Here is a 72,089-nt window from a genome sequence, read left to right on the forward strand (position 1 = left end):
TCATGTTCCTGTAGCATTCCGGTAGGGGCCCATTGTGGCTGTTGCGACCACTGTTATCAGAATAAATATTCCAAGATTTCAGAAATCCCCCTCCCCCCACCTATATTCACAACCTGCTAGATATTATAATGACCGTGTCATAATCGGCCATCCCCATGAGGATCCCGTCCGCACGATCCGCTAGGGGCGCTACTAACCGGACCGCGAGATCTGCATCAGGATTGGACGATGGAAATTTGAATTTTGAACGCGTAGAAGCGGACGTGGGACTACCGTCTGGGGTTTTTCCTGGGTTTTCCTCAGACGCTTTCAGACATATGTCGGCACAGTTCCCTTAGAAGTCGGCCCAGGACGCACATTCCCCCTGGGCGTCAGTCGTGACGTTGCCCACAAACGTGAGGCCGACAACGGCAAGCCCTATCACCACCACCACCACCACCACCACCACCACCGTGGGACTACCGTAGCAGACGACAGCGACAGCTCCTATGAAAACGCGTAGAATGATGATGATAATCAACCTCTGAATGAAACATCTTCTGTGGAACATCCACCGCTTGTACAGAAATACTAAGGCAAGCTGAAGTACGAAGTATTGCACAAATTGAGGAAGCAATAAGAGGACCGATGAGTAACACCACCGCTAGCTTACAAATGCCGCGCTGGGAACAGGTGCCTGCGACATTGTACATGGTCACTGTAATAAACCTCTACCCGAGAAACGTCGTCATGACGTTGGTAGACACACCGAAACCAAAACAGATCGGAAGGGGAGAGCTGGGTTCCACGAATGGGCATTTGTTCGCTGCCTCCTATCGAAAGAAAAGTGGGACCGAAGGTCGCGTCCTTTTCAGAGACCATCGTAATCCCCTCAAGACCGATGGCTTTCGGGCACGACCTTTTTGTTCGCCACTAGCTTTGAACGTAGTTCAACTCTGCCAAACTCGTGGCGCAAAAGCTATATTTAAAAGTGTACACGTCGGAAAATTAAGGGTATTCACCTTCAGAGAGTTTTTGCCGTTGCGCGAGAACACTTTTATGAATTTTTCGCTATAGGAAATTTTCTTGCCAACTTGTTGCCGTTCAGTTGTTTACACTGTGACCGTGTGACGTTGTTCTACGCTGTGGCAGTTGCGAGATGGACTTCTCCATGTGATTGAAAGCTTGCATTGCGAGTAATACCACGAGTGCCGCGAATGCTACAACGAACATGCATGGTTCGTGTGTGGGGGGAAGAAACTGAATGGTTTAGGTTTAGGTTTAGGGTTGCCTATTCCCTTTTGAGTCAGGGTCAGGTCAGTCAGGTTGAATTGGGTCTGAATCTATAGGTGTCTCGTTCGCAATACTCTTTCGCAAACATCGTGGCTGTGACAACTTTCACACAACTGAACTGAAACTGTCGTTGTCTGCCCATGCCCCAACTCTTTCTCTTTACAGAACAACATGACATTTAACGGCGCGGGAGACGCACGGGACTACGTTTCGAGCCACCCGGAAATCGCCGAGATCGCTCGACAAATTCCGTTCCTTGATCCCGCAACGGTGACATCAAGAATTTTCTCTGTGCGGAACGTCTTCAAACGAAAACGCGTTGACATCGCAAAACCAGCTGTTCCAGGAATGATGAGGCAGGATGCTGGTTGCTTGAGCACGTGACACTCTGCAATCGAATCTTATTCTCAGTTGATGTTCAGCTCCACGAAAGTAAGCAGGAGAGCTGAATGTCTCGCGAATACCGTCAAATGATTGCACCTTATTATCTGAGGTTGCGTTGCTGGACTCTCTGTTTCTGATCTGCTGGCTCGTGAAACAACACCCCTGCATACAAGGAATAGATCTGTACGAGACAAGCCTATTTGTCCACTTCCCGACGGCCCTTAAACTTACCCTCGTACACGGCTCTAACATTAAAAGCGTCAAAGCAGGCACCCGAGATCTAAGCGCACGGCACAACGTGTTTCTTGAGGGCATCAGACCCGAGAGCATGCTAGAGCATTTTGCTACCTCATGCTGGATATCGAGTCCGCGTCACGACTCTCGGAAGGACTCAAGAGGTCACCGCAGTTGAAATCTGTTGTCCTACACTACTGTGGCGTCAGCAAAGAGGGGATGAAGCTCCTGTTGAAAGCACTTCAGCAGTGCAACCACTTGACGTCTCTGCAAATCCGTGATTACAGCTTCAAGAATGCTGCCGCTGTGCATCTGGCGGAAATTGTAAAACGCAACAGATACCTGAAGGACCTCTTTCTCTATCACATGCCTGACGATGTATTGGAAATTATCGCGATTGCGCTCAGAGAGAATAACAGTTCGATGGAGAATTTGAAAATAAATGAATCTAATGATAGTGCTCGTAGTATGCCCCACATTTCTGAGGCCTTGAAGACGAACGGGACAAGAAGAACGCTCGAGCTTAATAACTGTGGTGTGGAGGAAAGTGATGTGGTTCAGTTTGCTCAGGCTCTCAAAGTGAATGTCACTCTCCGGAAGCTTCAACTTCGATGGAGCAGTTTCACAGACGCAGGTGCAAGGCATCTAGCACAAGATGGAGTCAAACCATACGCTTCGTGAACTCGATCTCTCCTGTAACGACCTGACGGAAGTGACCCTGGTACAGTTTGTGCAGACCCTTACAGTGAACACTTCACTGGAAATGGTGCATCTTGGAACGATCGCTTTCTCTGGCGAGGTTGACGAAGAGATTGCTCAGGTTATCAGAGCTAGCCACCAGTGTTACCACAGAATATCTACAAAGTGGAACACCCTCGCGCTGAACGAGTTGGCACGTCTCATTACGCTCAACTACGGCGACGTCAAAAAGATCTACATCTGGTGCGTTGAGGAGACACCCATATTGCGGGTGATCTCAGCACTAGAATCGAACTGTCACATCACGGAAGTGCATATCGAAAGAGCTGATCACGCGAGGCCCGGAGATGGTTAAAGCTCTTGCGCAACTTATCGAAAAGACCAGGTCCCTCTTAAGTTTCTCCGCTGCACATGCCCTTTTGACGCTAACGCTACTTTCATCAAGGGCCTTACAAGCAACGACACGATCAACCGCGTCGTGCTCCTGGCCGCATGTTTTACTACGGAAGTCGCCCGAGCGTTCGCAGCCATGCTCGAAGCGAACACGACACTGCACGCCTTTGTCACGCTGATCTCTTGTTACGAAGCAGGGGCGATCAAAGTGATTGCGAGGCACTTCCCCAAGAACTACACGCTCACCACATTCTGGGGGGATTCGGTGGGTTGTAACTCACGAGCACTGTGCCAGATTTCCGACGTGCTCCGGAGAAACGAGCTGCTCCTCAATCGTGCCACGAGGTTTGCCCTGGGCACCTGCAGGGACTGTGATTGCAGAGAAGCATTTCGGATACTCTGGAGGTGCGATTCCGTGGTGCAGCAAGTTAAGCGTGTCGCAGAGTGTACGGAAGAAGAGGCGAGGCAGTGTGTAGATGAGGCGAAACTGCTGTTTCTGTAGAGAGGGTCTCTGCTTCCTTACGCAGCGCTTGCTGGTGCTTATACAAAACGACTCCGTGCTTCGTGGGACAGACGTAAAGTTCTTTTTTTTTTTTGCTTTCATCAGTGCAGCATGGGAGCAGTCACATGCCAAACAAGAATCATAGCTCTCAGTTCTTGGAGCTTCCGTGCTTTCAGTTTTAATCGAGAAACATCGAATACAGAGGAACATTCCAAGACCCATGACAGGTAAATTGCTGCATATGCCAGGCTTGCCAACATGACCTTTTGTCCCGGATCGGGTGCGCTGGTCGGAATCTCATTCTTCTGCCATTGTAGGTGCCCCAACGCGCCTGTGAACCTTTTAGGGATGTGACGTCACGTAGAATCTCGGTCACGGGGTGGGGGGGGGGGCGTACACCTTTTTTGTAGCATTATGCTATCCAGTGCGCTCCCGGTTTTTATCAAATGTGTTCTCCAAGATCTGTTCGCACGGTGTTTTTCAGTGACCACGAGCGCTCGTACAATGATATCGTGGCGTGCAGCACACGTGTGTTAGGTACACAGCAGTGTACCCAATGGTCAGTGCATCCCGCGCTCAATCAGCGTGGTACCCTTGTGCCAACAAGTGTGGCGGTGATGTGTGTGTGTGGAAATTGGAGACTGTGACGTTATCCCTGTGAACCCATGAACAAAAGCGAATAGGTGACCATGAATACAAGACGAGTCTGCCAGAACTGCGACTATCCAGCTTAGGAAACATTTTTTTTATTGCTCTTAGTTATCTTTAGAAAAGGAGGACTACTGGTATGGCCTTCTGGTGACTCTTATTGATTTTTTTTTTTTTTTTTTTGCTGTAGTTGCTTTGGTCTTCCAAGTCGGCAGCGCTGTTGCCTGACGTCATTTGTTCGTAAACAGGGAGACGTCTGTTATCAGCTCTCTAAACTGAAGGTGCCCAATTTATGACTTCGTACGAGTTACGTAATACTCGGATTATCCTAAACACTTTTTTGTGCAGGTGCAACAATAACCATTTGCCAACTGCATTCAGTGTCCAGATATGAATGTGTTCGGCTATGGCTGCTGACCTCGCCATCTCGTGAACTATGGGTCGACAGAGAAGGTATCGAAACTATTTTTATATAAAAAGGGGTTAAAAATGGGGCTGTTCGGTTTTCTAGAAACACGATTAATAGAGTTAAAACCTCCCAGTGATAGGAAGGAACAACAAGGCCTTGTTAGAACTCGGGATAAGGCAGACCAGTTGGAAGAGCGGCAACCTTAAGAAGATCAGGTTTAAGCGGGATTGAAAGATAATGAAGTTCTTGATTTGCCAGTCAGTGCAATGTGTTTTTGTCCGTCTTTTTAGCTCCCCGGCACTGGGGGGTTTTTAACGCTTGTAATCGCGATTATTTTTATAGACTTTGTTCTCCTTTCTGATAATAAAGTGCCACAGTCCAGAATGTTGCTAGGCTGTCTGGGATTTTCTGAGCTCTTTTACACACGCTTGTAAAATGCACGTAGAGGAACAACGTCTGCATCACCTGAGCGTAATCACACGCAAAGCCGCATGGTGAACGGTCTGCACACAATCGGCATAGAAGTGCGGTACCGCCCATTTTCAAACTGTCCGCCGGATTCATAGGAGACCTGCAAGGTTATAGTTACAGTCACTATATATAAGCTTAAGCTTAATATAGCTTAAGCGTATATAGTGACTGTAGTTATAGTGTTACAGATTGTTGCATCCACCATTAGAGAGTGCACGTAATCCAAACCGTACACCACAGCATTCTCAGCTGCAATTAGGAAGTGCTACGTGGCCTTTACCGTTTACGCTGCGAGCAACACACAAAGTATGCATTCGTGCTTCATGAAAGGAAGAGACAATGTGTTGTTTGCACCGATATTTTAGCAGGTTGTTGTGTGAATGTCCGTAGAACCTACATCTCGTCCCCCACACTACTGGAGCTGGTGAAAGTCCAACGTTGTTTGCAGATATTAAAGGACAACCCATAACTGCACGCTTTTTGAGTGTCTTATTCACCATTTCGGCAGTTTCTTCCCCGAAGAAATTTGTTCCGAGTGTATGTTAATTTCTCCATTATGTATCGTATAACGTGAAAGAAAAACAATGTGCAAGCTTCCCGCAATAACGATTCACAGGTAGAGTGAAAATGGTTGAGAGCACTAAACAGTTAAATTACGAAAAATGAGACTTTTGTTCAATTAAACTGTTTAATGCTCTCAACCGTTTTCGCTTTTCTCTGTTACGTAGTTGACGTAGTCTATACCTAAGGGTTGTCTGAGTTCCCAGCAGTTTCCTGCTACGGCCCCTCTTCCTGTTTGACACTGCTGCCTCAAGGAGCGTAGATGAAGGTATCGCATCTAATTAATTAATGTTCTAGGCTAGTTCCTAAAATGTTCCTCTGGACACCTTGTGTGATCACTTTCGATAATGAGTTAAACCGACTCAAATCTGCACGGTTTGCCATCCACTGGCTAAGATCAGTGACTGTTGAAAAAGATTTCGCGTGACCCCCCCCACCAAGTGGCAGATGCAGGGGTGTATCCATACCCCCCCCCCCCCCCATCTGTGTGTCTGTGTCTGTCTTTTTAGCTCCCCGCCACTGAGGTTTTAACGCTTTTAATCATGATTCAAGAAAACTGAACAGCCCAATTTTTAGTGCATAATGTAAAAACCTCGAGACTAGGGAACACGAAGGGACAGAGACAACACGAACCTTCGTGTTCCCTAGTCTCAGGGTTTTTACATTATGCATCATCTTCACCAGCTCGCTTGCTTCCTAGCCATTTTTTCATTGCCAATTTTTAACCCTTCTCGATCCCCAAAAATTATGCAATATTTCGTCAAAGAGCATAAAAATAAATGGGAGTAGCTGCATGTTATGATCTAACCCAGGGCCGGCGAAACGGTGGAGCAGCCGGGGCCCGTAATTTCTTTCGCCGGCCCTGATCGTGATCACTTTGACGGAGGTTTGAAAAGCGCGCGTCCACGAGGAGGACGAGCAAAAGGAGGGGGAGAGAATAAAAAAAGGAGGAAGAGTTGAAGAGTCACGTGGGGTAGGCTGATAGCCGGCAAAGAGACTCTCCCATTTGGGAACAGGCATATCGTTTTGTAATGCCGCAAATTCTTCCCTGAAGCGGTGACAGACTCTCTTCCTGAAGCTCTTGGTGCTCTCGAGCCATATCTTGCGCTAGTTTTACGGTTACATCGTTACATGGTTACATCATCATCATGGAAAGTTTGGGAAATATGGCCGCGCGCACACAGGGCAGATTCGGCGACTGAAAGCTTCAGCGCGGTTCTAGTAGTGGCAGAGCGGCTTCGAGTGTTTACTTTTCACTTCGAGCTATTTGAAATGAGGTACTCCGTCAATTAAGGGGCTATTGGGATCTTCATTATTTTGAAAACACCCTTTGTTCCGTGCTCCCTTAGTGCACCAGCATTGTACAGGTACAGGACAACAAAACAATTTTGTGAAGAATGCAGAACAGGACCTGAAGGAGCAAGACACAGGCCGCATGCTCGAGTGAGAGAAACAGGGATTCATCTACGGAAAATAGTAAGTTATATCTCGACGTATAACCACATTAGCCCGCATAATTCAACTTGGATGAGTAATGAAATGTCGGAGGAAGTGTCCAGAGTGGTGTTTCAACATCACGGTACTCCCGTGCGGGTCTTGACAACTATATGCTCGCTTTTGCCAAATGGGCGCCTAACTTGATGCATAATGATGAAGCATAATGCATCGTCTGGGCATTCTTTTGTTGGCGTCACCATTCCGCAAGTCGGCTTCCTACATGCAGTGTTGTGGTTGTTAGATTAGTTTAGGTTCCGTTAGTGTTCAGCTTATTCTAGTCAGGGTAGTGTAAGGTAGCTTCGTTTGCAACGTGAGACAATTGATGTCCTGAGACTGGAACACATAGAAAGGACAAATACATACGAAGACTCGAGTGCTTAAGAAATTAATGATGAAAGGTGGATAAGTCACTGGAAAGGTTAGCCAGCTGTAGGACTCGAACCCACGGTAATCCTGAAGATGCGGGTTCGAGTCCTACAGCTGGATAACCTTTTCAATGACTTCCATCTTTCGTCATTACTTTGCAAATTGGTACTGCTCTAGGTTAGGTTCCGTTAGTTTAGGTAACTGAGTCTGTATTTGGATAAGTCCAAGTTACCTTCGTGCAGCTTGTCCTATGCCTTCCTATGCACCTTCTGGACGGTGCCGGCTTCAGGCGCTCTACCGCGTTCCTCATGTCACGGACAGTCCGATGGATTTCACAGCATAAACCATTGGGTCCACCCGGCAGATGCTATAAGTCCCTGTCATTTATCACAAACTTGAGAAAATTTTTCGAGTGCTTCACATTGGAGGGGTAAAAGGCAGACCTTTACGTGACACATTTTTTATTTCCATTCGTAATAATTTGCTTAATAAAACTTGATTTAGGTGACAATCACATCAGCAGGCGGCAAAAACCTAGTAAGAACAAATTCCATTGACCGTGTTATTTCTAGGTGGCGTAGTTTTTTAACTTTTTTTTTAGTCTTTTAAATTATAAATCAATGAGACATTTTCTGGGACACCCTGTATGTGCTCTTCCTACTTGGATGGTACTTTGTCATATACTGCAAATATATAAATTAAGTGAGTCTTCACACACACACACATTGAGAATTCTATTTACATAGTCATTGTTATAAAATTGCTTGCCAGCTATGCAGGTGTTGTATACTGCACAAAACTGTCCATGGCTTCCTGGCGTGTAAGTGTTGGAAAGGGGGAAAATATTAAGCTCGTTCATCACACTTTATGCCTTCCAAATGTTACATCTTGAATCTGGAAAGTAGTTAAATACGTGTATCATGTTTCTTCGGAAGGAAAAAGAAGTCGTCGCAATATTTCGTCGGGAACTTCTCACCGGCACCTCTTCTGTCTGAACGTAGCTGACCCTCTGACAAACGGTGAGTCGCTGCTTTCACGAATACACTGTTCAGAGATTTCATGTTCTGTGAGCGTACGAAAACCGTCGCTGTATTTGTTTCACTTCAGGACCCAATTTTCTCTTTTAAATTTACGTGGGATGAGGACAGCACTCGGCATTAAAGAAGAGGCAAGAGATTCTTGTGACTTCGAGTCATCACATGCCAGGCCCTTTGGAATCACAACTCCATGAAAATGAAGTTCTCTCTGGAGTTCCGGGATCAGCCCGTGAGAGTGAAATCGGAACCACCTGATGTTGCATGCCTGCCACAACAGGGCCAGGTACATCAGCAGCACTGCAGCGAACATCCTTCAGGAGGTGATGCTTACGGTAAAATCCTCATAAATTATGCACTCAAGTGGGTAATGTTTGATAGATAGTGTCTGACCTTTTTCGGGTTAAGTGCCCAAAGCAAATTTGGGTGGGAAAAAATGTCCATTATCATTGTTCCCACTGGTCCTTGAAACACTCGAATACCCTAGAATTTCAAAATGCAATTTTCAACGTTTTGGAAGTCCCTGGGATTTTCCACAGTCCTTGAGAACCCTCCATTTTGCATCTTTTTCATATTCTCATGGGGCTGGTAGTGCGAATTCCACTTATGCTGAGCTATCCGTGGTTTTGAACTATACCGTAATTTCACGATTTTTTTTTCCCACGAGTGCTCTGCGGCTTATCCACCAGTGCGGCTTATCTGATGACTTTTTTTTTTCTGGTACCTTCCCCATGAGCCGGTCTTAACGAAAGGGCCAACAGTGTCTCTGGAACAGCACTGCCCTGCCGATGCACAAACAGTGCGTAACAGGGATGGGTCCTCATTCGAGTAGATTGATCTTCCTGGTGCATTCCCCCAAGCAGCTTTAATGAAAGTGGTGACAGTGATTCACTTCTTCTGGAAAACAACTGACCCATCAAGCCATGAAAAATGCCAAACAATTGCACAATCCGATCTTCTTAGAACTCTAGAGCTGACCTCCTTTGTTGTACACCATGACGACCCCAGAGTGTGGACCACAGTTAGGGTTGCCACCTTTCTGGGTGAAAAATACCGGATGAGGGAAAGGAGGTGGAATAGAAGGAAGGAGGAAAGGCTCATGGGAAAGGGAAAGTGGGTGAGGAACGTTCTAGCTGGCACGACACAACCACCAACAGCCTTGCACAACCACTGCTCTTGTCCCCACTGGACACAAGACTTGATAATATGAATAACAATGATAATAATAATAACAATGAATAATAATAAAATGATGAATAACTAAGAAAACGACTGGTGACTGCGGAGTTAAGTCTGTGCTCCTGATTTATTCAAGCTGTAGTGAAATGTTGAAGGGAAAGCCCCGTAAAAGCCATTATGAAAGGTCTTGAGCCACAAATACCGGCAAAACGTTGCCAGTACCACCTTCCTACGGGCAGCGCGCACAAATAACCGGCCTGGTGGCAACCCTAACCACAGGGTTTATGGCCTTCTCTAAGGCCTCCTTTGTTGCACAATTCAGTCGTCTCGAAACGCCTGTGGCTTATCTGCGAGTGCAGCTTATCTGCCAGAAAATTTTCAAAACGTCCCTAAAGATGCGTCCTGCGGCTTATCTGCGGTGCAGCTTATACGCGTGAAATTACGGTAGTTTCAAAACCATGGGGGTTAGCACTCTTTGCAGTAGGAATCTAGCCTAACAATTCAAACCAAATTAATTTGCACAACGTTACCACTTAGAAGAAAAACAGACTGAAAATAGATCCGTCTGTCAGCAACGAGTGGGATCCCAGAAAGGATGCAAAGGATGACATCCAATTAGACAGCAGGAGACGAGCACGCATCCCTATCGTGACTGTGCGCAATTGGAATGGGTCCGATCGTAGTGTTCTGAATGTGCACGGCATGACGCTGCATTTTTCAATACCGATTCACTCAACTGTAGTCCACTACAGTTCTCATAAATTTTCTACTGACAACAATTATCGTCCTGTCCTTCGGACAACGACGCCAGGCCACTTCGCAACGCACATTTTTTTTCACCAATCTGACACATGATTGGAATTTGGGGCAGGGAGAAATCTGGTTCAACAGGAACCAGCCATAAAGTGATTCTCGCAAGGGGATAATTGGGGCTAATCGGGTTTAACTCTAAAAACTAGGACCCTGTTTATAGAATGCTCTTGGGGAACATGACACGGTAATAATCTATAGATGTACCGTAATTTCACTCGTATAAGCCGCAGGGCCGATTTTTAGGAACATTTTGAAAATTTTACCAGCAGATCAGCCGCGGGCAATAAGACTCAACTGATTTACGTGACAAAGGAGACCGTAGGGAAGGCGATAAACCCTGCGGCCCATATTCTGTGGTCGACACGGTGTACAACAAAAGAGTTCTGGTGTTCTAGCAAGATCAGATTGTTCCCTTGTTGCGTGTTCTTCATGGATCGACGGGTCAGTGGCCTTGCAGAAGACACGAATCACTGTTACCAATTTCGTTGAAGCTGTTTGGGGGAAGGCACCAGGAAGGTCAGTCAACTCAAATGTGGACTCTCCCCTGTTTCACATTGTTCGTGCCCTGGCAGGGTGTAGCTGTTTCGGAGACACTGTCGGCCCTTTCATTAAAACTGGCTCGGCCACCAACACATTCTCGTAGAGTCCGGCGCAGGGAATTACTATCTGTCAAACTTTTGCTGCAGGACAACAGTCATGCAGATGATCGTTCCATGCACTTGTCCAAAATCATTTGAAAGTGACTGTTCAATGCATATATTACGCGCATATACGAGCAAAAATGTGTGCGGTCACACAAACTCAATGTGGATCATCAAGAACCATTTGTGCCCTAATCAATCAGCGAGGTATTCTGCTTTTCTCGTCTAAGGTTTTCACCGTTGGTTGCTAGGCACTGAGCTCCGTGAGATAAGGTGCTAGTCTTTTTTCTTTGTCGGTCGATTATGCACCTTAATGTTGAAATGCCATTCATAATGAATCTGTATTCTAATGTACTGTGTTCTAACGTAATAATGTGTACAAATAAAACGGGAAAGGAGGAGGAGGAGGAATGTCGTTGGGAGGAACCCGAGAGGTCTGCCTGCCTGATTAGGCGGCATGTTTCTCGGGAAGGGAAAGGTGGTGGAGAGGAGGAGAGGAGAGGGTGAAGTGGAAGACCGAGCAGAATCCGCTTGGGGGGAGGATAGCTGCGTCCATGGGCGGACTTCAGGGGAACTGTGCCGGCATACGCCTATTACACATCTGAGGGAAACCCAGGAAAAACCCCAGACGGCACAGCCGGCCCGCGGATTCGAACCGCGGACCTCCCAGTCTCCAAGCGCACACGTTACCGCTGCGCCACCGGAGCTGGTCAAAACGGGAAAGCTGCGCAGATATGTCAGCATTGTGCCACGATTCTTTCCGTGTCTAAGAAAAATTCCGTAAGTGGGACCTTCACCGAGCATACCCCCCCCCTGAAAGCTCGGCACCCCCCCAGCAGCGAACAAGATGATGAACAATTGTTGTGTGGTGAAATGTGCGTTCACCTATGAAGTGCTCCGCCTGGAACGAAATTTTCGTTGTTTCCTTGGCAGCCTCGTGAAAAGGAGAGAACGCGGAAGCGCAGTTAAACGTACAGTAAAAACGTTGCAGTGAAACGTTTTCGCTTGCAGTGATGTTAACCACTGTCGGGATGCAAACTTCATTGATTGTTTCTTTTAGTAAAGATAGATCGCCGTGGATGCCCAACAAATAACACCGTTATATGTAATCACCATTTTGCTGATGAGGCTAAGTCAAATGATCCGAGAAGTACTTCGTATGTTCCGTCTATAAGATGTCCTTCTATAGGGACGTTCGCCTGGAGTTTGGCAGCGCGACACTAGCGCCGCCTTTCTCCCCTGGTGGCACAGGCAGGAAAAGTTTTAGAGTAGACTCGTTAGGCGAAAAATGCGATTACATGCGCTGTGCGCGATCTTCCACCTGTTTCCGTGCAATACCTGAGAATGTACAGCCCGGGGAAGGGGAAAAATAAAAGCCTGGACCACGTTACTGTTATAAAACGCACGGACTGCACGAAGAAAACCAGGGCGTACCTGTATCATATCTGTTTTTCTTCTCTTTTTTTTTTACATTCAAACTCAAGCTGATAGCTGCCTGATTTGCGAGCTTATAAACTTGAGCTGTTTGGCCTTTGTATCTTCTTCGTGCCCCACACTCAGGCATTTTTCATAATGAATTTCATCCACCAGCTCGGCTGCGTCTACGCCATTCTGTCATAGACGTAGACCTGTGTCTGGGGTTGAGTAGTACTATGTGGAAAATCATGAGTATTGTGGATTACGCATTTATTTTTTAAAATTCTTAGTTCAGTATTCTACAGATACAGGTGGAACAAATTACTGGATAGCGAGTGCTTGCCAGGCGTAGAAGAAGTATGATATGTCGTGAGTGCATGTGAATCCCAAAATATGGACGCATGATCCACCGGGAGTCATTGCAATTGGTCCTTGTATTATGAAAGTTGTGTTGTTGTGGAGACGTATCTCTCATTAAGTTAGTTCTCATTCACAGTCAAGTGTCACAAAGTCAGTAATCTCAGCCACAAAGGCATCTAAATCCCTGTTCTGATGATTGTTCTAATCTGATTTCCATATTCCTCTCTTCCGAAACAGTCAAGGATATGTGACAAGTGGTAGCTTGGGTTGAAGAAAGCAAAGAGGGAAAAGAAAGAATGTAACGCTCATAAAAAGAGCCGACTTTTGGCTGCTGACAATCATTCGTAGCGCTCGCTCCATTCATTTCATAAATCGGTACTCCACCGGTTCTCACACCCTCTTTGTAAACTTGACTAAAACGTTTGAAACCGGAGATATCCAACTCTATCCATTCAAGCTTTATTCTTCAGTCAGGTTTCGCTCAGAGCTAGTAGATCTACGGCAACTGGGAGGCAAAATTTACTCCTATTTTGAGCCTGTCCGATAACATTCTGCCATGCGCCGAAAACTCACCGCTGTTTCCCTTCTTCCGACTTGACGGGGGAACAATTCTCGGTCCGTTTTGCCTTATTCAAAAGCGCAACACACCTTGGCCATTCTGACACAGCACGTACCATGTGCGTGATGAGAGAGCATGCTACTTTGGAAAACTTAGCACAATCGCCACAAGTGGCGCTGAATGCCGTAATCAGGAGCGCCCTCTGGCCCATCCGAACAGCCCTATTGCGCTCCACTATGTCTATTTTTGCTTGGGAGTATTGACACTCCAGCTGTACATGTAGACGTCATACATCATTGTCTATCACGATGACACCATCGGGCATGCAGAACAGCCATGACTGGCGCTCTAATATTACACACGTGCAACGTCTCTGGGCGTTACAGTCGTAGCTGTTCTCAAACTAGACGATAGCACACTGCTCCACGTACAGCCCATAGCTTACTGTTTTTGTGTTCTGAAGATTGATGTGCTTATGGTAGACGTGATGCAGCAGGCCGCATATAGGCAGCACCGCAGAGTGTGCTACGAGCCCAGGGAAAAGTACCCACTCCTCCCACTAGGGGATTCACTTGTGACGCCCTCTATAGGCGTATGCCCCTTCACCCTTCCGAAACCCAAATCCTTTCCCCCAACAACCCTTTCTTACGCTTCTATTCGTGCACTATTGGCTATGGTGTAGCCCCGACTTTTCGTTACTGGCAACAGTGCACACCTCTAGGTGCAATATATAGTTAAACTAGGTTCAGAAAAAGTACGGAGGTGGTCGTCATGTGACCTGAAGCCTTGCAATGTGGCTTACTTCTCTCCTTTTTTTTTACTTCAGGAGTGACAGCTGGGATGTGTGACGTTAAAGAGGAACCTCGAGAGGAATCTTCAAAGGAACATCCAATCGTTGAAGTCAAAACGGAGCCTTATAACGTTACAATCTTGACTGGACAGGACCAAATGGGACGCAAGTGTGATTCAACATCAGAAGGTAAATACAAAATGGTCGAGGACATTTAGTCAACTACGAACTTAATAGCGTGACAAAAAGAGGAATACAACAGAAATGCACTTTAGTTTTCTGACAGACAGGTATCAGCTTTCATGCACACGTTCTGTTCAATGGAAGATTCTGAAAATTATGGAAAATAGACGTGGAGATTCTTTATCAAATTTCACTTCACCATTGAATCTCAATATAAGGAAATAGATAATGGCCAAGTTGCATTTTTTGTGCTCATGCGGCTCCGCTGTAATACAGTAGAATCTCGATGATACGAATCTCACGGGGTCGCGGAAAAAATTTGTGTCATCCGAAATTCGTATCAAACGAATTAAACCAAAATAAAAATTGAGGCAAGAAAATTGACAGTGACTGCTCATTTCCCATTACTGTGAATGAAAGAGGTCGGTTGTAACGCTTTTATGTCACTGACTTGCGGAATGGTGACGCGTAATGTTGCCACAAGTTGTCCTGATATTTTCCCTCCACGTGTCGTGGGGTTCTAGTAGCTGTTTTCCGCCAGAGCGATGTCACACCCCAAGCAGCACAATGTACTGAAAGTCGAGTGCAATAGGGGTGGACGGGTAGGTGGAAGGCTTTGAACAGAATTCTGAAACAGAAGAACATTGATAAGACACATACCGGCCACCCCTATTGCACTCAACTTTCAGTACATTGTGCTGCTTGGCACCCTCCCTTTTCAAAAGACGCAGCAGCATGACTCGCGCGCTGTCGTGTCACGGGGCTACGACCTCTGTCGCATCCTCTGCTCATTCGTATCATTCGTAAAGGGAACATAACGCGTTCGTATCATCCGAACTCTAATACATGGGAAGAAAAGGCATTCTGGCCGGGACCGGAAAAGAATTCGTATAATCCGTGACCGTATCATCGAGATTCTACTGTAGATGTCTTCCATGTGTTTTGCCTCTCTTTCCTAGTTACGCAGTTGTTAGGAAATCTTGTTAGTAATTAAGTATTATGTGTAAAAATCTGAGCTTTGAAAACTGCCATCGATTCTGAAGCCATTCCTGAGGTGTTCAGCTATGTTAGCTCTTCTGGATTTCTGATGCGTTTGAAAAATCGGCATTTAAAAAAGGGATTTCATTTGGCGTGCTGAAAATAAATCTGGATTCAAAGGGATTTGATTTACTCAAATTTAAAGCCGGACCTGATTCGGATTTGATTTAAATCCGTTTTGTCTCCTCAAATCCCCCACACTGTACTTAGGTGGTTGTCATGTGACTCGAAGCCTCGCAACATGTCTTACTTCTCCCCCTTTTTGTTTTACATTCAGGAGTGACATCTGGGACGTGTCCTATTAAGGAAGAACCTCGAGAGGAATCTTCAAATGAAGATCCAATCATAGAAGTGAAAACAGAGGCTTACAATGTTCCAGTCTTGGCAGAAGAGGAACAGATGGGCTGTGACCCAACATCAGGAGGTAAATACAAAATGGTCGAGGGGAGTTGGTCAACACCAGATTGAATGGCACGATATGGACAAAAAGTGGCATGCATCGGAAATGCTTTTCAGTTTTCTGTTCGTTACATGTCGGCTTTCAAGCATGTATGGAAGATTCTCAAACCAGGCAATATAGACCTGGTGATCCTTTATACAATTCCACACTACTGCAAGTATTGCAGATTTTGACCGCATAAACAACTGCACATAACGATGTTTGTGAGCGAGAAGATAAGGAACAGTAGATGAAACCAGAGGAATCAAGTGCAAAATAATTCATGGTGCACAGTGTGTCTCCCTTCATGTGCTCCAACAACGTTCTAGCCCTAACAAGTATGCTCTACATCTTCTAGTGCTGCAGCATTGAAAAGTACAGCACTAGACAAAATTTTACTAAACATGCTTCGGTGCATTCCTTTTCCAGCCCTAGCAGCGAATAGGACCATGCGGACTTGCAAACAGGTGACTGGGTTACCCAGGCACATGTCTGTAACTCTGTACAGTCCAATGACCTTATGCATAATAGCGTGACCCATCGATATCGACAGGAGCAACCCGCCATTTTACATTCTGCTCCTACGGACGCTATACGAAGCCCCATTCCAAGTCAAAGCTAGCTTGTTTAGCGCCTCTGTCCTCATCGTGTGCATGGTTTCGTCTGTTTCATTTCGTGTTGTCCCATCGCACTTTTGTCGTTGATGACAGCATGTCAGACACTCTGCTCATCTTCTCTTGTGATGAGGACTGGACGAAGAACTTGTCTCCGATACCCTTAATAACCGAGGTCACAATATGGGAGTACAGTAAACCCTCGTTAACTCGAACTCGCTTATCTCGAAATATCGGTTATCTCAAATTTTTTTGCATCCCGCTCCTTGTCCCAATGCTTCTTATGTATTTGGGCCCTTTTTAAGTGGAAGCTTTTTTTTGCCGGAGTACGGATATCTCGAAATTCCATCAACTGTATGTCAGCGTACCAACGTCGATAACGTGCATTCTTCAGTCCCCCGGCTAGGTCAAGGTCAAAGCCTTTCAGTCCTGCCCAAGCAGCACAATGTACTGAAAGTCGAGTGCAATAGGGGTGGACTGGTAGGTGGAAGGCCTTGAAGAGACTCGTGAAGCTAAAGAACGTTGATGAGACACATACCGTCCAACCCTATTGCACTCGACTTTCAGTACGTTGTGCTGCTTGGGTAGTGACTCACGCGCTGCTAGCTGTGGCAGGCAGACCTCACTCCCCTTTCCACCCAAAGTCACTCCTCCTCCTCCTCCTCTGCATTCGTCCGAACGTCTCAGTCTCGTTTCGTTCTTCGCGGCGTGATGGCTGAACAACGTACGTGGACGTCCCTGACTTTGGAGCGGAAGGTGGCACCTTTCAAAGGCCCGGCAGCAAGTTCATGAAGCCATTATCGTGAACTGTTTCGTCCATGCGGGTTTCTGGTCTTCCACCACCGTACCGGAGCCAGCAGACTAGTTCAGTGGCCGTGATGAACTGTGCAACGACGTGATGCGCCCCACATGTTGTGGGGAGAGTGACTTAGAAGACTTGAACTTTGAGCACTATGCGCTTTACGACGGCGATGTTCCAGTAGCGGTGAACTGGGTGATACTGAAATGGTCGAGGGTGCCCATGGTAGTGACGTGCCGGGAGGAGCGTCTCATGTGTTGCATTGAAGTGCTTGAAGATGCTTTCTTGTTCCGCTGTTTCTTGCTATTACGGAGTTATTCTGTCTAAGATGATGTTAAAAAATAAATGGCTGCGGAATTGTTCACGAGCCTTATTACTGTAGGAACGCTTTTTTTTTTTACGTTTCATAACATATTGCGTTGTGGTAATATCGTGGCAACGTAATTTTTGTTGTTCGCTTAACTCGAAACTTCGCTTATCTCGAAATTTTCCCCGGTTTTTACGACTTCGAGTTATCGGGGGTTTACTGTACATCGTTATCCGCGGGTTTCCCACTAGATGATCAGTATCAAATGGGGAAATAAATCCACAAAATATCGGGTGAAAATCGCCTTTATTGAAAGAAAAACGTGATCTTTGACCACTTTGCGCCGCTTGTTTGCTTCACAATGTCACGCTCTAGAGGTTCAAGTTGCGCTAAATAATGCGCGGAGAGGCCGCGGTCACTTACAGAGTCTTTCAATGCGGTCCACGGACCGAAGAGCGGTAGCGCACGACACAGAGGGAAAAATCTCTTCGTCCTCTGGCGCACTGCAGCAATATCTCCGGTTGTACGAATCTCCGAAAGTATGGTCTCGTCACTCACTTCCTCATTAGCCACAACGTCGTTGTCAACACTAACGTAGTCCTCCAGGGTTGTTGCAGTTGTTGTTGGTTGTTGAATCTTTGCAACCATCCTCCGCTTGGCTTTAACTCCTGGTCGAGAACGTCTGCAAAATGCTTTGCCTTTGCAGCGAATATCGGTCCGCTGATAGGAATCCTCTATGTCTTCATACGAGCGCTCCCGAATTTTCTTGCGTTTTCCAGACGCACTGTTGTTTGCATGCTCCTTTCACAATTTCGGTTCCGCTTTAAAAATTGGGGAAACTGTTGACTGGGACAAACCGTACCTGAGGACGATGGATGACACCTTGGCTCCACGCTGGTGGTCGTCGATGATTGCGATCTTTGTCTCCAAGGATATCGCCTTGCGTTTGTTGCTGTTGGATGCCATATCCGACAGCAGTGAACGCGGACTGACGAATAAGGAAACCGAAGCGCTTCCAAATGTGGACAGCTTCTTGACAGGGGAAAACGAGGTTAGCTCCAAGGAAAGCACGGGAACAAAGGGACATAGCAAAAAGATGTAGGGCGGAATGTGCGTTCCACAGGGCAAGGGGGGGGGAGGGGAGGGGCACACGAGTCACCGAGGCATCATTGTCAGGGCCAATGGCTTCGACCTTTAGCAAGTTCGAGGGCACGTGGCGTTCATTTACGATGGCTCGCGGCTCTTCACGCTTTTGGGGTGTGAAAAACGCGACAATGGAGTACCAACGGCATTGCGTCTGGCATCATTATTCGAGTAGACGAGAGCGCTGCCTTCGTCGTTATGGACGGGCGCATTTCCCATAGAACTACCGTAAATTTTAATGGTCGGAACGAAACTGATAGTTATGCGTATCGTTATTCGGGGGTTTTACTGTAGATGTCTTCCATAATTTTTGCCTCTTTTTTTTTAGTTACACAAGTGTTAGGAATTCCTGTTAATAATTAGGTATTCTGTCAAAAAATCCGAGCTTCGAAAACTGACGTCTATTTTTAAGCCATTCCAGAGCTGTTCAGCTGTGTTAGTTCCTATTCCGAATTTTGTGATGCGTTTGAAAAATTCGCATTTAAAAAGCGATTTCATTTGGCTTGCTGAAAATAAATCTGGATTTAGAATGATTTGATTTACTCGAATAAATTTAAATCCGGACTCGATTTGGATTTGATTTAAATCCATTTTGTCTCTGAAATCCCTCACACTCTACGGAGGTGGTCATCACATGACTCAAAGCCGTGCAATGTAGCTTACTTCAATAATGTTTTACTTCAGGCATGACAGCTGGGACGTGTGACATTAAAGAAGAAGCTCGAGAGGAATCTTCAAAGGAACATGCAATCGTGGAAGTCAAAACGGAGCCTTATAACGTTCCAGTCTTGACTGGACAGGACCAGGTGGGACACCACTGTCAATCAACATCAGAAGGTAAATACAAAATGGTCGAGGACATTTAGAGGCAACACCAAACTCAATGGAATGATATGGACAAAAATGGGGATGCAAGAGAAATGCACTTTAGTTTTCTGACAGGCAGACACATATCAGCTTTCCAGAGCACATGCTCTGTTCTATGGAAGGTTCTCAAAGTGGGCAAAAGAGACGTGAAGATTCTTTGTCAAATATCGCATCATGCTTACTCTCGAATGTCGGGAAATCTTCATCAAGTACAAACGTCATTGCCGTACTTGCCATTCAGGAGCATGGAAAAGGAAAAAAAATTAAGTTTTGTGTGAACTGTACATTCCGATGAGGCGAGCACTAGATGTTCGTAAGTTACGGATGGAAATGTCGTTCTTCTTTTCGCACGCGGCAGTCATCATCGCAAATTCCTCACCAGTTGAAAAAAAGCTTGATCACAAAACACTACAGCAAAACAGTAAAGAACGAATGTAATTGAGGAGCAATTGCAAAGTTCTTACAGCAGTGGTTATGCATCCAGCAATTACATCATTTCATATGACAACACCAATAACCGATCACACCGTTAGCATTACAGTAAAGTGACTTCTCCTTCCCTCCCCAGGGGAGCATGATTCCTCCTCTCTCACACGCACGTGGGATGCTGTAAATAGGCGTCAGCTACCTACGGGCTTCGTTAAATAGACTGTATTGAATGAAAGCACTTTGTTAAACTGAGTGCAAATATGCATTGTCGTTTATGTGGAATTGTACGTGCAACAGGAACAATACATTAAATGGAGGATTTTGTTAAATCTACGTTTGCATAAACAGCCACATATGCATAGAGTATAGTATAATGAATTCTCAGGGAAGTATGGGATGCCGCGAGTGCATCAGAATCCTTCCAGGTGTCTAAAAAAGGTCACGTATATATGCAGGATTCACTGGGAGTCGTTGGTTCTTTGGATGATGGGAGAAAAATTGTACTTGAAACATGTCTCTCATGAGGTTTAGATATGGACAGTTCTCATTGACCTTCAGGACCAGGTTGCTAACCCCGACGGCTGCCATATTTATATGTTTCAAAGGAATTTCTCAGGAGTACCGTAATTTCCCGTGTAGTATAAGCCGCACCTCAGATAAGATGGAGGGCCTGTTTGTAGGAATGTTTTTAAAGATATCCAACTGCACTTACCCATACTGATTGACGTTAAAATCTGGGCAGGTTGGTAATCCATTTAAAAGCGATAAAACCCCATTGCTAGGTAATGTGGTCATCATCATACTTGTTCGTCCTTTGTCCTTTTTTTACCCCAGCACTGAGGTTTTATTGCTTCTAAATGGATTCATCCAGCCTTCAGTCAGTGTTCGTTCATAGCTAACAGATCTACTGCTTCTGCGAGACGTTATAACTCGGGTCACAAGCTTATCCAAGAATCCAATCCAAATGCCTATCCAATCCACGAGCCTATAAAAACAGAGTTGGTTTCCATTCCGCAAACGTATGGTAAGGGAATAATAAATTGGTTTTAACTAGAGATGGGACGAATCCAGAATTGTACAAATCCGAATCCGGATCCGAATCCAACGAAGGTTCTGCGATTCGAAGAATCTTACGAATCTCGAATTTTTCGAATCCTTTCTTTAAAAAGAGTGTAAAAAAGCAAGCAAAAAAACTTCTACTGATAAGTGTTTTGAAGCAGAATGTGATATACATTTGCTTAATTGAAAACAAATTAAATAATAGTGCAGTTTCAGAAGAATAACGTACCCCCATGTAGTTCTTCTTAAACGTAATTTATTTAAAGCGTTGTTCAACGACTACAAGATATACATAAAAGCTCAGGTCTGAATTAGTTCCATAAAACTAAGTACGTATCAAAAACAGGACCATGCTACTTTTAAACTTGTAATATCATACCAACAATAGCACACAAGATGCTCCGATATGTTCTGCAGGAATGTCTCTGTACTCACAATATTAGTACAGCAGCTACAGAAAGGCATAAAACAAGTTTTTGTATACATAATACCACTTGAATGCAACACAAGCTTCTACTGCAATGCCAGAACACAACAGCGGACAGATTTACCATACTTCACCTGAGAAAAAGAATGTACTGTTGCACACATGATGCTGTCTGAATGTAATCCTGAAACTTCTCGACAAACATAATTTATGACCGAAATACATCAACCGGCAGAATTTGATTTACTTTACTCAAAGCTGAGAAAAGGTATGTGCTGTTACACACATGAAACTGCTTGAACTGCACTTGAGGGCTCTGGAAGAACACCTTGTTTGTGACCAAAATACAACAGCTGAGCTAACATTTTAATTTATACCTTACTCAAAATACACAAGATGTGCTGCCATGCATATGATACGATGATATGTACTGCTTAAATGTACCCTGAAAGCGCTGGAGTAAGAACACAAACACCTCAGGCATGGTTGCTCTAAGCTAGGGAGCAACAGCAGGGGTATACGAACACAAGAAGTCGAGCACAAGTGATGCAATGCACTTGATTCATCAGAACATGAAATGTTTCAGTACCAGGTCTCAGTGTTCCGTCAACAGAAACAGATGAACTTTGAAGGGGCGTTTGGTTGGCACTGGTGGCAGCCTTCAGCTTGAAACCCAGACAGTGATAGTTGAAATGTGGAGTGCAAGCGTTTCGGTGGTGCCGGAATGCCTGCGAAATCATTTAACAAATAAGGCAATTCCAAATCTATACTGAGAATACACCCGCTGGGGCCTAATCTCTAAAGGATGAAGCAGTAACTGACAGATAGCGTATTTTTCTTTTCTACGTGATGGCATTCGCACTGCATGACGGACTTGTCTAACATTACGCGTCTTACCTTTATCTGCTGCCTAGTCCTGCCCCTGCAATCTCCTGCTGCAGATAAGGTTGGCACAGTACCCCGGACGAGACATCTTCGGCTTCGTGTGAAACAAGTTGCGCATTGCTTCCGTAACATTCGTATGAGCGAAATGAACAGATCAAATGGCTGCTTTCGAAGGTGGCACCCAGTCGGAGTTGTAACCGAGTGTTGCAGTCAATAGCTTTTTCTTTCGCCTTTCGGAAAGTTGTGGTTTGAAACATTGGAACAGCATGCTCAAGTGTTCTTGCAGACGGGAACAAAACGCTCACGCATTCTCGGCACGCAGCACAGAACATGAAACACACCTAAAGCTAAAAATTCACTTTTTCGAGAAACCACGAGGAGTTTGTGATAACTATTTTGCACACATAATCAGTGTTCCCTTATGAACACATCGTGTGAGTACCATTCCATTCTGTAACACTCGAAAATCGGCGTAGCTGAGCTTTAACGTTGCCCATCAACGCCAATCCCATTCTATAGTGTTCTTGGACACCTAAATATGAATCACATTCAGCGATAAAAGTGGAGATTTAGTAACCATGCACGGCACAATTCTCTGCACCTCCGTTCTCATCAAACAAGTAGCTGGAGGTAAAAGGAAGTGCAATTGTTCCGTAAAGCTTGCGGCAAAATTGGAAGTAGTTGGCGCCTGCAGCAACCTAACTACTGCAGTTAACTACTAGAAATAGTAGTTTAACTAGTAGTTGCCTCTACATTCCTGCAAGTACATTGTTGATAACTACTTTTTAACTACAATCAGATAGTTTAACTAGTAGTTTAACTACATGTAATTAACTACTGGCCATCACTGAAGGTTGCTACTGCAATGAGTGCAGAGGGCCATCTAAAATTTTCAGATTTAAGACGTTTGATGAAAGAAAGGTTTTGATGTGTGCAATTTGCTTCCCAGAAGAAAAGAAAAAGAACACACATAAACATGGTTCCGTGCGTTCACCATTAACCCGCAGCTCCGGGTACAATGACGAGGAGAAGTACGATGTTACAGGGCCCACGCATTCTGGTTCACTAGTCATTGGGGGGTCAGCGCCCTGTCCCTTTGAGTCCGTAAACCAGTTTTGCCAGTTCCCCTGGGGAAAGGAGCGGCCAAATCATGACCAAGCAGGGAGCAATGCTTATTTCACAGCTCCGAACAAGCTGAGTAGCAGATGACATTTCTCTGAACCAATCAGCGAGTGTGGACTCGGTAGCGTCAGCGCGATGTTTCAGGCAGATCACAGGCCGGTACTGCTCTCCACCACTGTTGCGCACGGTCACCTTTTGCGGTGTACTTTAAATTAAATTTCTACGATGATTATGACTCTGTGGCGTGAATTATTTCCAATGGTGCATCTTACTGGCCTACGTAACAGTTTGGTAGGAAGAAAATGTCGTCGGAGTTAAGCCTGAAAGACCGTGGGGCCTCAAGAATGCCGCTTCTTCTACCACAAAAAAAGAAATGAAAACACAAAGGCTGAAATGGGCCAAAGAACATGCAAAGTGATCTGAGGATTTTCCTTTTCCTTTTGAACAAAAAAAGATCCAAAATATATAGTGAAACGATGAAAGATGGAAGTCACTGAAAAGGTTACCCAGCTGTAGGACTCGAACCCACATCTTCTGGATTACCGGTCCAGGGTTCTACCACAGTCACGGTCCAGGGCTCTACCAGGGTTTTGTATATATTTGTCCTTTCTATGTTGTTCCATCCTCAGAACATCAGTTCTCTCTTGTCTAAAATATATGTTTGGTTTCCTTCCGGATCATGTAATTTTGTTTTGATTTTAATTTCGTTCCGGTTTCCCAAGTATGAAGTTTTCTTTTTGTTTTTGGTTCAGGTTTCATTTTGCTCGGTTTTCATAACTCTGCTCGTAGCTCAGTACCTTATGAAGTGCTTCAGTGGAGTTGCGTCAGCCCAGTTAGCAGATTTTGAGCGGCTTCTTTGAGACAGGTAAGAAAGAACACTGCTGGTGGGTAACTTGGACCACCTCAGTGAATTCCAACCATGAACCCAGCCTGCTGAGATGTAGAATATCCACCATCCAGGTGTTCTAAGCAACCATCACCAGGATGGTCGTGCGACAGGATAAGGCCACACACACCAACAGGCGGTTCAACAGCTCAGTCCCGGGTAGTATGAGGGGAATTGACTCGGGACGCGAGCCATCAATATTTCGAACCGAGACTGTTCTTCTGGACACCAGCCTCATGATTGGTATGGTACTTCAAGGGTTAGGTATGACGTGTTAAAGGTTCATGCGAATTGCGGGTCAACGGCCCGGAGGGAAGAAAGGGTCCGTTCAGGGTTTTACGGCCGAAGTGAATGGCCGCTTTGTTAGTGTGGAGGCATTTACTATGTGGATGAAGTCATGAACCTCCCATTTCTGTAACCGGTCTGGAGCAAGGATGACTTAATTCGCATAATCTCCTCCACACTCTAACAAAGCGGCCATTCACTTCGGCCTTAAAAGCCTGAACCTATAACACGTCATACCTAACCCTTTAAATACCATGCCAATGATGAGGACGGTGCCCAGAAGAAGAACAGTCTCTGTTAAAAATATCGACGGCTCTCGTCATGAGGCAATCTCATTCATACTTTTTACTTGTAACTTTAACTACTTTTGTGGGTAACTAGTTACATTTCCAGGAAAGTAGCCTTTAACTGTGGCTAGTTACTATTTCTGTCAACGTAGCTGCAAAATGTAACTAGTTACTCGAATAAATGGTCCTTCTGTTTTTTTTTCTTTACCCTACCTTACCCTACTTCCCCCTAACGGTGTCTTGGCTCCTCCTATAATGACCAGACCCCCTTTCGCATACACGGCACTGAGGGTCGCGAGAACTGTCGTCTGCTATCGGTCCGTCGTTTTCCGAATAGTTTCAAAATTTTTCAAATTGAAGTGCTCATTGCCACAACGCAAGGCTAAATTCTGCTTGCAGACGATGCTGCAGCTACAGCTGCTGCGTGCGTATCAAGTGGTGCGTATCCTAGGGATTTGGCGCCACCGGACAGAGGCCCCCCATACTAACGCGAAGAACGGGAAGCCCGCAGATTTGAAAGGCATAGAGATACATGAGGCACTGGTACAGAGTATCACATTCTTTTTCTGCGGCGGAGCCACCGTTCGGTGTCCGCGATTGGGCCGATCGTGTCACGTGGTTTCTCTTTCCAAGAACGCGCCATCCATGTTGAGTCGTCTCCATCCAAAACTGTTTTCCTCCGTTGCGATCTGGCTCGACTGCACGCTGTTCTCCGGCAGAGAAGGGAGAGATTGGTGACTATTTAGTGACTTTAGTCAGCCCACTTGCGCACCGACCAGTGCAGTGGCTAATCCTGCTCCGATTGCTGCTATCATAAGCTTCTGTGGACGGTCTATGAAGCAACCCTCGAGTTTTTATCAGGGGAAGGACGAGAATAATTTAATTGTAAAGTACAAACTATGGAATAAGACGTACTCGGCAAACAGGACGTCAACTTCAAACCTGAAAAAGCATCTCGAGGCGAGTTCCTTGTTCTTGTGTATGTCTCTCTTTACATGCTACAAAACGTGTGCGTAGCTCCGTGCTCTTCTTTTTCACCGCAATATGCCAGGTCATATGAACATGTCGTATTTTTCCGCGTATCGACTTATACAGCTTCTAGTTAAGCGCAATAAAACGGTACAAGTGCAAGAGTGCGAGCGAGCTGGTACATTGTAAAACGACGATAAAACCATGTCGCGTCAAAACGATGAAATCTCTGTAGATGAAAAAGAATAATCTGTCGTGTAAAAATGATTGAACGTGCATGTTGTGTTATTTCTCTTCCTTGTCTCGGGCTTTATCGTCGTTGTGCAATAAAACCTTTGTCGCACTTAAGCATATGTAAATAAATGTAAATAAAGCGCATGGCTTATCAGATGATTGTGATCGCGGGTTCCACGGCCCGAAATGTCGAGCTCTGGTCGTATCACAAGCAGATACACACGGGCGAGGAGCCACAAAAATGCGATCTCTATACCCTTCAGAGTTTAACAAGAGTACGAAGCTGCGCAACCACAAATGGAAACACCAGGGCGTGAAGCCACACAAGTGCGATATCTGTCCTGCAGACTTCAGCCAGAACATGAGCCTGTCGTATCACAAGCGAAAACACACATGCAAGAAGCCCTACAAGTGCGAACTCTGTCTTGCAAAGTTGAGCTATGGCACGAACCTACAGTGCCACATGCTGGGGAGAAGGCATACAAAAGTGCTATATGTCTACTGCACAGAGTTCAGCCCGAACAAGAATCTGCTCGACCATAAGTTGAGAAACATGGGAGAGAAGCCGTGTACAAGCGCGCCTTCTGTCATGCAGTGTTCACCCACAGTATGAATTGTAGTGTCACAAGCATAGGACACATAGGACCGAGGATCCATACACGTGGGATGTATGTCCTGCAGAATTCTGCCACAGCACGGGCCTGGGGCTTCACAAGTAGACACAGACAGGCGCGAAGCCATACAGGACCATTCTCTGTTCTGCAAACTTGAGGCAGAGCACGCACCTGAAGTGTTACAGGTGGACTTACATCCCAAGCAGCACGCAATATTTGTCCCATACTGGACCCATATGGGCTGCCCATATTGGCAAGCCCATTTTGCGCCAATATTTCTGTGGTAACGCCAACGTGGAATCCTCGTAATAAAAAAACATTATCCGGCTAAATATCCACCATTGATATTACTTCTCACTTCTTTTTGGTTTTTCATTTCTGCAGATCTCAATGATCCACGTTGCATACAATTACAAAAAGAAACACTGCATCGTCCGAAAAACGAAGGACGGGTTGTACGCCCGTCTTGTTGAAGGACACAAGCAGTCCCACGGAACTACCAATGCCAAACATCCCTCACAAACCTTCATTGGCATTGCAATACTCTGCGAACCAAAAATTTCCGAACTGCTGCGAGAGTACAAAGGAGCGAAACATTTTGTGACGGTGACGGACATACGCCAGAGCAACTCACACTGCTTGCAGCAATTTGTAAGCACCTTACTTTACAGAAGAGCCATCCCTTCCTATCAAACATTGTGTTTTTTACTTGACCTGCTGCAGTTCCGTTATCATTACAGCAACCAGCGACATTATAGCCCATATGAAACGCCCGATCCGATTGTCGCGCATGGGCATTACTTGTAGGACGCGTGATTTTGTTGCCTCTTATTGAAAGGAAAGTACAGGGTCTGTGCAGAAAAACGTGACCCGCATTTAGGCACATAGCTTGTTGTCTACCTAACTAACGAACTTCCGGTGGCGCACGATGGCGCATTTATGCGTGCGAAATCTGCAGAAAAATTGTGGAAGCCATACTCAGCTTAAAAAATATACGAAACAACGAAAACGTCGGCTTCCGTACATCAGAATAGGGCAACATGGTGGACAACAGGGTGTATGTGAAAGGGCAACATGGTGGACGTAGGAGAGTTGTGTTCAAGTACCGCTAGGGGAGCTATCGATGCATAAATCGAAACGATGTCCCACATGGATGCTCATCGGCAGTACCCCTAGCGGTGCCTGCACATAACTCTCCTAAGACCGAAATGCACTACCATGCACTGTCACGACCGCCCTATTTTAATGCATGGAAGCCCATGTTTTCGCGCTCTGTTTATTTTTTTACACTGAGTATGGCTTCCAGGATTTTTTTGTAGCTTTCGCACGCATAAATACGCCGTCGTACGCCACCGGAAGTTCCTCGGCTAAGTAGACAGCGAGTTACATGTAAAAATGCGGGTCACGTTTTTCTGGAGACACCCTGTAGGATCGACTAAAGGTCTCGTCCCTTTCAGGGATCATCGTAATCCCCTCAAGACTGTGGCATTCAGGCGCGACCTTGTTCACCCTCAGCTTCCAGTATAGTTCAACTGTACCACATTGGTGGTGCTGTTGAATGCTATGTTGTAATTTCTTTACGGGGAGACCTCTAAGTGGGGGCACTTAAAACACGTATCTCAAAACGTGATATAGCGTATTATGCAGTCGCTGGTACAGCAGATTGGGAGCCTCCTAGGAACTGAACAAGCTTTGATCATATGAAATAATTTTCTGTGACCATTTCATTTTCGGTCTCTCATTTGTCATGCAGCACTGCACAAAACAGAACACTTGAGCCTCCTGTGTTGTCCTGATGGCCGATGATACAACGCTTTCCGTAGAATGCACGTCTTGCACCTATAGGACCAAATGGACATTTTAGTGAATTTTAGTGGCAACTAACTAGCACTCAGACTCATTGCTGGCAACCCCCATTTTATAATTGCCCATGTGCGCGCATTATCTGTACTGCCTTCCGTACTATGCGATCAGTTTCGAGCGCCACCGGCCTCTGTGGCTCAGTCGGTAGCGTGATCACCTTCTGATCCCAAGATCGCAAGTTCTAACCCGACCGAGGACGACAGCAACTTGGCGGCAGGGTACAAGTTGCTAAGACACTCCCTTTTCCGCGAGAGACGTCAAATACAGGGCGCTGTGTGGTGAGCTTTCATCGCACGTTAAAGAACCCCCTGGGTGGGCATAAGCAATCAACGGACCGACCGCTGTGGCATCGTTCATGATCTCGGTTGTCTCGCGCCGTAAACCCCCAATGATATAATATATAGATTCGAGCGCCAAGCACAGCACGTACGCACAGGTTATGCACAGCTCTGACATATTCAAAGAATACGAAGGTTACATAACATGCCATAAAAATAACATAAAAATTACATAACATGCCATACAAGTGCCAGCGGCTGGACCACAAAATAAAAATAAATACTCGCCCAAGGAAAGGATTGAAACAAGAAGCTGTGACTGTCCTGAATTGATCTCTCGGCCTTCCGTCTGAAGGTCTGACACCATAGCTCATATACCAGGCAGGTGAGAGCTGCTTTGAACTTAGAGCATGAATAGTACAAACGGGTGATTATCTGCAAAGTCTGACGTGAGCAGCGTGTCTGCATACGCAGCGCCATCAACTTGTTCAAAAAATCGTAATTCAGAGATGTGCCTGTACTGGTATGCCCTCTAAATACGCGATTTCCAAAATTTCAGGAGCGAGAGAAACCGCTGCTTTGCTCCACGTGAACGACCAGCCCAGAGGCACTTGTGATCACGAACCTTCAGGATGTACTTCTTCAAAGGCACAGTTCAAGATCTGCAAAATAACGGTTGAACCACAATTCGACAACACTCCACTAGTCACTACAAGCGATCGACCCACTGGGCGTCTTCCAGGCCAGAGCAAGCTATGTGCGCTTGAATACATGTCAAAAGACAGCCCGAGACACGACATGTGCGCACAGTGTTACAATGAGTCTGAAATGTGTCCAGCTACTCCGCTGGATGCTGAGATGGGAGATGAGTGCTTTAAGTATGACGTCTGTCCCCCTATAATCTCGCGATCTGGGAGCGACAAGAGCCACGTGTCAAAGCATACTATCGAGACGTCATGCAAATCTGATCTCTCTTCTGCTCAGTTCCACCAGAGCAGGAGGCTGTGTTGTCACAGTCAAATGCTTGTGGGCGAGAAGCCGCACAAGAGTGATCTCTGCTCTGCGAAATTCAGTGGGATTGCGCACCAGCGGCTTCACAACCAAGCACATACTGGCAAAAAGCCTTACAAGTGCGATATCTGCCCTGCGGAATTCAAACGGAGTTCTCACCTGCTGAACCACAAGCGAACACACACGGGCGAGAAACCATACAAGTGTGACGTCTGCCCTGCGGAGTTCAGTCGGAGCGGGAAACTGCAGCGGCACAAGCGAACACACACGGGTGAGAAGCCATACAAGTGTGATGTCTGCCATGCTGAGTTCAGGCAGAGCGGGAATCTACAGCAGCACAGGCGAACACACACGGGCGAGAAGCCATACAAGTGCGACGTCTGCCATGCCGAGTTCAGCCGGAGTGCGACGCTACATAATCACAAGCGGACACACACCGGCGAGAAACCATACAAGTGCGATGTCTGCCCTGCGGAGTTTAGCCGGAATGGGAACCTGCAGCAACACAAGCGGACACACACGGGCGAGAAGCCATACAAGTGCCATGTCTGTCCTGCGGAGTTCAATGACAGAGGGCACCTACAGTGTCACAAACGGACACATACGGGTGAGAAGCCATACAAGTGCGATGTCTGCCTTGCTAAGTTCCGTTACAGAGGGTGCCTACAGCGGCACAAGCGGACACACACGGGCGAGAAGCCATACAAGTGCGATCTCTGCCCTGCTCAGTTCGGTCAGAGCGCGACCCTACAGGATCACAAGCGGACACACACGGGCGAGAAGCCATACAAGTGCGATGTCTGCCATGCGGAGTTCAGCCAGAGCAGTAACCTACGACAGCACAAACGGATACACACGGGTGAGCTGTACAAGTGCGATCTCTGTCCTGCGGAATTCGTTCATAACTCGAGCCTGTCATATCACAAGCTGACACACAAGCGAGAAGCCCTGATCTCTGAAGGGACAGCTTAGAGAGTCATAAGCGGACACACACAGAGAAGAAGCCATGCAAGTGCAATGTCTGCGTTGAGGTCCTCAGCGAGAACGCAATCCTACAGCATCACAAACGAACACACATGGGCGAGAAGCCAGACAAATGTGATGTTTGCTGTGCAGAGTACAGACGGAGTCAGCACCTGCAGGGTCACAAGTGAAGATATACGGGCGAAAGGCCATACACGTGTGAGCTGTGCCCTGCGGAGTTCAGTGAGAGAAGGAACCTACAAGAGCATAAATGCACACACACATGTGGGCAAAAAGCCATACAAGTGAGGTGTGTGCCCTGTGGTTCAGCCTGAGTGGGCACCTGCAGCATCACAAGCGAACACGCACGGGCAAAAAACCATTGCACGAGCCTGTTGTATTTATGTCTCGGCATTTTGGGCCACAGAAGTCACAATCACAATAGACTTATAAATAAGGCCCATCGCTCAGCCGCAGGCTACGAACTTACCTGAAAATCGACATGGAATATCGCTGAGCTCGATGCCACATATTAGCACGCTCAAAGGTTAACATCACACCTATGACCAAAGCAAGAGTTTTCCGATTTTTGCTCAAAAGCGCGACGTTACATGGTGAGTGCACTGTACGGCATGATCGAGCTGTGCCTAGCTATCGAGCCATGTGGACATACATGTTAGTCGCTCATGCATGAGCTTACAGCCTATCAGGTGATTGTTATCATGAGTTCCACAGCTCCAAATGCTGAGCTATGGTCCTATCACAAAAGGGATACATGCGAGTGAGAAGCCACACATATGTGAACTCTGCTCTTCCGTGTTCAATAAAAGCACAAAGGCCGCAGAATCACAAGTGGAGACACGAGGCTGTACCAGTGTGATATCTGCCCTGCAACCAGGGCACGAGTGCGGCATCACGAGCAAAAACACGTGCAGGAAGCCCTGCAAGTGCGAACTCTCTTTCAAAGTCCAGCATCACACGAACTTAAAGCGCCACACGCGGCCGAGAAGCCAGACACAAGTGCGGGCCTTTAAGGGTTAAATAAGTGAAATTAAAGTGCAGTGTCTACCGCACAGAATTCAACAAGAACACGAATCTGTATGACCGTAAGTGGACACACATGACAGAGAAGCCATGCGTGTACTGTATTGCAGGGTTCCCCCACAGGACAAATTGTGGGGTCACAAGCAGACAAATGCAACTGAGTACATCTAGAAGTGGGATGTGTGTCCTGCAGAATTCAGCCACAGAGACACAGGCGCAAAGCCACACAGGAGCGTTCTCTGTTCCGCAAACTTACTGCAGAGCACAAACCTGCCGTGTTACAAGTGGATGTACATAGGTGTGAAGCTCTACGAATGGAACCGCTGTCCTGCAGAGTTCAGCCACAGGATGAACAGGCACCAGCTGGACAACAAAATGGCTGCTGGCAGTGCGTGAACATATTCTTATTCTTATTCAGAAAGGTAGGGGACGGCCTGGCATTGAAACCGTACAAGTACAGAGACCACATACTCATATGCATGAAAGGGTATGTCCAATTAAAGGAAGACGGAAGCGAAAATAATCTGCAAAGCTGTTTGCCTCACCAGTCTGTGGTTGTTTTCGTTGCCGTATTGGCCATCGGCGCTCGAATGGTAATCGAGAGATGCGAAGTTCAGGTTTCGCCGATGTCTGACTTTTTTGATGACTGTCATATTTCAGTTGTTTGCGAAATACAGGAATCTTATTCTCGCCGCGAATCCGTCTATGCCTGCTTGCAGGCGGGTGAAACGAGACAAGTAGTGCACAGACATATTGTCGACGAATCGAACATCTTCAGGCTTTATTCGGAATTCGCCGTGTTCATCCGTTCACCTGGCAGCCGCATGTGGAGCTCGAGAGATATTTGACGTCACTCGCTCCTCAGATTCTCCCCCAATGCTTTGCGGCAGCGGGTGCGCTCCATGGGTGATTGTGTTGGGTGGGCGGCCCAGCGCGCTCGTAATCATCAAAAATATGCCCATCCGTACAGCGTACTCGCAAAATACTAGTGGCACCGTAATTCTGCGTAAGATTTACATCTCGTTCTGACCCTTTTTTACGACGGACAAATTTTGGTTTAAGTGACAGTTTTCATCAGTCACATGTCCCCAACATGGAGACACGAAGAAGCACGTGGTAATGCACAGAGTGTAAATGCTGTACAGATGCTGTCTCTATCCCATCACATTCTGTTTCTATTGGATATTTTAAAAGTCGCACGCATGAACAGACTGAGGCTCAAAAAGGGTTACATTGGAGGTTGGTTCGGTGGTGATGCATGGGAAACGTAAGGAGTGTGTGGTGATGTGGTGTAAGAAGTGTGAAGTGATGTGTGAGAAATGTTAGGAGAGGGAGTATTTAATACGGTTTTTAAATAAACACTCACTCCTTCTCGATGTACGTCATCAGCGACAGTTCATTCCGAAACATGATCAGTTTGCAAAGGGGAGTGTAATCGTTGGTCGGAGCTGTAATCGGACTGTGCGCGCCGTTGGCCGTCGACTTCAGATTTGTGAAGGAGGAGAGGAGGTCGTCCTGCGACTTTTAAATTGTCTCTGAGGATTTATGTAGCTGTTCAAAACGACCGTGTCGGCCGTTTCTTAGAATGTTCTTCGCATGAAAGCCGAGTGAGAATGTACAGGAGGCGCCGCGTGGTCCCCAGTCGTTTCTGAAAGTGGACACGCACAAAAGCGGACGATTTCTGTATCCTGTCACAGGCTTTCCCGCAGGGCAACGTCGCCATTCTCATTGTTGCCAATGCAGATCGTGCCATGCTCTGCAATCTTTATCACTTTAATTTGGTTATTAATTATTATTATTATTATCAATTTATTCGGTTATCAATAGCTGTGACGTGCTTTGTCGGGTAAACTTGCGGTATCCCATCTTGAACAAAGTGCAATCCACTTTATCAGATGGGCAGGGGGTATGAGGCCGTCCCTTTACGTTACATTCTGTTGCAACTACCTTGCAAATAACGTTTAAGTTGCACTTCGGCGTCGATGTTTACGCGAAAAGATCGTGTCGTCGTCGTTACACCTATAGGAAAGACAGCGTCTGTGAGCAAATAGCAAGAAAAAAAGCAATTGATGGCCAAATATTTGCATTTGATAACAGACTTTTATTCACGTACACACTCTTGCTCGTTCTTGATTCAACCTTATATTCTGTCTTGTACTTAAAATAGATGTAATACCAGGATTTCTGTGATACCTGGAGTCTGTTCCTACACTTGGTTCTGCGGCCAGTCATTTCTGCTAGCAAACACTCCTGCCGGCTTCTGCTGTTCCGCGTCTTCCCGACATGCCGGCCTACATCCACATGTCGCTGATAATAGGGGACGCAGAATCTGTTATGTTGGCACGTTGTCTGGGAATATCCTCTTCAACGTGATCCAACCCTTGTTTCCCCAAAATGGCAGCGCCCCAGTGAATACAGGCAGAGATGGGCAAATGCCCTCACGATCTTTGCCTTCACCTCAGTTTTCATCCCAGATGTTTTTCCTCACCTCACTTTACCTCACAGAAAATACCGGAGGGAGTCACAAGGAGGATTATTTGCTGAGGCGGACGCGCATAGCTTGACCGCAAACGCGATACCATAAGGTTTTTCCAATAGTTGTGAATTAGAGATGCGCCCGTGCTGATAAGGCCTCTAAATGTCCCATTTCCGAAATTTCAGGAGCAAGAGAAACCGCTGCTTCGCTCCACGTAAAGGACCAGCCCAGAGGCATTTGCGATGAAGAATCATCAGGTTGCACTTTTTCAGAGACACCGTTCAAGATCAGCGCAATAACCGTTGAACCACAATTTGACAGCACTTCACGAGTCATTACAAACGGTCGAGCCACTGAACGGCTTCAAGACCAAAGCGAGCCATGTGCACTTGTGTACGCGTCGAAAGACAGCCGGAAACACCACACGTTTGCACAGTGTCAGAATGAGTCTGAAATGTGTCCCACTGTTCCTCCACTGGCTGCTGAAATGCAAGAGGAGGGTACTGGGTGTGTCATCTGTTCCTCCTCTCTTCCTGCATTCTCGCGGTCGAGTGACCAGCACATCGCAAAGTTCAACCGGATTGTGCACCAGTTGCGCCTTCGTAAGCGAGCGTGCACGGGTGAGAAGCCATACAAATGCCATGTCTGCCCTGCACAGTTCACCCGGAGTGCCCAACTGAAGTATCACTGGCGGACACACAAGGACGAGAAGCCATACAAGTGCAATCTCTGTCCTGCAGAGTTCAGCGTAAGCGGGAATCTACAGCAGCACAAGCGGACACACGCGGGTGAGAAGCCATACAAGTGCAATTTCTGTCCTGCAGAGTTCAGCCGGAGCGGCCTCCTACAACGTCACAGGCAGACACACACGGGTGAGAAGCCATACAAGTGCGATGTCTGCCCTGCAAGGTTCAGTCAGAGCGGGAATCTACAGGGTCACATGCGCACGCACACAGGAGAGAAGCCGTACAAGTGCGATGTATGCCCTGCGCAGTTCAGATTGGGCGGCCACCTACAGCGTCACAAGCAGACACACACGGGCGAAAAGCCATATAAGTGCGATGTCTGCCCTGCAGAGTTCAGCCGGAGCAGCCACCTAAAACGTCACAAGCAGACACACACGGGTGAGAAGCCATACAAATGCCATCTCTGCCCTGCACAGTTCACCCAGAGTGCCCAACTGAAGTATCACTGGCGGACACACATGGGCGAGAAGCCATACAAGTGCAATCTCTGTCCTGCAGAGTTCAGTGTAAGCGGGAATCTACAGCAGCACAAGCGGACGCACACGGGTGAGAAGCCATACAAGTGCAATTTCTGTCCTGCAGAATTTAGGCAGGGCGGCCATCTACAGGGTCACATGCGCACGCACACAGGAGAGAAGCCATACAAGTGCGATGTCTGCCCTGCAGAGTTCACCCGGAGCAGCTATCTACAGCATCACAAGCGGAGACACACGGGCGAGAAGCCATACAAGTGCGATGTCTGCCCTGCAAAGTTCTGCCGGAGCGGCCACCTACAATGTCACAGGCAGACACACACGGGTGAGAAGCCATACAAGTGCGATGTCTGCCATGCAGGGTTCAGTCAGAGCGGGAATCTACAGGGTCACATGCGCACGCACACAGGAGAGAAGCCATACAAGTGCGATGTATGCCCTGCGCAGTTCAGATTGGGCGGCCACCTACAGCGTCACAAGCAGACACACACGGGCGAAAAGCCATATAAGTGCAATGTCTGCCCTGCAGAGTTCAGCCGGAGCAGCGACCTAAAACGTCACAAGCAGACACACACGGGCGAGAAGCCATACAAGTGCGATGTCTGCCCTGCAGAGTTCAGCCGGAGCGGCCATCTACGGGGTCACAAGCGCACGCACACAGAAGAGAAGCCATAGAAGTGCAATGCCTGCCCTGCAGAGTTCAGCGAGAGCATAAATGTACAGCATCACACGCAGACACACACAGGCGAGAAGCCATACAAGTGCGATGTCTGCCCTGCAGAGTTCACCCGGAGCAGCTATCTACAGCATCACAAGCGGAGACACACGGGCGAGAAGCCATACAAGTGCGATGTCTGCCCTGCAGAGTTCAGCCGGAGCGGCCATCTACGGGGTCACAAGCGCACGCACACAGAAGAGAAGCCATAGAAGTGCAATGCCTGCCCTGCAGAGTTCAGCGAGAGCATAAATGTACAGCATCACATGCAGACACACAGGCGAGAAGCCATACAAGTGCAACGTCTGCCCTATGGAGTTCATCCATAGCACAAACCTACATCGTCACAAGCAGACGCACACAGGTGAGAAGCCATACAAATGTCATATGTGCCCTGCAGAGTTCAGCTACAGTGGGAACCTACAGCAGCACTAGCGGACACATACGGGCGAGAAGCCATACAAGTGCAATATCTGCCCTGCGGAGTTCAGCCAAAATGTGGACCTACAGAATCGCAAGTGGACACACACGAGTGAAAAGCCGTACAAGTGCGACGTGTGCCCTGCAGCATTCATCCAGAGCGGAAAGCTTCGGCACAAGCTGGGACGTGCTGCCGAGTTCGGCCATAGCATGAGTCGGTCGTATCCATAGCTCGGCATCTAGATAAATAAAGCATGAGTTGAGCCACAGGCCACGCACTCACGTGAACATGGTAGAAGCGTATAAATGTGCTCGATGATGCCGCATATTAGCGCACTCTCCGGGTAACATAACACTTCAGATTGAAGATAGATCAAAAGCCAGGGGAGACCATGAGGAAAACTTACACACGCTGGCTTGACGTAACAATGAAACAAAATGTAATATGACGTTTCGGATGCCTGTTCGGGCATCATCATCAGAATGAAACAAGAAACAGTACGTCATTCGAGTTCTACTTATAGCTTAGTCATGACCTTGTAGCAATCAGGTAGTGGCCCTGCCGTGGTCTTTGCATTGTGAAAGTCAAAAGAATGACCGGTTTGTAGCACGTGCTCGACAATTTCTGTGCGGTGATTCACTGCCGGTGGTTTTGATATCTGTTGCTGATGTTCTTTCAGTCTCGTGGCATTCTTTCTTCCAGTTTCTCTCACGTAGCAGGCACTGCCCAAGCAGCACAATGTACTGAAAGTGGAGCGCAATAGGGGTGGGCAAGTAGGTGGAAGGCCTTGAACAGACTCCTGAAAGTAAGGAACATTGATAAGACACATACCGTCCACCCCTATTGCACTCGACTTTCAGTACATTGTGCTGCTTGGGTGCATTGTACAACACCAGATTCTTCCATGTGGGGCACAGGGTCTTTGGGGTGACATAAAATATTATACAGTGTTTTGATGGGTTTAAAGGCTGTGTGTATGCCAAGTGGTTTTGAAATTCTTTGCACAGCTTCTGATAGGCCCCCAACATAAAGAATGCATACAATGTTTTCAGGAGTGGGGTTCTTCTCGTGATCATCAGACGTCCTAGAAATGGTACTTTTGACGAAGTCGACAGCGTAATGGTTCTTGGTGAGGATGTCACTTGATAGCTTACGTTCGGTTTCTCTTGCTTGGCGAGTGCTTCAAACTGCAGAATTTTAAAACCACTTGGCATACACACAGCCTTTAAACCCATCAAAACACTGTATAATATTTTATGTCACCCCAGAGACCCTGTGCCCCCACATGGAAGAATCTGGGGTTGTATACAGGTTGGAATGTGAACAATGCAGTGCCTGCTACATGGGAGAATCTGGAAGAAAGTAAGTCACGAGACTGAAAGAACATCAGCAACACATATCAAAACCACCGGCAGTGAATCACGGCGCAGAACTTGTCGAGCACGATCAAAAAACGCAAGCAAGGGTAGACTTGTTCAAATATTCATATTTCCCACACACAATCACAATCTTGAATGCATTACCTGAACATATAATATCTGTGCAAAATGAATCTCTCTTCATTGAAGCCCTGAGCAATACTGATTTAATATAATGTTATGCTAATGTTAGCGCTACTATGTATTGTGGTTCCCCGATGAGATTATTTGGTTTGTTAGTTCTTTTGTTTATGACTAGTGTTATGATTGGTGATTGTGGTAGTGTTGAACCCCCCTGTAACGGTCCCACTTGGGACTAACAGTATTCGAAAAAAAAAAAAAAAAAACAGGTCATTCTCTTGACTTTCACAATGCAAAGACCGTGGCACACGAGCATAGATGGGGTGTAAGAAAATTTTTGGAATCTTTGCACATTCACCGTAATGATAATGCATGTAACAGTCACAAAGGGCCACTACCTGATTTCTACAAGGTCATGACTAAGCTATAAGTAGAACTCGGATGGCATACTGTTTCTCGTTTCATTCTGATGATCATACCCGAACAGGCATCCGAAACGTCATATTACATTTTGTTTCATTGTTACGTCAAGCGAGTGTGTAAGTTTTCCTCATCAAACTTGAGAGCAGTGCATGGGTTACTTTGTCGATCCCTGGTCATAAGCGTGATGTTATCTGGTTATCCAAATCCGATCTGGTTATCTGTTATCCGAAACAACTGTGAAAAGTGTTGTAATTAACATAAATTTATTTGAGTCATTATACTGACACAATCGGCAAGTTGACGCATTTACATACATTGAGGGTACTGAGTTCATTGCGCAGTGCTTCCTGGCACACTGCAACAAAGTTCGACCTTCCAAAACACACATATCGACACAGCCTATTCCCAACAACGAACAACTGTCACATACTTGCGCACAATCTGTTAGACATCATGGCCTTGCCTGCTGCACGTCAAACATTAAATGCTGCTGCTTCATTAATCCCATTTTCTTCTCACCGCTGATGACGTCGAACATGTTCATCGAGCCAGAATTCAAGACAACACTTCAGTTTGAAATCGGACTGGCTGTTCGTAGACCGATGCTTGTGTCGAGAAGCAGTACAACACGATCCAAGACACCATAATACACAAATGCATCCAGTGAATACAGGTGATATATACGAGGGTTCACCAAAAAATTCCCAGAGTGCTTTTATTGCTGACCGGCATAGGGCAGCAGAAGGGTACGATGGGAGATGTGGCCCTGACCAATCAGCGTGCCGCGTGGTGCCACCATCACCTACAAGATCATAACGACCATGTCATAATCGGCTACCCCTATGAGGAGCCCGTCCGCTCCATCCGCTAGGAGCGCTACTAATCGGCAAGCGAGACCTGAATCACGATTGGACGATGGAAATTTGAATTCTGAACGCGCAGAAGCGTATGTACGACTACCGTAGCAGACGACAACAATAGCTCCTATGAAAACTCGTAGAATGATGATGATAATCAAGCTCAGAATGAAGCTCTGAAATGTCCACCGCTTGTACAGAAATACTAAGGTAAGCTGAAGTACAAAGTAGTAGAAGTTGAGGAAGGAATAACTGGTCTGTTGCATGGCGACGACAAGCACGAACAGCAATCCTTAACGTGACGTGCATCCCGATCTACTCTGTTACCAGAGTTATTACCAATTTTTTGGTAACACGCAGGACCCCGTCTGCAGTTTCATCATGAGCATCAAACATGAACAGAGAACAAACAAGTTTTGTGTTAAACTTGAGAAATCTGCTACGGAAACGTTTGAGATGATTCGGCAGGCCTATAGCGATGAATCACTGAGCCGGACAACCTGTTTTGAGGGGCAAGCACGTTTTCGAAGTGGCATGAATTCATTGGACGATGATGAACGGTCAGGAAGACCGCGAGCCGCACGGCGGAAAGTGTTGCATTTTCTTCGTTCTCTTCGACATTCGCGGTATTGTGCGCCAAGAATACGTCCTTGCTTGCCATACTGTTAACTTTGAAGTACTGTACTGCAAAATTTTGAGTCGCCTGAGGAAGGACTTAGGCGAAAACGTCCAGAACTGTGCCGTGAACAAAATTGGGTGCTCCACCACGACAATGCTCCCTCACACACGTCATTGAAAACACGCGAGTTCCGTGCACGTAACGGCATGATCGTTGCTCCCCTTCCCCTTATTCGCTGGACTTGGCCCCCTGCGACGTCCTCCTGTTCCCTAAGCTGAAGTGCCGTGGATCTGACCAAGTCCAGATGTTCCACGTGGAATAGCAGAAGGCGCTTCAGCAGCTGGAAGAACGACACTTCCAGGAGATGTTCCGACAATGGCAGCGGCGCTGGGAGCCATGTGTAGGCGCCCAAGGAGCCTACTTTGAAGGGAATAGGGCAGAAATTTGAATAAACGATCGGGTTGCATCTTTATAGGGCTAGTCCAGGAATTTTTTTCATCAACCCTCGTATCTTGGATAGCCTGGGATTAATGCGAGCTGTATTTTGGCTAGGGATTGGCCAGAAAGCTCAAAAAGTAGGTGGACCTACAGCAGGGCAGGTGCTAGGGGTGTGCGGGCCCGGCCTGAGGCAAAGACACATCGCGGGACCTGTTTCACACCAGCAGTAATGAAAAGATAAGAAATGATAAGACCTTCCCAGTGGAAGATTTTAGCAGTCCGGGAAATGGCAGCAGGAGAGAAGGGTGCGAAATCCTCGGTATAGCTTGCAGGGTTGGAGGATTTTTCTTAAAATCGTGACTTTTTCTCATCACATGAAGCAACAGCATGAAGTGCATGGGTTAGCGTTGCTACTTAAAAATTACCCACAATGTTTCCAGAAGAGTAGGTATGGTAGTCAAAGACGGATGTTTACTGTGAAGTTGCGAAGTGAAGTTTCATCAGCTTAGGTAGCAACTTTTGAGCGGCTCCTTCGACACACCTAAGAAAGCCAGGAAATTCATCTGTTGGTTAACTTAGACCACTTTGATCAATTCCAGCCGTTTTGAATTTTGGGCATGAATAGTACACAAGGGGGATCATTTACAGAGTCTGACGCGAACAGTGTGACAGCAAGTGCGGCTCCATCAATCTTTTCACAAAATCATCAATCAGAGATGTGCCTGTATTTGTATGTCCTTTTGACGCGTGACTTACAAAATTTCAGGAACAAGAGAAACCACTGCTTTGCTCCACGTGAACAACCAGCCCAGAGGCACTTGTGACCACAAACCTTCAGGATGTACTTCTTCAAAGGCACAGTTGAAGGTCAGCACAATAACCGTTGAACCACAATTCCACAACACTCTACTAGCCACTACAAACGATCGATCCACTGTGCGTCTTCCAGGCCAGAGGAAGTTATGTGCACTTGCATACATGTCGAAAGACAGCCCGAGACACCACATGTATCCACAGTGTCACAATGAGTCTGAAATATGTCTAGCTATTCCATCGGATGTTCAGATGGGAGAGGAAGGTTCTTTGCTTGACATCTGTCCCCCTGCATCCTTACAGTCTCGGAGTGACGAGAGCCACGCGTCAAAGCATACCGAAGGGAAGTCATGCATCTCCGATCTTTGTCCTGCACAGCTCCGCCAGAGCAGGAGCCTGTGGAGTCACAGTCGAACACATACGGTGAAGAAGTTGCACAGGAGCGACCTCTGCCCGGCGAAATTTAGGCAGATTGCGCATCCGCGACGTCGCAAGCGAGCACACAGTGACGAAAAGCCATACATGTGCGACACCTGCCCGGCAAAGTTCATCCAGAGCGGCGGGAGTCTACAGCGTCACAAGCAGACAGACACGGGCGAGAAACCATACAGGTGCGATGTCTGCTCTGAGGAGTTCAGCCTGAGTGGTCACCTGCAGAATCACAAGCACGCACACACGGGCGAGAAGCCATACAAGTGCGATGTCTGCCCTGCTAGGTTTGGCCAGAGCACGACCCTACAGGATCACTAGCGGACACACACGGGCGAGAAGCCATACAACTGCGATGTCTGCCATGCGGAGTTCAGTCAGAGAGGGCACCTACAGGATCACAAGCGGACACACACAGGTGAGAAGCCGTACAAGTGCGACGTCTGCTCTGCAGAGTTTAGACGGAGTGACCTCCTGCAGTGTCACAAGCGGATACACACAGGCGAGAAGCCATACAAGTGCGATGTCTGCCCTGTGGAGTTCAGCCGGAGTGGGCACCTGCAGAATCACAAGCACGGGTGAGAAACCATACAAGTGCGACGTCTGCCCTGCGGAGTTCACCCAAAAAGAGCACGTACAGCGGCACAAGCGGACACACACAGGTGAGAAGCCATACAAATGCGATCTCTGCCCAGCTCAGTTTGGTCATAGCGCCACCCTACAGGATCACAAGCGGATACACACGGGCGAGAAGCCATACAAGTGTGACGTCTGCCCTGCGGAGTTCAGTCACAGAGGGCATCTACAGGATCACAAGCAGACACACACAGGTGAGAAGCCGTACAAAGTGCGACGTCTGCTCTGCAGAGTTCAGACGGAGTGACCTCCTGCAGTGTCACAAGCGGATACACACAGGCGAGAAGCCATACAAGTGCGATGTCTGCCCTGCGGAGTTCAGCCGGAGTGGTCACCTGCAGAATCACAAGCACACACACACGGGTGAGAAACCATACAAGTGTGACGTCTGCCCTGCAGAGTTCACCCGGAAAGAGCACGTACAGCGGCACAAGCGGACACACACAGGCGAGAAGCCATACAAATGCGATCTCTGCCCGGCTCAGTTTGGTCATAGCGCGACCCTACAGGATCACAAGCGGTCACACACAGGTGAGAAGCCATACAAGTGTGACGTCTGCTCTGCGGAGTTCAGACGGAGTGGGCTCCTAAAGTGTCACAAGCGGATACACACAGGCGAGAAGCCATACAAGTGCGATATCTGCACTGCAGTGTTCAGCCAGGGATCGACCCTACAGGATCACAAGCGGACACACACGGGCGAGAAGCCATACAAATGTGATGTCTGCCCTGCAGAGTTCAAACAGAGAGGGCACCTACAGGATCACAAGCGGACACACACGCGAGAAGCCATACAAGTGCTCTATCTGACCTGCAGAGTTCTGCCGGAGTGGTCACCTGCAGAATCGCAAGCGCACACATACTGGTGAGAAACCGTACAAGAGCGACGTCTACCCTGCGGAGTTCAGCCAGAGAGAGCACGTAAAGCGGCACACGCGGGCGAGAAGGCATACAAATGCGATCTCTGTCCTAGAGAGTTCAGCCACAAGCCTGTTGTACCACAAGCGGGCACACACAGACAAGAAGTCCCACAAGTGCGATCTCTGCCCTGAGGTTTTTCAGCCAGAGCGGTCGCCTAAAGTGTCACAAGCAGACACACATGGGTGAGAAACAATGCAGGTGAAATATCTGCCCTGTGGAGTTCAGCTGAAGTGACAATCTACAGAATCACAGGCGGACACACACAGGCGAGAAAACCATACCAGTGCGACTTCTGTCCCGAAGGGTTCAATCAGAGACACTACCAACAGCAGCACAAACACACACAGGGTGGACGAGGAGCCATACAAGTGTGCGGCTTCATGCCCTGTGGTCCAGCCTAAGTGGGCACCTACAGGATCAATTCAACAAGAGCACAAAGGTGCGGAATAACAAGTGGAGTCACGAGGTCGTGAAGCCGTACCAGTGCGATATCTGTCCTGGAAACTTAAATCAGAGCATAAGTCTGTCGTGTCACAAGCGAAAACACACTTGCAAGAAACCCTACACGTGCAAACTTTATCACTTAAAGTTCCGCCATGGAACAAAGCTACAGCGCCATATGCGGACGAGAAGCCATGCTCAAGTGCTATGTGCCAAGTTCAACCAGAACACGGATCTTCACGACCATAACTGAACACACATGGGCAAAAAGCCATACAAGTGCAGGTGCTGTCCTGCAGGGTTCACCCGCAGCACGATTTACGGTGTCACAAGCAGATACATATGACTGTGGACCCTTGCATGTGGGATGCGTGCTCTGCAGAATTTGCCCACAGCACGGGCCTGGAGCATCACAAGTAGACACAGACAGGCGGGAAGTCATACAGAAGCATTGTCTGTGCTGCAGACTTGAGACAGAACACACACCTGAAGCATTACGAATAGACGTACATGGGTGCGACAGCCCTACAGATGCAAACTCTGCCGTGCTGGTTCAGCCACAGGATGAACAGACACTAGCCAGAGAACAAAATAAGTGCTTGCAGAGCACGAGCTAGTTCAGCCAGAGGAGGAACCTGTGGCTTCAGATGTAGCCACGAGACACTTGGTATTGAGGCTGTGCAAGTACAGAGGCCACATACTCCTACACATGAAGAAGTCTGTCCAAGTGTAAAATCTGTTATGTCACATGTGCTAAACCCAGATACCTGAAGAAGCACATGGTAACAGAGAGCAAAGAGCGTACAAATACTGTCTGTATCCCGTCGCATTTTATTTCTGTTGGATGTTTTTACACTCGCACGCATGAACAGACTGAGGGTCAGAAAGAGTTGGCCGGGACCTGGGTTGGGTGGTGATGCATGTGAAATGTTAGGAACCCCACTGCTGGGGGAGATAAACCAACATGTTAAAGACGTCCTCACACAGGCTCTGAAGCAGCATGCTCTGATATTGTTCCTTTCTCCTTTTATATTCCTCTTGTCACGAATGCGTATCTTCTTCATGGGTGACTAACGATTCCCCAGAGGAACATAGACAAGAGAGGTAAGGGAAACGCAAGTGTTTGTGCTGTCTTACATACCTTGTCCTTGTTCCTTTGGCACTTGGTTGTTCAATCAGGGATAGTCACCAAGAAGCCCAAACCTCTACCATTGTGCTTATCTTCTTCGATTGTTCTATGTCCTACGTCCCGTCGGTTGGTAAAATGAACGAATAAATCAACCCAAAGCAATAAAAAAATAATTTACTACCACTTAGATGTGTCAACTTGTAATCAAAATCCCGAGATTTCCCTTTTGTGTCACGACCAAACTAAATATCAATTGTATACACGCAAAATAAATTAAAACCCTCTCCACTGTAGAGCACCTCATAGTGATGCGCTCGAAGAGACTATGCAGGAAGGAATTGACAGCACACAGTAGGCAGCCGTTCTCCATTTCGTTTCATGCCTTAGTCCGAAGAGACTCGACGGATTCCACACTGCAGTGAGGACTACAACTTTTTCCGCCGTTATTAATCCTTTTGTCGTACATTTTAATCCTTATACTATTCAATCCCTTTGCCATCTGAATTAATCCGCATTTCACATAGTTTAATCCACTTTCCATGCAATTTAATCCAAGTGACTATGTGTGGGCTACGTGACTTTTTTCTGTATTGTGGGACAGTTCCCATGTGTACAGGATTGCACATGCATTTTATTAATAATGTGGGTTTCTGCACCATAATGGGATACTGTGGGACAGTTAACCTGCATTACTGTATTGTGGGGCTATTCCCATGTCTACGGGTTTTACCCATGGTTTTCATTAAAAACGTGGGTTTCTGCACTGTAATGAGATACTGTGGGCCTGCCAATCTGGATTGCGATATTGTGGGACTATTTCCATGTCTACAGGTATTACTGAAGCTTTTATTGAAAAAGTTGGTTGTAATGATATACTGTGGGACTGTGTATATGGATTACCATATTGTGGGACTATTCCTATGTGACGGGTATTACCCATGCTTTTCATTACTTATGCGGGTTTCTGCAATGTAATGGGATACTGTGGGACTGTTGATCTTGATTACGATATCCTGGGACTATAAGCAAGTCTACGCGTATTCCCCGGGCTTTCCATTAAAAACGCGTTTTCCACACTGTAATGGGATACTACGGGACCGTCAATCTGAATTACGATATTGTGGGACTATTTCCATGCCTATGGGTATCTCCTATGCTTTTCATTCAAGATGCGGGTTTCTGAAGTACAACGGGATACTGTGGGACTGTCTATCTTGATCAGGATATTATTTGAGCAGAGTTGATCCAACGCTCGATTTCCGCATGCCACGAAACACCTCTCGTCAAGATGCTGCGTTAATCCACCGAATGCGACTCGATGTGGCCTCTACAGCTCAGTGGCGTTACCGCTTGAGACAAGTTGACTCTCCCACCTGCTGCCACTGTGGTGCTCTAGAGGATCTGGAGCACATTCTTCTTCATTGCCCTCACTACCAACCTTCCCGAACCGCACTCTCCGAGTCTCTTCGTCAGCTGGACTCTCACCCCTTCTCTGTCGAAATTGCTTGGTCCCTGGCCCAATCCAGCCCAGCAACGATCAGCGCTCAAAGCCCTTTTGACATTTCTGGGCACCATCGGACTCCGATCGTCATTGTGAAGGGGCTCAGTATTTCATTCCCCACATCCCCACCAGTAATGGGGTAGAGTATCGCCTCTGGCTATGAACCACCCCACTCTCCTTCTGAAAATAAAGTTGTTGTTGTTGAGAGAGAGAGGTAGGAAGGGGAGGGAGGGCATATGTGTGTGCGTGTGTCGCGGTTGTCTTTGTGCCACTGACACGGCGACCTTCTGACGTGTTCCCGTTCACACAACACAGTACACTTCGAAGCAGATCAAGATGTGAACGATTATTGATTGCCAATAGAGGAAACAATATAAAAAGCAAGTGAATCATAATTGCAATTGCTGCCTTGAAATTGCAAAACTTGCATGTTACCGGTCTTTGTCTGATAATGCGTGCGTATCTTTGCATTGTAGTTGCAGAAGAAAATTATTAAAAAAATACATTCTGAGACCAACATTTTGAGACTGTCAACAGTGAATTTAGCTTTTCTTCGAAAGTGCTTCAAGACAAAAAAAAATACTTTCGGTCCATTTACGATTTTACCTGGAATCCCAGTTGAGTACTTGGGATACTTGATGTAAAATAATAAAAGCAAAGATATACGAGTGTCCCAGATAAATGCGAACATATTTTTTAGAAATATGTCACTTTTTCCGTGATGAAATCAATTGGGATATAGCATATGCTGAAGGGCACTCCTTAGAAGAGCATTAGCAAACTCCTAAAGCAATTTCTTAATTAACTTACAATAATTAACTTGTTCATTGCAAAAGCTACGAAGTTGTCCCAATGAGAACATGTGGCCCTTCGGTCATCTGATGCCGCAGCCACTTTTAGAATAAAAATCCTTTCAATAGATCGTCCGCAAAAAAACCGTGAAAGAACACAATTTTTTCTTTATTTTGCTCCTTGCGCATCTTCAGAGACTGTCTTTCCTTCATCCCCAATGCGAATGGGCGAAAGAGCACACCATCGGCTATTGCGTCGCGGGAAAAGGTTAAAAGAAAACAGAAAATGCAACACAAGATAAAGGCAGTTCCGATACCCGGCAGCACCCTCTCACATTGGGGGCGAAGGAACGACGCGTCTCCGAAAATGCGCAATCGACAAAATAAAGAAGAAAAATCTGTTCATGAATTTTTTGCGGACGATCTATCGAACGGAATTTTGTTCTGAGAACGGCTACGGTATCAGGTGACCGAAGGGACCAGATGTTCTCAATGGGACAATTCCGTAGGTTTTATAATTAAAAAGGTAATTATTGAAAGTTAATTAAGACATTGACTTAGGAGTTTGCTAATGCCCTCCTAAAGAAGGCCCTGCTTCACATTCGATATTGCAACTGATTTCATCGCTCGAAAAGCGATATATATATATATTTAAAAAATATGTTCGCATTTAGCTGTGACGCTTGTATATACTTTTTTTTTTACTTTACATCAAGTATTCCAAATACTCAACTGGGGCTCCGGATAAAATCGTAATGTACCAAAAGCAAGTTTTGTGCCTTGAAGCACTCTTGAAAAAGAAACTAAATCCACTGTTTACACTCTCCAAATGTTGGCAAGAATTTATTTTTTAAATGTTCTTCTGCAACTCGAATGCAAAGATACACACGCATTATCAAACAGAGACCGATAGCGCGATAAGTTTTGCAATATCAAGGCCGCAATCGCAAGTACGATTCAACTACTTCCTCTATTGGCAATTATTAATCGCATTTAGCTGGGACATCCTGTATGTACCCCCCATGACTGAGATGATTCCACGGTTTAAACTCAACACGAAGGACGTAAGATAAACGCGAAACAGATATAGCGATAGACTGTGTTAGCGCTTAGATTAAAAGGACACGCACAGAGGTACACCGAATCCCCTTCACCTTTATTGGTTGTGCAAAAACACAGTGGTTACAGTGTTTTTGCATCAGCGAACAGACTTCTGGTGTACATGTGGAGTCAGTTGATTCAGGGATCCGAACTTGATTGACGAGTTTGGCGTCCATTACCCTGCCAGAGAAGGCACATGCTGAAGACTTAATATCCGATGACTGTTCCGCATATATTACAGAGTGGCAACGTCGTATCGTGTTTGAAAGCAGTAGCAACTTGTCTCTTACACGTAACGTGACTGCTACAACAAAGAGTTTCGCTCGACGATGTCCCTTGTTCTATGTCCGAGTTTTTGCAGATGAAAGTCTCTCCTGGGCGCATTCTTCTGTTTTGCCAACCGTTCGACGACATGTTCCGCGAGGACATCTTTGTCAACATTCCAAGTCAAATTGAGGAGGGTGGTATCGACGTTTTACTTACGGGAGCCGTTATAATGTCTTCTGAAGAGGTGACGAAACAAGAGGAGTATCTTCTGTGTCACTTCTTGGTCTCTGGTTCAACTGGAATTCTTGCAGATGAAATTCTCCTGGATACGTTCTTTGGCCTCAACTTCCGTTCCACTGGCATGTTCTGCGTCGACGTCATTTCCGCGTTCACTGCGAAGCGTCTATCATAATCATATTTTCATGCACCATCATGTCTTCTGAAGAACTGAATGAATAGATAGCGCTCATTTGATCTGTCTCAGTGTCTTGATCAATCTCCAACGACTCTATCGGCGAGAGGAATAGTTCATGAGCCTCCACAACGTAGATGACAACTTGGAAGGCTTTGACGAGGACGGTTCCATGACATGTGCTGTGTCGACATCATTTCCGCGTTTATTGCGAAGTGTTCGAAAGAAGTGACAGGGCGCTGACAAGCTGGTGCATGATCAGAGAGGCGGAACCCGAGACGAGGAGGGATGAAAGACGACACAACAAAAATTCTCGAACACAGCAAAGAATTTTAATTTTCAAGCTCTATATATTCAAAAACCTCCAGAGAGGAGGAAAGGGAAGAAGGGAAGGCTTGCTTAGGGGAAGCCGGTTTTCCCCGAAACCCAAGTATTGTGCAAAGAAAAGAACACTTGGCGTAGGTTGCTCAGGGACACTTGTGAGATTAGTACACGTGGCAACTGCGTAAGCAAGCCTTCCCTTCTTCCCCTTCCTCCTCTCCGGAGGTTTTTGAATATATAGAGCTTGAAAATTAAAATTCTTTGCTGTGTTCGAGAATTTTTGTTGTGTCGTCTTTCATCCCTCCTCGTCTCGGGTTCCGCCTCTCTCATTGCGAAGTGTCTATCATAATCTTATTTCCATGCACCGCCATGTCTTCTTCTGAAGAACTGACAGAGTAGATTGCGTTCCTTTGGTCTCACTCTTTGCGTCTGGATCTCCAACGACTGTATCGACGAGAAGAATATTCCATGAGCCTTCACAACGTAGATGACAACTTCGAAGACTTCGACGAGGACGATTTTCAATTTTCTCTGGCCCACGACCCAATCCGCCTGCGCAGAGTCTTCTTTTATAATATCTGCGCAGACGGTAAAGACGTTCCATTTTTTGCTCCAACGTGGATGGCGAAGATGCAACTTTTTATGCCATACCACGCGGAGCTGTGTAGATGACCTCGGATTCCAGTGTTGCAATATATTGAAAGACAATATATGCTGCTGGCCACGTATACGTATACAGTTGAGTTTCATCAAGCGTAGATGTACACATATTTTACTCCATTGGGAGTAGCTAGGTAGATGATGACATTTTTGCGTTTGGTTTCGGCATTCAGAGCCTCGTTGGCCGGGTTCGCCGTGGTGTTTCAAACCCGTTACCAGCTCCCACCACGGGGAGGTGAGGTTGAATGCCGCAGTTGTTGGGAGCCAATGAATCCGAGGTCGTGATGGGGGTCCGGGGACAGGCAGGAGGTCAAAGTCAGAAAGGGAAATACCGAAGGACTCACAGAGCGTGGAGATGTTTAAGAAGGATCTCTATGAGGTCCTTCGGCATGGAGGTGGATGTGTTCGCGGAGGTGTGAACAATGCCGATGATGGTGCGGATGAGACGGATGGAATCTGCGGCAGTGAGGCGCCGGTGGTAGCGTTGGATGATGAAACTCACGCAGCCAAGGCCTTCGTCCCGCAGGCACAGGTTGTCCTGCAGGACATCGCAGATGAGATTAACGGCCCCCGTCAAATAGCCGGGGACCCGGTGACAAATGCGCAGTTCATTCCGGAGGATGTCGAATGCTCCGGAAGGCGTGATACGAGGCGTCGATAATGCAGTACCATTATTATGGGCACTGCATCGGGTGATGGTAGGCGCCCGAGGATGACGGCAACGAAATAGGTAGGTAGACTCATCGTCGAGCAAGGCTCGGCTCGGCACTACCTCCGTTTGCGTGCTCACATTCCCCGCCACCCGCTACTCAGGAAAATTCGATACCGCCCTGGAAGCGACTTCTGTCGAGTAGCGCAGAGGACACGCCAGGCTCTCACTGGCTTCATAACTAAGGACACTATACCGCCGGAAGCCCCCTGGTCTCTACCGGTCCCGCCCACTTTTGTACGCCTCCCAAACCTTCTGCAAAGAAGAGATCAGGTCCCCGCTCAACTCCTCCGAGCCCACTTTCATGCTCTGGTAGACGAGAAGTTTTCTACGTTTACGGCAGCATATACTGATGGCGCATCCCGAAACAACAAGTCCCCCTCAGCCTTCGTCATTCCATCCGAAGGCGTCGTGCACGGAAGACGCCTTTCACATCCAACTTCCTCCACAGCTGCGGAACTCTATGCCATCCTTTTCTTTCTACAACACATCGCTGATTTTCCACCCCGGGAATGGGCAGTCTTTACAGACTCCAAATCTGCACTTCAAGCAATTGAAAATTCCGGCATGCGAGGCCCATCCGCACCCCTAGTCACAGACGTGTTAATGGCTTACCACACTATCTACGCCGCAGGACACAGGCTAGTTCTCCAGTGGGTTCCAGCCCATTGTGGTGTCGTGGGGAACGAGCCGGCCGACAGCGCCGCAGAAGCAGCACTCGCGTATCGGAAACGGACCCGTATTGTTCTGCTCAGAGGAGACCGCCGTTCAATTCTGCGACGTCTAGTGACACCCCTGGCTTCCCGCCAACGGACAACCGCCATTCTTCCCCCCTCTATGTTGAACAGAGTTGATTCCACGCTCGCTTTCCGCATGCCACGAAACACATCTCGTCAGGATGCTGCATTAATCCACCGAATGCGCCTCGATGTGGCCTTTACAGCTCAGTGGCGTTACCGCTTGAGACAAATTGATTCTCCCACCTGCTGCCACTATGGTGCTCTTGAGGATCTGGAGCACATTCTTCTTCATTGCCCTCACTACGAACCTTCCCGAACTACACTCTCAGAGTCTCTTCGTCAGCTGGACTCTCGCCCTCTCTCCCTACCGAAATTGCTTGGTCCCTGGCCCAATCCAGCCCAGCAACGCTCTGCGCTCAAAGCTCTTCTGACATTTCTGGACACCATCGGACTTCGATCGTTATTGTGAAGGGGCTCGTTATTTTATTCTCCCATTCAACCCAGCAATGGGGTAGAGTATCGCCTGTTGCGATGAAACTCCCCACTCTCCAAGGCCGAAATAAAGTTGTTGTTTTCGTCGAGCAAGTGCGTGAGCGAGACAAGTTGAAGGGGTAAACTGATCCTTATCGTCTATGCTGTATATACACTCCTCATCGTACATGCTGGAACGGATCTCAGTTGTCTCGCGACGTAAACACCCAATTTTAAAACGTGCTGGAACGGTAGTTCGTAACTTCACCATTTTGGGTGGGTAACAGTCCAACTGAATTATGAGAACGTAATTACGAGGAAAATGTGTTATTTCTTGATTCAGATGGTGGGTTATGGGAGGAAGTTGTATCTAAATATGGGCAATGTCTGGGTAACTGTACTTGATTATGCATTGAATAGATGTACTATAGCATTGTCAATGATTAGAAAAAAATAGCATTCCTTTCGGCTCGACGGTGATAATTAAGTATAATTATCGCTCATTAGCGGCAACAATCATTACCGTTTGCAAAACTGTGTTCACTCTGCAGCTCTCTACGCTACGAATTTCAAGTAAGATGAACTGATCAAGTCATTAATAACCAATATAGACTAAGCTAAATAAACACGCACAGAGCATGGTTAGAAGAGCGTGAAAAGGCAAGGCTTACACAGCAGACGACACCATAGGTCCTGTCGTCTAGGAATGTCATTGGCACTTCCGTGGGACTGCCTGGGTCCCTCAGCGAGACGGACATAGCTCCTGTTCGTCGATTTTAGGGACGATGCAATGTTGCTTTTGTCATGCTACGCAATGTGCAAAGCAAAAAGAGAGAAGTAATATCAGTGGTTGATATATTAAGCGGGATAATGCTTTATTGTTACACGGACTCCCTGTTGGAGTTATCACGGAAATATTGGCGCAATATGGGCAAAATGGGATTGCCAGTATGGGCAGCCAATGTTGGTCCAGTATGGAGCCTGGTTGCACTCCCTATATTGGTGCCATATCGGCAGCCAATACTGGACTAACACTGGTAATTTGGCAGTCCATATGGGTCCAATATTGGACCAATATTCGCGTTCTACTTGGGCAGTGCTGGTGTGGCGACGTCTGGGACTTGAAAAACATGTTCCAAGTACACCCAAAAAGCTTGAGGAACCTTTTACCTCTTTATATGTAAATCACTGGGTTTCCACTGGGCTTTCAGTGATGAATCGTCACCCTGAGGAGGGGAAATCACGTATCACGTGACCTTCTGACGCGAACCACTCAAACGTTGCCGCCTTATGCACTGCTGAAGAGGCCCACGAACGCCAAAAAACGTTGCCTATTGCTGGTGTGGCAACGTTTGGGACTTGAAAAAACATGTTGTATGTACAGCCCAAGAGCTTCGACTACCTTTCCCTCTATGAATGCAGTTCACTGGCTTTGCGCTGGGATTTCAGTGGTGACACTCTCCTCACCCTAACGGGAAGACATCACGTTCCACTTTACCTTCTGACGACACCCTCTTAAAAGTTGTCCACCAGTACACGGCTGAAGAGGCCCAGGAAGGCCGAAACAGATGTCCAATACGGCTGCGTGTTGGACTTGAAAGCAATACGGCACATGCAGCCGAAGAGCTTCGACTGCCTTTTCGTTCTCTCTATATATTACACTGGCTTTTCACTGGGCTTTTAGTGGTGAATCTCACGCTCTGACAGGAGGATACCACGTTCCACTTCACGTTCTGACGACACCCACTGAAATGCTGTCCACCAGCGCACTACTGAAGAGGCACAAGGAGGCCAAAACAGCTGTGCAGTGCTGGTGTGGAGACGTTTGTGACCTGTAAGCACATGTCGTACTTGCAGTCAATGAGTTTCGACTACCTTTTTCCTCCTGTATATGTGCTTCACTGGCTTTCCACTGGGCTTTCGGTGGTGAGTTTTTCACTCCTACGGGTGGACTTGACGTTTCACGTGGCCTTCTTGCGATACCTACTCAAGCGCTGCTCGCCTATGCAATGCTGATGAGGCCCAATGAGAGCGAAACAGCTGTGCAGTGGTAGTGTGGCAAAGTCTGGGACTTGTAAGCAATGTTGTACATGCTCCTGAACTACTTTTTCCTCCTGTATATGTATTTCACTGGCTTTGCTGCATGTTTTAAGTCGTACGTGTGCAACACCTGGCATCCCCTTGAGCTAACACGTTCTCCACGTCGGTTCTGAGTGCTCCAAAAGTAGACACTTGTATTCATAAGTCCAATGCTTCCGCTGCTATCCACATAGTGTCCTTGTTGCATGTCCTGAGTCCTACGTGTGCAACACTTGGCAGTTCTCTTGAGCTAACACGTTCTCCACGTCGGTTCCGAGTGCTCCAAAAGTAGACACTTGTATTCATCAGTACAGTTCTTCCGCCATGATCCACCGGCTGTGTCCTTCCTACATCTTCTGGGTACTAAGTGTGCAACACTTGGCATCTCCTTGAGTTAACACGTTCTCCAAGTCGATTCTGAGTGCTCCACAACTAGAAACTTCCATTCACCAGTACAGTTATTCCGCCATGATCCACACCGGCCGTGTCCTTGCTACATCTTCTATGTACTACGTGTCCAGCACTTGACATCCCCTTGAGCTAACACGTTCACCAACTCGATGCCTAGAGTACTCGAAAAAGTAGACACTTCCATTAATGAGTACAGTTATTCCGCCATGATCCACACCGGCCGTGTCCTTGCTACATCTTCTATGTACTACGTGTCCAGCACTTGACATCCCCTTGAGCTAACACGTTCACCAACTCGATGCCTAGAGTACTCGAAAAAGTAGACACTTCCATTAATGAGTACAGTTATTCCGCCATGATCCACACCGGCCGTGTCCTTGCTACATCTTCTATGTACTACGTGTCCAGCACTTGACATCCCCTTGAGCTAACACGTTCACCAACTCGATGCCTAGAGTACTCGAAAAAGTAGACACTTCCATTAATGAGTACAGTTATTCCGCCATGATCCACACCGGCCGTGTCCTTGCTACATCTTCTATGTACTACGTGTCCAGCACTTGACATCCCCTTGAGCTAACACGTTCACCAACTCGATGCCTAGAGTACTCGAAAAAGTAGACACTTCCATTAATGAGTACAGTTATTCCGCCATGATCCACACCGGCCGTGTCCTTGCTACATCTTCTATGTACTACGTGTCCAGCACTTGACATCCCCTTGAGCTAACACGTTCACCAACTCGATGCCTAGAGTACTCGAAAAAGTAGACACTTCCATTAATGAGTACAGTTATTCCGCCATGATCCACACCGGCCGTGTCCTTGCTACATCTTCTATGTACTACGTGTCCAGCACTTGACATCCCCTTGAGCTAACACGTTCACCAACTCGATGCCTAGAGTACTCGAAAAAGTAGACACTTCCATTAATGAGTACAGTTATTCCGCCATGATCCACACCGGCCGTGTCCTTGCTACATCTTCTATGTACTACGTGTCCAGCACTTGACATCCCCTTGAGCTAACACGTTCACCAACTCGATGCCTAGAGTACTCGAAAAAGTAGACACTTCCATTAATGAGTACAGTTATTCCGCCATGATCCACACCGGCCGTGTCCTTGCTACATCTTCTATGTACTACGTGTCCAGCACTTGACATCCCCTTGAGCTAACACGTTCACCAACTCGATGCCTAGAGTACTCGAAAAAGTAGACACTTCCATTAATGAGTACAGTTATTCCGCCATGATCCACACCGGCCGTGTCCTTGCTACATCTTCTATGTACTACGTGTCCAGCACTTGACATCCCCTTGAGCTAACACGTTCACCAACTCGATGCCTAGAGTACTCGAAAAAGTAGACACTTCCATTAATGAGTACAGTTATTCCGCCATGATCCACACCGGCCGTGTCCTTGCTACATCTTCTATGTACTACGTGTCCAGCACTTGACATCCCCTTGAGCTAACACGTTCACCAACTCGATGCCTAGAGTACTCGAAAAAGTAGACACTTCCATTAATGAGTACAGTTCTTCCGCCATGATCCAGACCGGCCGTGTCCTTGCTACATCTTCTATGTACTACGTGTCCAGCACTTGACATCCCCTTGAGCTAACACGTTCACCAACTCGATGCCTAGAGTACTCGAAAAAGTAGACACTTCCATTAATGAGTACAGTTATTCCGCCATGATCCACACCGGCCGTGTCCTTGCTACATCTTCTATGTACTACGTGTCCAGCACTTGACATCCCCTTGAGCTAACACGTTCACCAACTCGATGCCTAGAGTACTCGAAAAGTAGACACTTCCATTAATGAGTACAGTTATTCCGCCATGATCCACACCGGCCGTGTCCTTGCTACATCTTCTATGTACTACGTGTCCAGCACTTGACATCCCCTTGAGCTAACACGTTCACCAACTCGATGCCTAGAGTACTCGAAAAAGTAGACACTTCCATTAATGAGTACAGTTCTTCCGCCATGATCCAGACCGGCCGTGTCCTTGCTACATCTTCTAGGTACTACGTGTCCAGCACTTGACATCCCCTTGAGCTAACACGTTCACCAACTCGATGCCTAGAGTACTCGAAAAAGTAGACACTTCCATTAATGAGTACAGTTATTCCGCCATGATCCACACCGGCCGTGTCCTTGCTACATCTTCTATGTACTACGTGTCCAGCACTTGACATCCCCTTGAGCTAACACGTTCACCAACTCGATGCCTAGAGTACTCGAAAAAGTAGACACTTCCATTAATGAGTACAGTTATTCCGCCATGATCCACACCGGCCGTGTCCTTGCTACATCTTCTATGTACTACGTGTCCAGCACTTGACATCCCCTTGAGCTAACACGTTCACCAACTCGATGCCTAGAGTACTCGAAAAAGTAGACACTTCCATTAATGAGTACAGTTATTCCGCCATGATCCACACCGGCCGTGTCCTTGCTACATCTTCTATGTACTACGTGTCCAGCACTTGACATCCCCTTGAGCTAACACGTTCACCAACTCGATGCCTAGAGTACTCGAAAAAGTAGACACTTCCATTAATGAGTACAGTTATTCCGCCATGATCCACACCGGCCGTGTCCTTGCTACATCTTCTATGTACTACGTGTCCAGCACTTGACATCCCCTTGAGCTAACACGTTCACCAACTCGATGCCTAGAGTACTCGAAAAAGTAGACACTTCCATTAATGAGTACAGTTATTCCGCCATGATCCACACCGGCCGTGTCCTTGCTACATCTTCTATGTACTACGTGTCCAGCACTTGACATCCCCTTGAGCTAACACGTTCACCAACTCGATGCCTAGAGTACTCGAAAAAGTAGACACTTCCATTAATGAGTACAGTTATTCCGCCATGATCCACACCGGCCGTGTCCTTGCTACATCTTCTATGTACTACGTGTCCAGCACTTGACATCCCCTTGAGCTAACACGTTCACCAACTCGATGCCTAGAGTACTCGAAAAAGTAGACACTTCCATTAATGAGTACAGTTATTCCGCCATGATCCACACCGGCCGTGTCCTTGCTACATCTTCTATGTACTACGTGTCCAGCACTTGACATCCCCTTGAGCTAACACGTTCACCAACTCGATGCCTAGAGTACTCGAAAAAGTAGACACTTCCATTAATGAGTACAGTTATTCCGCCATGATCCACACCGGCCGTGTCCTTGCTACATCTTCTATGTACTACGTGTCCAGCACTTGACATCCCCTTGAGCTAACACGTTCACCAACTCGATGCCTAGAGTACTCGAAAAAGTAGACACTTCCATTAATGAGTACAGTTCTTCCGCCATGATCCACACCGGCCGTGTCCTTGCTACATCTTCTATGTACTACGTGTCCAGCACTTGACATCCCCTTGAGCTAACACGTTCACCAACTCGATGCCTAGAGTACTCGAAAAAGTAGACACTTCCATTAATGAGTACAGTTATTCCGCCATGATCCACACCGGCCGTGTCCTTGCTACATCTTCTATGTACTACGTGTCCAGCACTTGACATCCCCTTGAGCTAACACGTTCACCAACTCGATGCCTAGAGTACTCGAAAAAGTAGACACTTCCATTAATGAGTACAGTTATTCCGCCATGATCCACACCGGCCGTGTCCTTGCTACATCTTCTATGTACTACGTGTCCAGCACTTGACATCCCCTTGAGCTAACACGTTCACCAACTCGATGCCTAGAGTACTCGAAAAAGTAGACACTTCCATTAATGAGTACAGTTATTCCGCCATGATCCACACCGGCCGTGTCCTTGCTACATCTTCTATGTACTACGTGTCCAGCACTTGACATCCCCTTGAGCTAACACGTTCACCAACTCGATGCCTAGAGTACTCGAAAAAGTAGACACTTCCATTAATGAGTACAGTTATTCCGCCATGATCCACACCGGCCGTGTCCTTGCTACATCTTCTATGTACTACGTGTCCAGCACTTGACATCCCCTTGAGCTAACACGTTCACCAACTCGATGCCTAGAGTACTCGAAAAAGTAGACACTTCCATTAATGAGTACAGTTATTCCGCCATGATCCACACCGGCCGTGTCCTTGCTACATCTTCTATGTACTACGTGTCCAGCACTTGACATCCCCTTGAGCTAACACGTTCACCAACTCGATGCCTAGAGTACTCGAAAAAGTAGACACTTCCATTAATGAGTACAGTTATTCCGCCATGATCCACACCGGCCGTGTCCTTGCTACATCTTCTATGTACTACGTGTCCAGCACTTGACATCCCCTTGAGCTAACACGTTCACCAACTCGATGCCTAGAGTACTCGAAAAAGTAGACACTTCCATTAATGAGTACAGTTATTCGCCATGATCCACACCGGCCGTGTCCTTGCTACATCTTCTATGTACTACGTGTCCAGCACTTGACATCCCCTTGAGCTAACACGTTCACCAACTCGATGCCTAGAGTACTCGAAAAAGTAGACACTTCCATTAATGAGTACAGTTATTCCGCCATGATCCACACCGGCCGTGTCCTTGCTACATCTTCTATGTACTACGTGTCCAGCACTTGACATCCCCTTGAGCTAACACGTTCACCAACTCGATGCCTAGAGTACTCGAAAAAGTAGACACTTCCATTAATGAGTACAGTTATTCCGCCATGATCCACACCGGCCGTGTCCTTGCTACATCTTCTATGTACTACGTGTCTAGCACTTGACATCCCCTTGAGCTAACACGTTCACCAACTCGATGCCTAGAGTACTCGAAAAAGTAGACACTTCCATTAATGAGTACAGTTATTCCGCCATGATCCACACCGGCCGTGTCCTTGCTACATCTTCTATGTACTACGTGTCCAGCACTTGACATCCCCTTGAGCTAACACGTTCACCAACTCGATGCCTAGAGTACTCGAAAAAGTAGACACTTCCATTAATGAGTACAGTTCTTCCGCCATGATCCAGACCGGCCGTGTCCTTGCTACATCTTCTAGGTACTACGTGTCCAGCACTTGACATCCCCTTGAGCTAACACGTTCACCAACTCGATGCCTAGAGTACTCGAAAAAGTAGACACTTCCATTAATGAGTACAGTTATTCCGCCATGATCCACACCGGCCGTGTCCTTGCTACATCTTCTATGTACTACGTGTCCAGCACTTGACATCCCCTTGAGCTAACACGTTCACCAACTCGATGCCTAGAGTACTCGAAAAAGTAGACACTTCCATTAATGAGTACAGTTATTCCGCCATGATCCACACCGGCCGTGTCCTTGCTACATCTGCTATGTACTACGTGTCCAGCACTTGACATCCCCTTGAGCTAACACGTTCACCAACTCGATGCCTAGAGTACTCGAAAAAGTAGACACTTCCATTAATGAGTACAGTTATTCCGCCATGATCCACACCGGCCGTGTCCTTGCTACATCTTCTATGTACTACGTGTCCAGCACTTGACATCCCCTTGAGCTAACACGTTCACCAACTCGATGCCTAGAGTACTCGAAAAAGTAGACACTTCCATTAATGAGTACAGTTCTTCCGCCATGATCCAGACCGGCCGTGTCCTTGCTACATCTTCTAGGTACTACGTGTCCAGCACTTGACATCCCCTTGAGCTAACACGTTCACCAACTCGATGCCTAGAGTACTCGAAAAAGTAGACACTTCCATTAATGAGTACAGTTATTCCGCCATGATCCACACCGGCCGTGTCCTTGCTACATCTTCTATGTACTACGTGTCTAGCACTTGACATCCCCTTGAGCTAACACGTTCACCAACTCGATGCCTAGAGTACTCGAAAAAGTAGACACTTCCATTAATGAGTACAGTTATTCCGCCATGATCCACACCGGCCGTGTCCTTGCTACATCTTCTATGTACTACGTGTCCAGCACTTGACATCCCCTTGAGCTAACACGTTCACCAACTCGATGCCTAGAGTACTCGAAAAAGTAGACACTTCCATTAATGAGTACAGTTCTTCCGCCATGATCCAGACCGGCCGTGTCCTTGCTACATCTTCTAGGTACTACGTGTCCAGCACTTGACATCCCCTTGAGCTAACACGTTCACCAACTCGATGCCTAGAGTACTCGAAAAAGTAGACACTTCCATTAATGAGTACAGTTATTCCGCCATGATCCACACCGGCCGTGTCCTTGCTACATCTGCTATGTACTACGTGTCCAGCACTTGACATCCCCTTGAGCTAACACGTTCACCAGCTCGATGCCTAGAGTACTCGAAAAAGTAGACACTTCCATTAATGAGTACAGTTATTCCGCCATGATCCACACCGGCCGTGTCCTTGCTACATCTGCTATGTACTACGTGTCCAGCACTTGACATCCCCTTGAGCTAACACGTTCACCAACTCGATGCCTAGAGTACTCGAAAAAGTAGACACTTCCATTAATGAGTACAGTTATTCCGCCATGATCCACACCGGCCGTGTCCTTGCTACATCTTCTATGTACTACGTGTCCAGCACTTGACATCCCATTGAGCTAACACGTTCACCAACTCGATGCCTAGAGTACTCGAAAAAGTAGACACTTCCATTAATGAGTACAGTTATTCCGCCATGATCCACACCGGCCGTGTCCTTGCTACATCTTCTATGTACTACGTGTCCAGCACTTGACATCCCCTTGAGCTAACACGTTCACCAACTCGATGCCTAGATTACTCGAAAAAGTAGACACTTCCATTAATGAGTACAGTTATTCCGCCATGATCCACACCGGCCGTGTCCTTGCTACATCTTCTATGTACTACGTGTCCAGCACTTGACATCCCCTTGAGCTAACACGTTCACCAACTCGATGCCTAGAGTACACGAAAAAGTAGACACTTCCATTAATGAGTACAGTTATTCCGACATGATCCACACCGGCCGTGTCCTTGCTACATCTTCTATGTACTACGTGTCCAGCACTTGACATCTTCTTGAGCTAACACGTTCACCAACTCGATGCCTAGAGTACTCGAAAAAGTAGACACTTCCATTAATGAGTACAGTTCTTCCGCCATGATCCACACCGGCCGTGTCCTTGCTACATCTTCTATGTACTACGTGTCCAGCACTTGACATCCCCTTGAGCTAACACGTTCACCAACTCGATGCCTAGAGTACTCGAAAAAGTAGACACTTCCATTAATGAGTACAGTTATTCCGCCATGATCCACACCGGCCGTGTCCTTGCTACATCTTCTATGTACTACGTGTCCAGCACTTGACATCCCCTTGAGCTAACACGTTCACCAACTCGATGCCTAGATTACTCGAAAAAGTAGACACTTCCATTAATGAGTACAGTTATTCCGCCATGATCCACACCGGCCGTGTCCTTGCTACATCTTCTATGTACTACGTGTCTAGCACTTGACATCCCCTTGAGCTAACACGTTCACCAACTCGATGCCTAGAGTACTCGAAAAAGTAGACACTTCCATTAATGAGTACAGTTATTCCGCCATGATCCACACCGGCCGTGTCCTTGCTACATCTTCTATGTACTACGTGTCCAGCACTTGACATCCCCTTGAGCTAACACGTTCACCAACTCGATGCCTAGAGTACTCGAAAAAGTAGACACTTCCATTAATGAGTACAGTTATTCCGCCATGATCCACACCGGCCGTGTCCTTGCTACATCTGCTATGTACTACGTGTCCAGCACTTGACATCCCCTTGAGCTAACACGTTCACCAACTCGATGCCTAGAGTACTCGAAAAACTAGACACTTCCATTAATGAGTACAGTTATTCCGCCATGATCCACACCGGCCGTGTCCTTGCTACATCTTCTATGTACTACGTGTCCAGCACTTGACATCCCCTTGAGCTAACACGTTCACCAACTCGATGCCTAGATTACTCGAAAAAGTAGACACTTCCATTAATGAGTACAGTTATTCCGCCATGATCCACACCGGCCGTGTCCTTGCTACATCTTCTATGTACTACGTGTCTAGCACTTGACATCCCCTTGAGCTAACACGTTCACCAACTCGATGCCTAGAGTACTCGAAAAAGTAGACACTTCCATTAATGAGTACAGTTATTCCGCCATGATCCACACCGGCCGTGTCCTTGCTACATCTTCGATGTACTACGTGTCCAGCACTTGACATCCCCTTGGGCTAACACGTTCACCAACTCGATGCCTAGAGTACTCGAAAAAGTAGACACTTCCATTAATGAGTACAGTTATTCCGCCATGATCCACACCGGCCGTGTCCTTGCTACATCTTCTATGTACTACGTGTCCAGCACTTGACATCCCCTTGAGCTAACACGTTCACCAACTCGATGCCTAGAGTACTCGAAAAAGTAGACACTTCCATTAATGAGTACAGTTCTTCCGCCATGATCCAGACCGGCCGTGTCCTTGCTACATCTTCTAGGTACTACGTGTCCAGCACTTGACATCCCCTTGAGCTAACACGTTCACCAACTCGATGCCTAGAGCACTCGAAAAAGTAGACACTTCCATTAATGAGTACAGTTCTTCCGCCATGATCCAGACCGGCCGTGTCCTTGCTACATCTTCTAGGTACTACGTGTGCAACACTTGGCATCTTCTTGACCTAACACGTTCTCCAAGTCGAATCTGAGTGCTCCAAAAGTAGACAGTTGCATTCATCAGTTCAATGCTTCCGCTGGGATCCACAGTGTCCTTGCTAGATGTTCTAAGTCCTACGTGTGCAACACGTAGCATCCCCTTGAGCTAACACGTTCTCCAACTCGATTCCTAGAGTACTCGAAAAAGTAGACACTTGTATTCATCAGTCCAATTCTTCTGCTAGTACCCATACTGTGTCCTTATTGCTGGATGTTCTAGGTGCTACGTGCACAACACAGTCCCCTTGGGCTAACATGTTCTGCACGTCCGTTCTGAATCCTCCAAAAGTAGACACTTCCATTATCAGTCCAATAGACTGTGAACGAAAGAAAGGCTCCTGCATCAGGGCGGCATATCTTTTTGTGATCGAGCGAATGACTGAGCGCGTGATTGACAGTGATATCAGTGATGTCGATGAGTGAAGTGTTGGCCAGACGGCTTCCTTCTCTTTATATCCACAACACACTCCCGGCGACAGAAATGGTGAAACAATTTGATGAAGGCATGCGAATTCAGACAGAAGGTAATGATCTCGATGGTCATTTGGTGATGAATTCATGAGGCAGTCATCCGCGTCGATGTTTCACGACTGGCGACAGTAAATAATGCCGGAAGTTCTGAAATTTTGGCCTGGTTGGGTAGATATGTTTATGTCACCATCCGGATCCGTAAGCAGGACGTCGCAAGAGGTATCGGTCTCTTCTGGGTCAATGGATTAAGGAGGACGAACAATGTGGCTGACCTCTTCAGGAATTACGACAGCACGGATGGTTCCAGGTTGTTGTTGTCCAGGTCATTCCATCCAATAGATAGCAGGTGCGCCAGGATCGTGAGGTGTCCTTTTCTTCCAACCGACGGGGTTCTCGGGTTTCGGCACCAAAATGAGAACGAAAGAGAGGCTCCTGCATCAGGGTGGCATATCTTCGAGTGATCGAGCGAACGACTGAGCGCGTAATTGAGGGTGATATCAGTGATGTCGATGAGGACGGTTGGCAGATGCCTTCCTCCTCTTTATTTCCACCACAAAACCTATGCCAGAGAAATGCCGTCATGACGTTGGTAGACAGAATGAAACCGAAACAATGCGGAAGGGGAGGGCTGGGTTCCACGAGCGGGCACTTGTTCACTGCCTCCCATTGGAAGAAAAGTAGGAACGAAAGTCGCGTCAAATCTATCAATCGTATCTATCTATTCTGCAAGGATCCACGCCGTGTCCTTATTGCTGCATGTACTAGGTGCATCGTGCGCAACTCTAGACAGTCCCCTTAAGCTAACAGGTTCTTCTCGTCGGTTCGGAGAGGTCCAAAAGTAGACATTTCCATTCATCAGTCAAATTCTTCCGCTAGGATCCACACCGTGTTCTTAGTGCATGCTCTATATGAACACTTGACAATCCCCTCGAGCTAACACGTTCCCCACGTCGGGTCTGAGTGCTCCAAAAGTAGACACATCCATTAATGAGCCCAGTTCTTCTGCTAGGATCCACACTGCGTCCTTGCAACATGTTCTATGTACTACGTGTGCAACACTTGGCATCCTCTTGAGCTAATATGTCCTCTAAGTCGGTTGTGAGTGCCCCAAAAGTAGACACTTCCATTCATTAGTTCAATTCTTCCGCCAGGACCTACACATTGTCCTTGCCGCATGTTATGGTACGTACATGTGCAACACTTGGCAGTCCACTTGAGCTAACACGTTCTCCACGTCTGTTCTAGGCGGTCTAAATTTGGTGCTTCAGTAGTACACTCTTTCATATATGAATCCAGTTTTTCTATCAAGACCCACACTGTGTCCTTGTTACATGCTCTAGGTGGTACATGTGGCACATGTCGCAATCCCCTTTAACTGGGACTTCCTCCACGTCGGTTCTGGGTAGTTCAATAGTAGACTGATTTATCAGTTCAATTTCTCTGTCAGGACCCGCACCTGTGTCCTTCTTACATGTCCTTCTTGAGTGTCCTAACCGATACGTGTTACACACTTCGCGATCCCCTTGAACTCAGACGTTCTCTATCGTCGGTTCTGCGTGTGCCTCAGCTAAATGCGAACATATCTTTTCAGCTTTTTAATGCAGGGAAAAAAGCCATTAAAGAAACAAGTAGATGACACTAGACGCGTTTGAAATTCAAAATTACATATTAAGATGGCTTCTATGGCTGCACGCAGAGAAACAGATAGTCATGGAGCGATGCGACATCACCTGAGGACACGTGTTTCGCCGTGTTTGCGGCTCGTCAGCTCTGGGTAGCTGCGCATCGTTCGGAATTGGCAAACCAGGGGTCGCTCAGCGAGCGATACATACCTGTGAGGGTAGGGTGACTGAGCACTCCTCAATGCCACAATTTCAAACACGTTTAGTGTCATTTACTTGTTTCTTTAATGTCTCTCTAATGAATTTATAATTCACTTTCTTGCACTGTGGCATTGAGGAGTGCTCAGTCACCCTTCCAGGTAATAAAGATATTCAATAAGGATGAGAAGCGGAGACAGTGCTTTTACAGGACAAAGTATAAAGGGGGAACGTTATTAAAAGCTATGAGGGGTTATTCGACGTTTCGACAGCAGCGCTGTCTTCAACAGGAATGGGATACTATGGTGACGCAAGACAATTCCAAAGAATGAGAGGGGAATATGTACAAGGGGAGAGGGCAGCAAACAAAGGTAAAACGGTACAATGAATCGCTCCATGCCCGTCAGACGGCTATTATATCAGACGGCTACGAAGTTGAATGAAAGTGAAATAATAAGACGTGGACTACAGAACAGGATTACAAGAACGTTAACAAAGACTAATTTATTTAATGGGTAATTTAACACATAGATTAAAAAAAGAGAATGGTCGACGTTTCGACAGTGGCACTGTCTTCGTCAGGACAAACTTTTGTCCCGACGAAGATGTCTGCGTTTTTGTCTGAGGCCCTACTGGTCTTCACAACATTGCCATTTACATTATTCTCACTTCAGAGTTAATACATTACAACTAGGGAGCAGGCCCGGTGCTAGGGGTGTCCGGGGCCTGTTTCACACCAGCAGTAATGAAAAGATAAGAAATGATAAGATTTTCGCAGTGGGATATTTTAGCAGTACGGGAAATGGTAGCAGGAGAGAAGGGTCTGAGGAGGGGGGTCACGTGACGCTGATCGAAAGAGGAGGAAATGGGAGAGGTGGCTTCTTCCTTCTTGTGTTCTCAAGTTTTCTCCAAGGTCGGAGCGGTCGGTTGGGTACGTCACGCGGGGCTCCGCTAACGGAGTGCAAAAAGTGAGCCCTCCGGAAGACGCGAAGGGCAACAACGATGCCAGGTGAGGGCCGGACGCTCCGTCGGAGCATAACATGACTTCACAAACGATGAAAGAAGAAAGTCACTGAAAAGGTTAGCCAACTGTAGGACTGTAGGAACCCACGTCTTCTGGATTGGCGATCCAAGGCTCTACCACTTGAGCTAAGCTAACACACCACCCCCAGCGACTTCCAAGGGAGCGTCATCTGAAGGGACAATTGTGCCATTTTCTCCTCACTTATTCTGCTTTCACTCTTACATTTTTGCTCACCCATACACACATTTATAAGACGGGTCGACGCAAGCCCCAACTGTTGAACATGAGAGAACTGATGTCCTAGAGCCCTGGACCGGTAATCCAGAAGCTGTGGGTTCGAGTCCTGCAGCTGGTTAACCTTTTCAGTGACTTTCTTCCTTCATCGTTAATTCCTTAGGCAATTTGAGGCTTTGTATGTATTTGTCCCTTCTGTGTTGTTCCCTGCCACATCGGTTCTCTCATGTTATGACGTCACAGTTCTCAAAAATAAAAAATTACTTTACTCTAACTTTCGCAATACGTAGAGCCAAAATATTTTGCAGGAATGTAAAGTGAGACGAGAAGATCTTAGTAACAGGACTTTGGTAGGATTCTGAAGACACGAGATTTAGTCCGTAGTGGCACTTTAACGTTGTCTTCGTGTCACCTGTTTTGTCGTCAGGGGGAGGGGAATATGTTTATTAAGAAAAAGAAAGGAAAGGTCGGCTTGCTATTCCAACGAAAAAGGAAAAGAAGGGAAGAAGGCAAGAAAAAGAGACGAAAAGGAAATGAAAAGAAGAAAAGGGAAAGGGAAGAAGAAAGGATCAAAGGCGAACAGGAAGGAAAAGGAGAAGAAAAGAAAATGCGAAGAAAAGGGAGAAAAGGGGAAGGACAAGAAGAAAAAATGGTAAATAGTTAAAGAAAAGGAAAGATCAGCCAGAGGATGTCGGCTTGCTATTCCGAAGAAAAACGAAAAGAAGGGAAGAAGGCAAGAAAAGGAAACGAAAAGGAAAGGAAAAGAAGAAAAGGGAAAGGGAAGAAAGGAAAAAAGGCAAACAGGAAGGAAAAGAAGACAAGAAAATGCGAAGAAAAGGGAGAAAAGGGGAAGGAACAAGAAGAAAGATGGTAAATAGTTAAAGAAAAGGAAAGATCAGCCAGAGGATGTCGGCTTGCTATTCCAAAGAAAAAGGAAAAGAAGGGAAGAAGGCAAGAAAAGGAGACAAAAGGGAAAGGAAAAGAAGAAAAGGAAAGGGGAAGAAGAAAGGAGAAAAGGGGCACAGGAAGGAAAAGGAGAAAAAGAAAAGGTAAAGAAAAAGGAAAGGGGAAGAAAGGAGAAAAGGGGACTAAAGAAGAGGGCAGAAAAGGAAAAGAAGCAAAGAAAGGAAAAGAAAGAGAAGAAAAGGAAAGGAGAAAACAAGGGAGATAAGGAAAGGAAAGGCAGAAAACAAAACTGAAACTGAAAAGTCACACGCACAGTCACACAATCAGAAGACGTTGACAAAGTTCGAAGCGGGGAGAAAGGTCTGTTTGTCATCATGGTTCTGAATCGTGGTTACGGGAGAGTGGCTTATGGTTCTGCAAACTTGACAGAGTCGAGCTTGCCTTATGGATTCCTACAAAAGGTACACACGAGTCTTCGTGGTGTTGGGGTAGTGTTGGGGTGGTTGGGGTTAGGTTCCCTGAGGTTGCGCCAACAAGGTCAGGGGTTCGTCTACGCTGTTTCTGTGCTTTTTTTTTCACATGTCCTGCTCCCCTCAATAATGATTCTGCCCTGAGGGTAATAAAAATCATGATTGATCGGCCATTGGTGGATTTAACAGAAGTGCGTTCATTAAAACTTGAAAACCCTTTGGTGACTCCCCTTCACCACGCTACACAACCCTTCACACGACCGTGCACAACGCTAACGCAAGACAGCATCCGCAGGCAAACGAGCCTTTCGGGCTTCCTCCGATTCAACTTGGCGGCGCCGCCTCGCAGCCTCAGGCTTCTTTCGCCGCCGCTCCTCCGCACAGCTTTCATGACCCATGGCACGCCCACGCAGACACGTCTGAACTTGTCGACCACTACAGCTGCACTGCCGACGCGTCGCGTGTCGTGTTCTCCACGCGCCCTCTCCTTCCCTCCATCCCTCTCCACTCACCGCGCTTGCGCACCGCGGCTTGGCTACAGACAGACCACGCCGCGATTCTTTCGTAGCGAGGACTCTAATGCTATCATTAATAGGTAATTTCTTAGTGGGCAGTCAAGTTCCCGGGGTAGTCAGAGACAAGCGATGTGGTATCGGAGGGTTTCCGCCGTCCACACTGTCAGAGGCTGCTGAGGTATACCGCAGGTAGTTCAGAAGCTCTGCAGTAATATCATGGCTGTAATTTTAACGCGTTCCTTCAAAGAGAGAGAGAGCAACATTTATTTAGCAATCGGACAGCAGCGAGGAGTCGTATTTCTTCTGTTATTCCCTGACGACTTCTTCAGAACCTGAAGAGCGGAACGTCGCGACCTGTGAGAGGACGATTCAGATTTCTCTGCATTGACCTTTTTTGACGAGTTCAAGCTACTGACATTGTAATATGAAGTATAGTTCCTCTCGATTACCAGTTTCCAGAGTGAATAACCGTGTGAGTAACCGGGTTCGATGACCATTTCAAGTGCCGACGAATTCAGGGATTTCCCTACGCCCCCCCTCAGGGTGGTGTCCACCCTCCCTGCATTTTTGCAACACCCTCCCCCCGAAATTTCTCAGGTGACCTCAACCAGCCCGGGCACCAGCACGTTCTAGCTTGTAGTGAGCCCGGCGCAGCAAATTACATCCTGTACTGTCAAACTTGGGCTGTAGGACCACAGCCATGCAGATGATCGTACCGTGCATTTGTCCAAAATCTTTTGAAAGGGACTGTTTCATTGCATATATTGCGCGCATATACTAGCAAAAATCTGTGCTGGTACGCAAACTCAATGTAGATCATCAAGAACCATTTGCGCCCAACTCAATCGAGCGAGGTATTCTGCTTTTTTTCGTCTAAGGTTTTCACCGTTGGTTGCTACGTATTCATTGAGCTTCGTGAGACAGGGTGCCAGTACTTTTTCTTTGTCGATCGTGTCATTATGCATCTTAATGTTGAAATGCCGTTCATAATGAATATGTGTTCTAATGTACTGTGTTCTAACATGTACAAATAAAACGGGAAAGCTGTACATATATATCACCATTATGCCACGATTCTTTCCGTGTCTAATAAAAATTCCGTAAATGGAACCTTTACCAAGCATACCACACCCCCTTAAAAGCTTGGCACTCCCCTCCAGCAGTGAATTTCTGGGGAAATTACTGCCGACGATGAGCAGTCCCAGGGAACAACCGAGGCCAGGCAAGTCACCTCACTCCCTTATCCGTGTATTCGCACGAGTAACATTCCCTCAGAAGCGGAAGATGCGAGAAGCGGTATAACTTTCTGCTGTCACGTGATCGTGAGCGCTCAACGTCGTGTCTAAATGTACACCGCTAGCAGTGGGGAACATCTTGCTACACAGCCACAAGATATTCCGTAGCAGACGACAGGGAAACATGCTGGCGGTGTCGTCTGCTAAGCGTCGTCTGCTAAATGCGCAGTTCGCCACTCCCGATATTCCGCACCGTGTGAATGCTCAAAATAACACAGGTCGGAACTTGGCCTATGTGAGCAGTGTTTTCGTTTTTTCTTCCACTAGAATATTCCGTGGGGGTGTCGCTCGTGTGCAGGAATTCGTGCCACTGGCTATAAAACACACGTACATCTCCGAAAACAAGGAAAAGTAATAGGAACATGTGGGCTCAAATCCGCAGCGGGAACCATGGTCGTTGGATGTGCTTAAAGGATTGAAAGGTTAGCGCTCCGGCCTCACAAAGTTCTATTCATACCCAAGTGGCGAATACAGGGGTCGCACGCCAGTGGCGCTGCTATGGGTTACCAGCTATGAGTGCGATAAATCGCGATATCCACACTCACAATCACCGAAGCGAAGAGTCTAACGTGATTGTAATCATTTTGACAAGGCACTTGCGATTATCTTAAACAAGGTTGATGGAACATGAATGAGGTGGGAAGTTCTTACGGTTGCGCCCAGCTGTCATCTTATCTCGCTGGTTCGAGTATTACGATCACACTGTGGCGCCCCACGGCGGCGCGAAAAAAGCAATCTCAATACAACCGGACTACGTGATGGCGCGCTTCATGTAATGATTTCGTAAGTGCGCCATCACAAGCTGCGACGCTTTGAAGGCCGGTGCTCTTTGCTTGAAACTGAAACAGCTCGGGCTTACTTTATTTTCTTTTTTTTAAATCTTTTTGTGGCATGGTCTATTCTTCTGCATTGTATCCCGTATCGATGCCGATGCGCATTTGTTGTACTGGGGGTACAATTGCACAATTGGTTCTTCGTTAGATCTACATTGTTATGTAGCCTCACGTTTTTATTATAACGGCTTTCACCAGACCTTCAAGCAAATCACAATTTGTCCTGTTGCCAGAACACTAGTTTGCGTGTGCACAAACTCCCCTGCATGTCCCTTGCGGAATGCAAATCGCTATTGAGCGTTTGAAGCGCAGCATTTCCGGAGCCGGCGACAAAGTCGTGGCACGAGTTATAGTGCATCGTACGCTATCGTCTTTGCGTACGTAAGGGACAGCATGATGGTTCTGTGCACTGCGCGAAACTCTCTTTATGTATTTCGCGTGCCCAAAACCGCCAACGCTATCCCTTACGTACGCAAGGGCGATAGCGTATGATGCACTAAACCCTCCAATGTCTTTGTAGTTTGCTACATGAAACGTCGTTCTACATTGCGCACGTTTTGGTCATCAACGGCCTCGGCGGCTCATCGGTGTAGCGTGTTCGCGTATGATCACAAGATCGCGGGGTCGAATCCGGCCGAGAAACTTTGTAGTTGGGTACAAATTGGTTGGAAACGCCGTCTTCCGCAAGGGACGTTACATACGAAGTGCCGTGTGGTGAGCCTTCATCACAGGTGACCCTCGGGTGAGCAAAAGCAATCTTCAGACCGACCACTGTGGCGCCGCTCATGATCTCAGCTGCCTCGTGACGTAGACCCCTACTACTACTAATAATAAAAGACCCACCAATTATTATTGTTACTATTATTATTATCGTCGTTTTCTTCTTTTACTTTCTTTTTTTTTTTTTGTTCCTGTGCAAAGGACTGGAAGCCCGCTTTTATTGTAGCCCCTCTACGCCAGACTTTACAACCAACAGATTGTCGCTATTTATGATAACATACCCTCTCTCCCCTAAAAATGAAGTGTTTTTTTTCTCTCACAAACCACTCCTGTACCATATCACAACAATCACAGCAATCACAACATCATAAATATCCTGCTTGGTTTTCTTTGGAACTGAAACGATTATCACCGTATGTTTAGAAAGAACCTAACACAGTACTGGTATGACAAGTTCAGTGTGGCACGTGCGTTGTCTAAGAGGCTCTTTGCAAGAGATAACCCAAGCAGCAAAATGTACTGAAAGTCGAGTGCAATAGGGGTGGACGGGTAGGTGGATGGCCTTGAACAGGCTCGTGAAACTGAAGTACTCTGATAAGACGAATACCGACCACCCCTATTGCACTCGACTTTCAGTACATTGTGCTGCTTGGGAAGGCTTTGTATTTGGAATG

General features: G+C 46.9%; 2 protein-coding genes across 3 annotated transcripts; both read left to right on the forward strand.

The window, feature by feature from the left end:
* Window positions 1-6,707: 6,707 nt before the first annotated feature.
* On the forward strand, window positions 6,708-37,082 carry LOC135400196 (zinc finger protein 271-like). 2 transcript variants are annotated; one of them, XM_064631946.1, is made up of 9 exons: window positions 6,708-6,850; window positions 6,923-7,049; window positions 8,372-8,455; window positions 8,544-8,793; window positions 14,265-14,417; window positions 15,727-15,873; window positions 19,436-19,588; window positions 29,516-30,574; window positions 34,636-37,082. In XM_064631946.1, the coding sequence occupies exons 4-9, from the start codon at window positions 8,664-8,666 to the stop codon at window positions 36,342-36,344; spliced, it is 3,351 nt and encodes a 1,116-aa protein (XP_064488016.1). In that variant the 5' UTR covers window positions 6,708-6,850; window positions 6,923-7,049; window positions 8,372-8,455; window positions 8,544-8,663; the 3' UTR covers window positions 36,345-37,082. The 2 variants fall into 2 exon arrangements, with proteins under 2 accessions (XP_064488016.1, XP_064488015.1); XM_064631945.1 differs by having other exon boundaries at window positions 6,709-6,850; window positions 8,544-8,805.
* LOC135400426 (zinc finger protein 431-like) lies at window positions 36,637-47,022 on the forward strand. Its single transcript, XM_064632261.1, has 6 exons — window positions 36,637-36,748; window positions 38,117-38,167; window positions 41,408-42,156; window positions 42,205-42,301; window positions 42,364-42,713; window positions 42,777-47,022. Exons 1-6 carry the CDS (start codon window positions 36,637-36,639, stop codon window positions 43,386-43,388), a joined length of 1,971 nt encoding a protein of 656 aa, XP_064488331.1. The 3' UTR covers window positions 43,389-47,022.
* Window positions 47,023-72,089: the final 25,067 nt, after the last annotated feature.

This window comes from Ornithodoros turicata, chromosome 7, assembly GCF_037126465.1.
Source record: "Ornithodoros turicata isolate Travis chromosome 7, ASM3712646v1, whole genome shotgun sequence".
In the NCBI taxonomy this organism is placed as follows: Eukaryota; Metazoa; Arthropoda; class Arachnida; order Ixodida; family Argasidae; genus Ornithodoros; species Ornithodoros turicata.

Excerpts from the sequence above, each read along its gene's own strand:
- LOC135400196 (XM_064631945.1), top strand. The coding sequence starts at position 8,664 with ATGAAAATGAAGTTCTCTCTGGAGTTCCGGGATCAGCCCGTGAGAGTG. Across the intron at positions 8,806-14,264 it reads TTCAGGAGGTGATGCTTACG|GAGTGACAGCTGGGATGTGT; the intron begins GTAAAATCCTCA and ends TTTTTACTTCAG. Across the intron at positions 19,589-29,515 it reads CTGTCAATCAACATCAGAAG|GAGCGAGAGAAACCGCTGCT; the intron begins GTAAATACAAAA and ends CCAAAATTTCAG.
- LOC135400426 (XM_064632261.1), top strand. The coding sequence starts at position 36,637 with ATGTACAGCATCACATGCAGACACACAGGCGAGAAGCCATACAAGTGC. Across the intron at positions 36,749-38,116 it reads TCACAAGCAGACGCACACAG|GTTGGAATGTGAACAATGCA; the intron begins GTGAGAAGCCAT and ends GGTTGTATACAG. Across the intron at positions 42,302-42,363 it reads TCACAAGCGGACACACACAG|TGTCACAAGCGGATACACAC; the intron begins GTGAGAAGCCGT and ends GACCTCCTGCAG.